This window comes from Toxorhynchites rutilus, chromosome 3, assembly GCF_029784135.1.
Source record: "Toxorhynchites rutilus septentrionalis strain SRP chromosome 3, ASM2978413v1, whole genome shotgun sequence".
Taxonomy (NCBI): domain Eukaryota; kingdom Metazoa; phylum Arthropoda; class Insecta; order Diptera; family Culicidae; genus Toxorhynchites; species Toxorhynchites rutilus.
The window spans coordinates 120,173,929-120,239,543 of record NC_073746.1 but is presented as its reverse complement, the minus strand read 5'-3'; the positions used below and the strand labels follow the sequence as shown (position 1 = coordinate 120,239,543).

The following is a 65,615-nucleotide window of genomic DNA, read 5'->3' as shown; positions in this document are numbered from 1 at the left end:
ATCTGAATGATATGTTTAATACAACAGAAAAAATACCTCTGATATTTAGCACAACATTTTGATGTTTTCAATTTGTCTCGAACAGATGGATAGGATTTCGCATGGCTTTTTGATGCTTTCGGAACTCCACAATAAGGTTCTACGATGTTGTCAGAAGGTGGATTAGGATCTTCCTGAATGAAATCCGCGTAACTATGATCCGCTAGTGCTGGTGATGAATATAACGGTAAAGCAACCTGCGCATCGTGTTGATGGACGTACTCTTCTGAGTCAACTACCGGCTTAATTGTTGGGAAGGCATTACGGTTTCTCACGAGGTTTCCTTTCCGATTGAAATGAAAAGATGTATTTCTATCAAAATGATCCTGAAAATGTGTATGAAAGGTTTGCTACACTTTTGGTTTTCAATAATTCAAACATCGTACTTACTCCACAGATACGGGAACCCTTATTCGGAACTAGTTTGTCGTCTCCGCAAAAATCGACCCAGCGCTTTTGTAAAAACGTTTCCGATGGTATACGATGTAAGCTTATGCGAACTTTTTCACTCGTATTCGGGCAGCCTTTCACTGAGCAACGCATTTTTAATGTCCCCTTTTTTTATATTTTTCCGAACGAAATAAAACCAAACGAAGTCAGAGTCACGTATATGTTTACACCTGCGATTTCAAAATATTCGATAAACAGTGGAACGAAGAGATGCCAGATGATTTTTAAAAATAGTCTGTAAAAACATGTGAATGTCTGTTAAAAATGTTGAAAAGTCTGTAAAAGTGTGCAGATCTGTAGAAATGTCTTTTTAACGTTAATTTTCGCAGGTTCATTACTTTGTACATTGCGATGCACCATTCCTTGTATTCCATTCCCGATGTATTCCATTCACGAATCTGTCATGTTTATTTTCTTGATCGTTTGATGTAAAGTGAAAAAGGGAATATATTTTTGTCGTAAAGTAGACAAATAAAAGATAAAAAAAATTTAAGAAAATCAATATAAATTTCGTTGTTGAAAATGGGTTGTTCTTCATCGAACCAGCGAACATAACATTAATATGAGCATTCAATGTTTAGCTCAGCTGAGGTGAATATGCCACTGCCGAACGTTTTTCCATGTCAATGTCTGCGTTGTTAATTTTTATGAATGATTGTACGTCATTATCAGTACTTCTTCGTTGATATATTGGACATTCACCACGGCTTGCAGCCGTGTCGTTGGTGAAATCTTTAAGAAAATGCAGTGTATATTTTCCATCTGCCATGTAAGGCTTTAAAAGTTCCAGATCACCGCACAACCATGAACCACGTCTGTAGTAACAATATCGAACAGTAACCCATATTTCGTCATAAGAAAACCCGAAAGCAAATTTAAGTTAAAATTCGAATGAACATTTTTGTTCGATATTCTTTATATTATTTTAATACTCTAGCGGTTGTATCCGAGACACGACCTTAGGTTGTATCCGAGACACGAAGCTACGACTACGGACTACGCAATCTTTTTTTGAAATTTGTTGGTTTATCATTTCGGATATTATTTGCGAATACCTCGAAATTTCATAAATAACACTTTGGTAAAAAGTTCCGGGACCCTAAAAAGCTTTAATAGCTTGCGTGGTTTTGTAGAATCATTTCGAGAATCAACGATTCTCTCTTGCCTTTGCGAGAACAGTACACTAATTGGTCATATGTCGCAATTTCTTTCTTTTTATCAATGAACGCATTGCACTCAGTATTTAATGAGAGGCATCTTCCGTGCATCGCCATTCAACAAGCATCAAACACGCGACTAATGCCGGATTTACAATCATCTACAATGAGCGCGATTTTTTTCCTTCAAACGCGATTTTTACTCGTCAACCAATCAGAGCAAAGCGCGAAATCACACATGTTAGTGCGAAAAAAGATAGAGCTCTCCAAGCTTTGGCTGCGAAAATCGCGTTGCTTTGACAGGAGACACTATATACATCAGACAGGTGGAACAAAATATGCTTGATAGGTGGAACGATATATCGAAAGAAATGTTCAGCTCTGTACATATGAAACGCTTCATAAAATGAGAGCTGAATCGATCACTTATTGCAAGCGCATTGCTGCATAATCATAATTATTTTTACACATTTTTGTTAATATTTGATTGAATTCGTTAGTTTTTCAATTATTAATTATTTGGAGTTTTATACTTCCATTCACATTTCTAGCGAAATGATTTTGTTCCACCAATCTAGTACGATCTTGTCCATAACAAATAATGACAGTATGATTAGAGGGATGCAGGTTTGAAAGACATATTATGACAGATTATCGCGCGATATCGCTAAGCATTGTAAAGAGCTGCATTGAAAAATATCGCGAGTGAGTATTTCGCATGCGATTAAAAGCCTGCATTGTAAAGGAAGCATAACAGATACACACAGTTGCAGCGATAAAAATGAAACATCGAAACACACTCCATGTGGAATATTCGCTAGCGGCCACAGCTCGAGGGGAAACATAAAACACAAAACGAGCAGAATAAGCGACCATTGTTGTTTCGGGCACAGAAAGATTTTGAGAATTTTCCTCAGGGGAGATGCAATATATATACGCTAGCAGCTAACTTACTATGCAAAGGTGGAGTTCAGTTCGCAAATATTCTCTTTTCGTTATCCTCCTTCGTTGTTTCTATTTTAGCGGCCGTATAAGATGCCCGTTATTGACAGCTCTGTTCGGGAAAGCAAACAAATGGACGAAATAAGTGTATGGGGAAATGGAAACGCTTATAGTTTTCTTGAATTTTAATCATTTACACACCAGTGGATCGTAATGCATAGCATAGCAAACAAATCTTAGGGAATTTTCGATTCGTTCGATATGTGAATCGCCAAAATCCGTTCGTGGCAGAAATAGTTATTGACGTTAACTTTATTTCATGAAAACGTAACCTGTTTTCTGATTTGGCACCCTTAATGAAAGACGTAGTTCTACGTCAAAATCATTTTTTGGAAAAAGTGAAAAAATAATTTTTTGGACTACCCTAAAATGGAAATGGGTACCGTAATAAAAAAAATTAAAAAATACAGGTCTTTTGTTGCACGATAAAGAATAAAATTACCACTTTTGACGAAAATCTGAGAACCACTATATCGGTTTGGCATGGAACGGATGTATAAAAACTTTTTATGTATTAAAACCATGTAAAAATGACATACGGTCTGTCGAATATCTTTGATGTGATGAATAGAGCCTCTCGTTTTTCGAAAACCTGTGAAATATTCTTATATCCAAAAAGTCTGCAAAAATAAAAAAATATTTTACAGATATGTCTGTAAATTTACAAAAATATCTATAAATCTGGCATCTCTGGTGGTCTGAAAATTTATTGCAAGAAATCGCTTGAAAAAATGCATGAATTTGCTTGAAAATGAAGTGGATTGAGTCCGCACCACTTAGATTGATGCTAGGATCGTTAGCAAAATCTCAAGCAGAACTGTCAGTGGGATACCCAATTCATATGAAAACAAAGGGAAAATGTCAGTGGGATACCCAATATGTTGGCTCCTGTCAGTTCAATGGGGGTTCTCTAAAGACGTCACCCGGCTGGTTTCCACCAAGACGGGTCTATGGTACTAGGTGAGGCCGTTTCGTCTCTAAGTTGGTTAGAGGAGCGGTATATGAAAACAGCACGGAAGAAAGTAGAAGGGGAATTATTTGCTTGTAGCATGAAAGAGACAGACTGATCACGAGCGACCTTCGGCAATAGCGTATTGTGTTTTGTTTACAAACAAAACACAGTAGACTTCCAAGATGGCTGAAGAGTGGTTTTAGCAAGTTGGCCCACCTTAGTATATACACTGATGGACATAAATATTCGGCATATGCATGAATCTACCACGAATGTTTTTTTACTAAGCGATATTATTCCAATCCACTTCCGAAGGTTATTCAAGTGAAACAATATAGTCTTATTATAAATTTACTTTATTGGGAAATCAAAACAATGAAAACAATTAGCTTATTTTACAAAAATCATAACTTTATCTTCAAATTCAGCTGGACAAAAGTATTCGGCACTTAGAACATTTCTCCAAAAAAACATTTCTGAACAAATTATCTAGACATTTAATAGCTTGTGTTTAATCCTTTCTGTGCAATGACCTCTTTCAATCGATTTGTCATTGAGTGTACCAGCTTCTCGCATACTTTAGGCTCGATCTTATACCATTCTTCACGAAAAATATCTTTCAGCTGCTTTTGTGATGTTACATGATGTTCACGTACACGTCGATCTAGAACATCCCACAAATGCTCTATGGGATTCATATCCGGTGGTTGGGGTTGCGTTTTGTGCTGATAGGGTGTATTATATAGCAGCCAGAGGCATACCGCTTCCGCAGTATGTTTAGGGTCGTTGTCTTGTTAGAAGTAGAAATTGTTCTCAATACCCAACTTTTCAGAACTTTTCTTCATATTTTCTTTCAAAATATTTGAATATTGCTCCTTTTTCATGATACCATCTACATATACCAATTCCCCGACAACGGATGCTGCCATACAGCCCCAGACCATGACTGATGCACCTCCTTTTTCACGATAGCTTGAACATTTTTCTTCTGCAGCTCAGTATCCGGTTTTCGCCATACCAATACCCTTCCATCTGATTTGTAAACATTGAATTTGCCCTCATCGGAAAACAACACATTGTTCCAGAAACTAATCGGGTGATTTTGGTAATCTTTCGCAAAGTTCAACCTTTTAGCCTGATTAACCTTGCTAATAAGAGGCTTCTTACGACAAACACGGGCTTTATATTGGGCATTATTCAACACTCTGCGCACCGTTCTGGAAAGAACATCTTGCCCACTGAACTCCAGCAGCTCTCCTCGCACTTTTGACGAAGATGTTTTCAGTTCTTTCTCAATAATTTGTATTATTTTTCGCTTTTCTCTATCCGTTAACTTGCAAGGACTTCCCGTCCTAGGTTTTTTGTCGAAGTTATCGCTGTTCTTATAACGATTGTTAATATCCTGTACCGTTGTTCTTGGCCTACCAACACTCCTAGCTATTTCGGAAACTGTGTTATTCATTTTGAACAAATTCCAAACAATTTTCCTTTTCACCATCGTAGTTTCCTTACCTTTCCAGCCCATTTTGTTACCACGGAATAAAAATTATACGAACGCAGCCGAAAAATATACAAAAGTGATTAAATGTGTCAGTTTCATTCATTTACAGTGTTTCCAGATCTTTAGGGATCGATGAATTAACATTTTTTTCAACGTGACGAATACTTCTGTCCAATTAAAAATGTGGAACTCGGCCTTTTTCTTTCCTGAAATTTATTAAAGCAGGGTAAATCATTGAAAACTTCTACTGTTTCTACTGAGTACACTTCACAGAATCTACTGCACCTGCACAGTTGAGTTTATATCACAGACTATTTGTGTATGTAATACAAATGCGATAAATTAATTCATGACGAATACTTATGTCCACCAGTGTACTTCTAGGCGCCTTGGTTTCCACCAAGGCGCCTCTATATATACCAGGTGAAACAATCATATGAAATGCACTTTCAGCCATATTGGAATTGCTGTCGTTATTGTTTACAAACAGTTGCCGGCAGCTCTCTACAAACTGCCACGACGCTTATTCGAACGATGCCTACTATGTTCGGCTTTCGCGAATTTATGTGAAAAAGAAGGGATGATTTTGTAGAATTTCATTCTCATCCAGTTCATCCACTACTCTCGCATGTGAAAATGCAATAATGGCGTATCCTAGCAATAACAAAACAAACAACCCCCGCTCCACAAACCGTAATCCCCTTCTTATTGAAGTGATGATGTTGCTTCACCTGTTATACATTTATACAAGCGCCTTGGTTTCCACCAGCTGTATGACACCCGCCATGTTTTTGGTGCCAACATCTCAAACGTCAAAGATATTTGTTTTCATAAAAACAGCGATCCGTGTTGGTGGCATTGAGCTTCGTTTACTAGTTTAGAGGAGCGTCAACGAATAGCTGATTTTCAGTCGGAATGAACGTTTTCAAAATTAAAATTCTGAATGAAAATCAGCCTTTCCATATAAAATTAGTATTCTATTTGAATTAAAAAAAAATTTTGTTTGCAGGTGGTGAAAAAGTCTCATACGAAAATTGTTTATGAAGACAATTTTATATTATAATGAACAAAATCAGCAACAATTTTGGAATTGTATAACCATATGATTGCATGAAAGTCAGAAATACGTGTTTCAAGTAATTAAATAACATGATGTGAAAATTTTCATTCAAATTTTAAAATTTAAAAACCGGATTCGTGTGTTCTAATCTGATAGAGATTACACTAACGAGTTTGAGACACAAATCATGGCCCTAATTTGAAGTCGACACCATCGCGAATTACCAATTTACCACCATCTGACATATCGTGATGTCGATGATGAACTTTTACAGCAGAGGGATAGTGAGATATGCGATGACGGTAGGTAGAGTGAGATAGCGATAATCGTGCCATACACCTGGTTTCCACCCGTTGTATTCGCGCCGTGCGTTCAATTTGCGAAGCGAAAATTATCATGAGTTTTCAGGTGGAATAAATACATATTTTTATAATAAAAAATGTGAATGAAAATTAACTTTTTCTGATCAAATATGTACTATATGTCATAGAATAACAAGTAGTGAATAAATCGTGAACAAAAATTGTGGGCCTGATTCTCGAATACACTACGAATACACTTCACGGTGGAAACGGTATGAAACGCATTCGCGATGACAACGGTACGGTGTCGACATCCGGATGCGAGATTAGTTTCCCACTAAATTTATCATTATAATATCAAATTATCTTCAGATTAAATTTTTGTATGAGATTATTATATCACATGAAGAAAACAAAGTTTTCCACTTACATTGAATACCAGTTTGATACGAAGAAGTTAATTTTCATTAATGATTTTTTATTTGAAAAGTGCTCATTCTGCCTGAAAACTCATCATAATCTTCGACACTTCACTAACTCGTAAAACGTAGTTCAATGGCGTGCCGTTTATTTCGTTTCCACCGTGAAGTGTATTCGAGAATCAGGCCTTGTATCTGAGAGTCATTTTTTGTTATGATGATGTGAAGGTGCAGAGTCAATCAAATTTATTTATCAAGTCCATTTTGCTTGTATTTGAAATTTTTTGCATCTTTTTCTCCATGCTGTCTTTTCTACGCATGCTGTTAGATGTGTATCCCTTAAAAAGTGCAAACGTTTTCGTGACTCGTGCTTTGTTCATTTACCTTTTCTACCAAACCAGAATTGAAAAAAAAGTTGTAATTTGTGTTACTGTGTAATTCGTGTTGTTTAGTTGTTTTAATGAAATAAAAAAGGTCAAATATTATAATTATTGTGTTCAGAATAATGAAACCTAAGATTTGACGAGAAATAAAATTGAATTATCGATTAATCGTCACACTGAGAGAAATAATAATCAAACTAATATTTCTCATTTGCTCATTTGCTAGAAAGCCATCTGGAATCAAAAAAGTGTTCATTCCGCCTGAAAATCAATTATTATCTTTTACGCTCCCCTAAACTCGTAAACGAAGCTCTATTCGCGTTGACGGCATTGAGCTTCGTTCGCGAGTTTAGGGGAGCGTCAAAGATAATGATTGATTTTCAGGATACAACTGCAGCGGTCGTACGTTTTTTTCTCTGGATTTGTATCGATTAATCGATGTAAATCATTCATTCGCTTCGACTATAGGTTGCGCAGTATTCTTTCGATTAATATTCGATTTCCGTAGGAAGTATACGATTAATCGATTAATCGAACGATTATCGGGGATCACTAGTAGCGGTTGTATTCCAATCCTTTTTCTTCTAGATCTCTGTTGTCTATACGTTTTGAAAAGCTCTTTGTTTGATAGGATGTACGAGATTCATTTTTTCCAAGTCGTCAAAATCAGAGTCATTCATGGCTGCATGTCGGGAAGATGAACCTGTACATCAGAATAATTATCAGTATTTGAACTTACAAGGAATAATAGTTCAAATTCCCAGTGGAATAATTGCTTTTAGATCAGTAACATCAGTAACACATTCTTATACATGATCTTCATCTACATCACCAATCATAGCTTGATAGCGGTAGATCTTGTTCTGAAAATCATCCAGAAGCGTAGCATCACCTACTTTTTCATATGGTCTTCATCATCACTTTCTGGAGTCCACTCTTCATCTATTGATAGCGAAGCTTCGAGCTTGTTGACCTCTACGTCGAAATTACTTTGGCGATTGAACATTGGAAGCATTTGTACGTTATCACCAAAACTATTACGAACTAGAACTAGTTATACGAACTAGTGGGTTTGTTATGGTGGTGGCATGCTTGCCTTTATATGGACTGGATTCCGATGAAGGATGCCCGATGAGTACTAGCATTCATATCTAACGATGTGAGAGATCTTGGATTATGAGCATGCTGAATATTGTTAACAAGTAGATGGAATTCAAACGAGCCTGGCATACCCTTATTCACGGGAGCTCTAGGGAGAATTCCCTATAGAGGACAATAACAGATCTAGAGCTGACAAAATAGTCAGATTTCAATATTCTTGTTCAGGAGTGGAATCAACGATAATACGAATTCACGTTGCTTTGCCAGTTACCTTTGCTCATATCAGAAAGTTGAAACAAAACGATCAGCTTCACTTCGATGGAACGATGTAAGCAAGATTTAAGCTTGCTGCTGGATAATAAATAATTTTACGAATTTCAGTTTATACTCTACTGAATTTTCTAAGATTGAATTGTATCGAGTTTGCGATGTACTTGAACTCATCTTTGTGATTAATATGAATTTGTTTCACCAATCTCGTACTTTTTGTTTTTGTTGACAGATTCGCATGCTTTCATAATTCAATTGAAAGAATTTAGCGAAAACATTTAGCATGAACCAATTTCGTACCAGAACAATTCGCTCATTCTAAAACAAGCATAAGTCGGTAATCACTTCCTCACACTGCGCTACATCAAAAGTTTCGCAAACAACACCAAGATTAATATCTTTATTTTCATGCAGTTCTTTATTGAAGATAACCTCACCGGCTTGTGGAAACAAAGTATATTCAGCGTATTTATAAACACGAATTGAAAATATATCTACCCAAATGTATTTTTGATCCTTTGATCAAATAGGTCTATATAAAAAGTTGAGCATTGTGAGTTCTGCATTTCTTTCAAAATAATTAGTAGTTTTTGTAAATTAATTGATAGTTGGTTAAATTCTCGAATACAAAATGCATTTGATTTCGGTCGAACAGTGTATGAGCACCTTAAGACTTGGGTAAAATCCCAATATACAGCTTGTTATAAATGGTCGTGTAAAAATTATTTTCTACGTCCCGCGGCAAAGCGAGTTTTTGTTGACATTAGTTCATTGATGTTCGTGGAGGTGGTTACAAAAGTGATTCGTATATAATGTGCGTCATCAAAACTTTATGTTGAGTTTTTGATAGCTGTTTCATTTAAATTCCTCCCAATTTTATTGCAAAAGCAAAAAAACAAAACAAACGCAAAACAGTGTTGTGTGATAGTGTTGAAATACCGAGAGACAAAGGAGAGGCGTAACACTAGAGGTTTGTAAATAACATTCGCCCGCTGTGTTTTGTTTTCTTTTGAAAACAGCTGATAAAAACTCGAAGGAAATTTGTGCTCAGTGCTTGTGTTTGCTCTATTCTATGGAACAAATATTTCATGGAATAGTTTCAATATTTAGAAAGAATATTCCATTTTGAAGTTCAATGAAACAGCTGGATTGTTTTCAATTCATTCGAATCAAAAACAGTCCAAATCAACCCTGTTAGCATAAACGGTCGTAAAATAGCGGTAATTGGATGTCGACACCTATTGTCTGGATGATAGATTTGTTACTTCAATGAGCTCGAATTTCAATTATCGGGTAGAAGATAATTTGTCTCGGTTGTTGTCCTTTCACGGGGCGTAATATTTAGATGAGTTTACGTCAACTTTTTCTGTTGAAACATTAAATATATATGCTATACAAGGGCACAGTGGAGCCTCCACGATTTGCTTCAGTTGTCGCTTCTCTTTATGTTTAGTTCCACGCTCCGCATTTTGTATGTTTTTCATTTCGCTTCGAAACAGTAGTGATTATCTGATGATTTGGTGAGTCATTACTATTCGTACTTTCGCGAGTTCGTCACTTACCGTTGGAATTTGCTAGCGTTGTCTGTAGGGCTTTTGTAATAATTATTATTTTGAAATTTGAAATTTTCAAATATTTTTGAACAATTGTGCAAATGTTTATTGAGTTCATATACCCATACAATTATTCCTTTTTCTAGACCACAACCACGTCATCGTCTGGCTCCGCCTAGCCGCTGTTGCAAAAAAAACATGATAGCGGCAAACAACCATCGCAGCACTAACAATGATCCAACCGAGTCGTCAGAATCGTCCCCTATAACGGGGACAAACAATGGAAGTTCGTCCAGGATAATCCGACAGTTCGGTAGCCTGTTTCAATCGTCCACACCGCACACGGAAAACGCAGGCTATGTTGAGTTTGGGAGCATATCCGATCCGGAAGCTCAATCCGGGCGAACGCTTGGCACATTTGCCGGTGTGTTTTGTCCAGTAGCGTTGTCTATGTTCAGTGCTTTGGTTTTTATACGTGTTGGTGAGAGTTGCTGCTTCCGCTGTGTTTTCGCACATCAAATTTGAAATTGTTTCTTATTTCTTTCGGGGTAGGTTTCATTGTTGGAAACGCCGGTCTGTACATCACGCTGTTGCAATTTGTGATCGCCTATGTCATTTTACTGTTTACCGTTTCATCTGTTTGCGCCATTTCCACCAATGGAGCCGTTGAGGGTGGTGGAGTTTATTGTGAGTATAGCCGAGATAACTCGTTGTTTTTATACAGTGATACAAACTCGTATTCGTACGTCATCATGTAGATCTCTTTTCACTACTTTTGTAAGTCGAAAAATAAGCTTTCGAAGCATTCTATTTAGATAAAGTCATAGAGTCACATTAGAGTAAAAATGTATGTTATCTGTCTTCAGAAAGATGCTTTTTATTTCTTAGAATACAAGTAGTGGGTTATATCTGATATAACCGCAGTGTGGACGTAGGACTATCGCTAGAATGGTAATCATTTGTTTGAAGTTGCATCTGAGGGGCTTTAACGCGAAAGACATTCATCCCTTAGTTTCCAAAGAATGAATGAATATTTTGAAAGAACGCTGAAAGTTTTTCTTGTTAGTGTGTGAGTGGATGAGTATAGATATTAAATTTTCTGAACAAAGATACACATGGAATTCAGCCCTTTTGAACTTGTCCTGAATAGAGCCGACGCGCCTCGATTATACGCCCGTGTTCGGGGACACCTATTCCGTTCACCAAAAATGCATGCGAGTAAAAAAGTACTCACAACTTGCATGTATCTCAGCTGTACGGCACCCGCCATGTTTTTGGTGCCAACATCTCAAACGTCAAAAGTATTTGTTTTCTTCATAACAGCGATCCACGTTGACGGCTTTGATCTTTGTTGACTAGTTTAGGGGAGCGTCAAAGAATAGCTGATTTTCGGTCGGAATGAACGTTTTCAAAATTATAATTGTGAATGAAAATTAGCTTTTCCATTTCAAATCAGTATTCTATTTGAATCATAAACATTTTTGTTTGGAGGTGGTGAAAAAGTCTCATACGAAAATTGTATATGAAGACAACAGAACAGTAATGTGATTGGGAGAGAAGAGCATAATACATAGGCGTGTGAGCGAGACCATTCTCATGTCACATAGCAATTACAACTTAATGGATTTATGGGCGAAGGTAGAAAGTGGACCATTGCGATTTTTACGACACCGATTAACAAAAGTGGCATGAGGAAGAGTGCATTCACTTGTGAGACACTATCATGAGCAACGCCGATACAACCTTTGCTATTGCAGGCCAATATGAAATGCAACAGCACGTGTGTTCAAACAAAGAAATTAAGTGTACAATGAGCTTTATTATCACATTACTGATCGACTACTCATCCGTATTCGGAATTCTGATCGAGTCAGAATTACCCGAACGGATAGCAATTTTGCATTCTGTAATCCGTTGAACTCAAGTCCCATGGAGTTGTGCAGATGTGACAACCTTGCCACGCAATTCGACATAGACGACTTTAAGCTTCGTGTTCCATCTCTGTAAAGCAAAAATGATAATAGATTTTCGAGTGGAATTAACACGCCATCAAATCAAAAATTATAAATGATATATACCCCTAACGTATCAAGTATTTGTGCTATGTACAAAGTAACACATGCTCTGCAAGTGCGAAAAATCTTGAACGGAAATTGTATCTGATGTTATTTTTTATTTAACAACCAAAATATTTACTAGAATTAATTTATATGGCCGAACAAAGTTTGCTGGGTCAGCTAGTCGTTTGTATGAAATGACCATTTCATTGAGTCGAAGTAGAATTATTAACGCTTGAAGAAGGAATGGATTCCTCCTCGGGAATACTTAGCACAAATAACACCCCCTTACCACTAATTGGAAACAACGATCGATTGCGGCATTCGAACATAAATGATTTTATAACTGCTGCTTTCATCAATGTGGTTTCTTCAATATGGTGAAATATCCTCTACACCATATCAAACATTCGTATTCTCCACTATCAAATCCATAGTCACTGGCATCCATCTGTATCGAATTACCATCGATACTTCGGTTTCCGCTAAATGCTTCGTTCAGTCCGGTTGCAGAAAAGAAATGTGATTGGGAGACAAGAGCATAATGCATAGGCGTGTGAGCGAGACCATCCTCATGTCACATCGCAATCACAACTAGTTGGATTTCTGAGCGGGTATCAGCTTAAATACAGATTTGTGTGATTTCAATAGTCTCTTCTCAAAGCAATGTTTAAGCTATTAAAACATATTTTTGGCATGTAACGCATATAACGCGTAGACATTTTATCTTTCGAATGAAGTGGTTATCATATCATTTCGTTCAGGAATTGATGCTCAGAATCTTGTAGTTCTGGCATGATGCTCTCGTTTTCGAAACTTTGAACTTACACCCAGTATAGAAATGAAAGACGTAGTCCTACTTCAAAATAGATTGTAGATTAGCGAATGTATGAAAATTGACTCAAACTCATATTCGTACAGTAATTGAAATTTCAATTCAAATTCAAAGGCTAATTTCTGGATTCCATCTTCAGTATGGTAACCCTTGTTCATTCCAACAGTCTTTAGGTGCCGTTATCTACAAGCTTTTTGGTGTACACTGAATTCTTTTTTACACGACTGATGCGTGCGCGCAAAACTAAAATCACTTTAAAAAAAACCCCTAATATTGATCAAATCGCGTAATTTCAAGAGAATCACGTAAAAAAAGATTGCCCCATCACCGGCGTGCGCTCGTCACAACCGCACTCGCAAACGCTCTCGCGTAAAATAAAATCACGCAAAAAATCGCATAAAAAAGAATCCAGTGTATTTGGGAAGAATATTCATCCATCAAGTGTTTTTCAAGATCCTCATTCTTAGAAATTTGATGGTTTTTAACCTTCCTACGCAAATCACTCCCTTGGCTTTTGATGAGAATAATGTCGGGGGATTGTGGTGGTAAATAACTTTTGAGCAATTATAAAGTAACCATGTGCGAACATCATGTGCCTTGTGCTTTGGGTCATGGTATTGGTAAAACTTCAATGCACGATACAATCCCATTTTTTGACACTTTCCTTCATATTTCCCTTCAGGATGTTCAAATAAACATTGTGATCCAATACACCATCGATGAAAACCACATTAGCCAAAAAGGTTCGTAATGTACCGAGGAACAATTTAAATGCACGAGCACCAAAGAAAAAACCGTTCATCGGCAAGAAAAATCAGATCTCCAATTGATCAAAAACTCCGATTGATTTTCTCCTAAAGCGTCGTGCACAAATTACGTAACGCTAAAAATCCAGATTTTGGACCCCCCCCCTACGTAACGCAATTTCCTATCTCTAAAACACAGTAAGTAACAGTAACGCAACCTCGACCCCTCTCCCCCCTTATCGCGTTACGTAATTTGTGCACGACGCCTAAACAGCTCGTAGATAACGGCTAATGACAGCTATAGTCTGTTACAATGGACAAGGGTTACCATACTAAAAATGGAATCCTGAAATTGATCAACGCCTTCGAAATCAAATTAAAATTTCAAATACCGTACGAATATGAGTTTGACTTAATTTTCATACATTCGCTATCTACAATAATTTTTCAAGAAACAAAAAGCATCTTTCTGAAAACATAGCGTAGCCTTTATTTCTCATGAAACTATGACTTTATCTAAATACTACATGGGCTGAAAAGTCCCGGGATTTTTTTAATGAAAACAATGGTTTTTTGGGCAAAGTTGTATTTATTCATCAACATAGTTTCCATCGAGTGCAATACACTTGGTATAGAGCCATTCCATGCCAAACCGATGAAGTAGTTCTCAGATTTTCGTCAATTTTGTTCTATATCGAAAACATCAGACACGTTTTTTTATTTCTTTATTAGGGTGCCCATTTACATTTTAGGGTGGTCCGAAAAATCTATTTTTCCACTTTTTCCTAAAAATGCCTTTTTTCAAAAATTCATAACTTGAACCACTGAACCGATTTAGATGATCGACATATCAAATTGAAGCCAATAAGCTTTATTGAAAAAATGTCGAGTTTGCAGAAGTGGATTTTATTTTTCTAATTAGCTAAAACTACAGAACAATATAAAAAAATATAATTTATTCCTCTCTTTGCCTCGTCGGTATTATCCTTGTCTGGAACAGTGCCTGTGGTGGGTCGTAACAACTACATCGCCAGTTGATGTAGCAACGGTATCCTTTGGTAGTGAGTGCCTCCTTGCTACGTTAATAGCTCCTGTAATGATCTTATCTCAACGGGTACTAAGTTCTGCTTATGTAATAGGAAAGGAAGGGAGAATGGACAAGTGGGAGTAGGAGATGCGACCTAAATAATAGCGCTTCTTAGGAAGACATATATGGGAAACATAATTTTTTATAATTATTAATTGTAGTCGTTTTTTATTGTTCTCATGGCTTTGAACTAGAGGGTAATATACTTTTTATATTTTTTCTTGAAAGCTGAGGTTTTTTACATAACATCTGAATCTGAATCGGTCCAGTAGTTCAAAAACTATGAATTTTTGAAAAGAGTCATTTTTGGGAAAAAGAGGAAAAAGTTGATTTTTTGGACAACCCTAAAATGGAAATGGTCAATAAAAAAATAATAAAAATACAGTTCTAATGTCATGTTTTGAGATAAAGAACAAAACTACCACTTTTGACGAAAATTCGGGAACCACTATATCGGTTTGGCATGCAATGGCTGTATAGTGAGTTTCCAACATTTCGTTTACTTTTTCTGTAGTATGAAACGTTTAAGTCTTCGAAATATGCCTTAGTGTCGCTCTGCAGACTGTTTATTGAACTGAGGAGTGTGGTAATGGATTCACGTTTCATTCTTTGTCTCAAAATAACGAAAGAAGTCCACTCGATTACGCTTCAACAACGCCAAACAGGCTGTTGAATCACAAACGCGCCGCTGTTTTTGGTCGATGATCAGCAAACGTGGTACCCATGGCGCGGTTAGCTTTTTCATGTCCAAAATGTCATGCAAAATGTATCCCACTGGTTCTTTTGAAATGCCTACGGCCTCAGCTAACTCGCATAACTTTACTTTACGATCGTTCAAAACGGATCGATGCTCTTGTTTTACGATTTCTGGATTCGTAGTCTCTTTTGGGCTTCCACAGCGATGTGCATTTGCGGTGCTTGTACGGCCCATTTTAAATTCACTAAACCACCGATAAACTGTTGCTCTTGAAGGGGCTGAAGCGGAATAACATTTCATCAACCACTGCATGGATTGTTCAGGAGTTTTTTTTTTCATCAAAAAACAATGTTTGATCAAGATACGGTATTGGTTTTTTTCATTTTCTATACGAATGCTCAGGTAGTGATACTTAAACAACTGTAGTTTGTGAACATATAAATGAAATGTCATGAAACTTCAAACATAAGCTAGTGACAGATGAACCTCTCAAAATGAATCTTGCTAATTTTCTAGTGGCGCCATCTGTTGAAAAATCTTGTTTTCGACTAACAAAAGTAGTGAAAATAGATCTGCATGGTGCCGTACGAATTCGAATTTGAATCACTGTACGATTGAAATCTATTCCTTTGAACCAGTTATGATAAGTCGCACACTTGGACCGGAGTTTGGTGGATCTATCGGGACGCTATTCTTCCTGGCGAACGTTGTTGGATGTGGGCTGGCGATAACTGGATGTGCTGAAGGTATAATTCAGAACGTCGGATCGACAGAAGGACAAGGTTCGATCCTCCCGGATGGGAGATGGTGGCGCTTTCTGTACTGCAGCTCCATCAATACGCTAATGTTGCTTGTGGTGCTCATCGGCGCGGAAATGTTTGCCAAGACGTCTATGATGATCCTAGGTGTGGTGGTCGTGTGTCTGATATCGACGTACATAAGCTTCTTGTCGAAGAGTCCAATGGAAGTGGCAATACCGGCGGAAAATAGTCTTGTTCAGAATGCAACTCATAAGGTGTTCGGGAACTATACGGGAATGAACATCTACACTCTGGAGGAGAATTTATACAGCCACTATGGACAGGACTATACCTCAAATGGGAACGAGGTGAATTTCGCCGTCGTATTTGGCGTCCTGTTTTCTGGTGTGACCGGGATAATGGCAGGAGCAAACATGTCAGGCGAGCTTAAGAATCCCTCACGCAGTATTCCCGCTGGGACGCTTTCTGCAGTTCTATTCACGTTCCTATGTTATATCCTCCTGTCAGTATGCATGGCTGCAACAACGCCTAAATTCCTGCTACAGAACAATTTCTTATTCCTCGGACCAATCAACCTGTGGCCCACCTTCGTTACAATTGGAATCCTAACGGCTACATTCTCCACAGGACTGAGTAATCTCATCGGATCCAGTCGAGTGTTGGAGGCATTAGCAAAGGACAAAGTGTTCGGCTCGTTGTTGAATTTCGTAGTGAAAGGAACGTATAAAAACAATCCGATAGCAGCCGTCATCGGGAGTTGGGTTCTAGTGGAAGCCATCCTCCTGATAGGATCGTTGAATACGATAGCCCAAATCAACTCCGTCCTGTTCATGTTGGCTTATCTCGCAACGAATCTTGCCTGTCTAGGAATTGAAATAACCGGAGCGCCAAATTTCCGCCCCACGTATAAGTACTTCACGTGGCACACAGCCTTCATCGGTCTCGTTGGAACCGCTGTGATGATGTTCGTCATAAACCCAATCTATGCTTCCTCCAGTGTCATTCTATGTCTGCTACTTGTGATCGCCCTTCACCTGTTTTCGCCAGCCTCACAGGGCGTGCAATGGGGTTCTATCTCGCAGGCGTTGATGTTCCACCAGGTGCGAAAATATTTGCTCATGCTGGATTCGCGCAAAGACCATGTGAAATTTTGGCGACCGCAAATGCTGCTCCTCGTTTCCAGCCCACGATCCAGCTGCCCGCTGATACACTTCGTCAATGATATGAAAAAAGGTGGCCTGTATGTGATTGGTCACGTGAAAATTGGCGAATTTTCGGAGAATGATTCCTCCAATGATCCTACAATTGAGGAATACACGCAGTGGCTGTCGCTGATTGATCATATGAAGGTTAAAGCGTTTGTGGAGTTGACTCTGTCCAAGAGTATTCGCGAAGGCATACAGCATCTGATCAGAATCTCCGGAATGGGAGCCATGAAGCCGAATACAATTATTCTTGGGTTTTATGATGAAGAAATGTCAAAGGATTTCTTTGAGCAGTGAGTGCGCTTCTGTTATAGATTTAGTTCCCATCAATGATATTATTTTTTTGTTTTCCAGTGAAAGTTCCCCATACAAAACCAGTGAATTCGATGGCAATGGAGTGAAACTGTTCCCATATAGACGTTCTGGCGAGCAGAAAGTGTTACTACCGACGGACTACGTTCAAATAATCGACGATGTGTTGCGAATGAAGAAAAACATTTGTCTGTGCAGACATTTTCATGGGTTGGATAAACAGATGATCGCCAAGAGTAATCACATCCGCTATATCGATGTTTGGCCGGTGAATATTTTTGAACCCAAAAACGAGGATCCGTTCGATGTGGTATCGTTGTTTATGATGCAGTTGGCCTGCATTATCAATATGCTGCCGGTCTGGAAGAAACTGGAGCTGAGAGTGTTTTTGTGTGAAACGGAAGCGCAACCGGAGCCCAGGTAAATTAACAGATTGCATTTGATTGGTTTTTCTTGTGCTCTTATACCGTCTGTCTCACTGTTTTGTCTGTATTCTATATTTCTTTACCATACCTTGTTTCGCCTGCGATTGTACATAAATACCTATCGGAACATTTCCTTTCGTAATGGTTGTTTTGAAAACATTAACAGTAACTTTCAAATGAACAGCACACCCTTCGAGCGACCGGCAGAGTACCGACTGAATCAACTGTTGAAATCATTGAGGATTTCCGCTTCGATACATCAGGTTAGTCTCCTTTGATATATTATCTACACCGTTTCTCGAAAAACTACCTAAAGAGCTGAGAGTAACTCTACGCCAAAATATTCGAAACTCGGTCTCAGACTCATCTCAAGACGATTACCGAAACCGTGAGACTCGTTATAGGATGCGGCACTAATTTTCGTCATAAGCCCATAAGCCCATAAGTTCTGTCACAAGCCTTAATAACCGTCAAATGCGCTGATGGAGAGATGTGATATTGCTAAAAAAAACGCGTTAATTGGAAAATCCGCGTAAAAAAAAAACGCGTTAATTGGAAACAACGCATAAAAAACCAGGTGTACTGGAAAGACATCAATGGAAGGATTTCCCAAAATACGTCTTGTCCAATTGCATGATATTTTTGCTGAAACGTGATAAAAATTTCCTTTAAACATTCGTTCTGGTGTACATCTTGATTGATAACCAAACCAGAGGGCTTGAACCATGGCTTAGAGATATCCTCACAGAACTTTTTTTTATGTTTGGAGAATTATTCATGGAATAGTACCGATTGTATCCGAGAATGTGCGTATTCGAAAGAGGGAAGTAACTTTCGTCGTCCAGTCGTCCAAAACAAAAAAAAAATCCGGAATATTTTCTTATCAATCAGCGGCAATGGAATTTTATCGTTGAAATTTGTTTCTCAGTGTATTCCGGGGCTCTTATCTTCAATGTTTTGCAGATCTCCTTGTGAGAACAGTGGAACTTTTTTGTGGCACCCGTTGGCTCAGTGAATCCTTGTTGTTGAAGGCACGAGAAAGTGAACTTTTGCGTTCCTAATTTTGGCTGGTCCTCCATTACCTTGCTCGCGAGAAGTTGTTGGGGATCTGATTCTGAGCTCGTTTGTTGTTTACCGTAGAGAAATTGAAAAATTTAAGTTGTCACCCGTTGGAACGTTCGTGATATCAAGCCAATTTTTGATTTCTTCATAAGATCGGAAGCGTTCTTCGGAAGAAGCCGACGCCATGGACTGGAAAAAATAGTAATCTGAGGGGCCATGTCTGGGGAATATGGCAGATGAAGCAGTTCAATCTTTCTGAATAATTAATTTTATTTTCGGTGGTTTTCTATGTTCTGTACCATCCAAATCAAAATCAATGCTTCAGAATCATTTAAACATCTTTTCACACATGTTTACCGATTTAGCATATACGTCGTTCGAAAAATTTCAAAAGTTTCAGTGCCTCTGAAATCGCGGAAAAAAAAGTTAGGACAAAAAACAAGGTGATTTTCGTAATCTACGTTTTATTTTCTATTTTTCACATAATCGCCGTAACGTTCGAGTCATTTTTCATAGTGTGGCACGAGTTTTTATATTCAGAGCGCGAAGTGCGTAGCGTCCAACTTTTTGAAGTACAGTTACATCGTACGTATCGCGTCACGAATTTCTTCAGTGTTATCGAATCGTTGAACGCCGAACGCCTGTTTCATCACCGGAAATAAGTGATAGTCGCTAGGGGCGAGGTCTGGGGAGTAAGGTGGATGCTCGAATACAGTCCATTTAGGTTTTTTCAATTGCTCTTGAGTTACGCGAGCAGAATGGGGCCGCACATTATCGTGGATGAGGAACACTGCTCAAAGTTATTGATGGGTTTTCACCCAAAAAATCATGATTTCAATTTTAATTTACTCAAATACAAAAAAAAATATATATATATCTTTGCAAATCACATATTATATAGAGTGAAATTCGTTCTTTAAAATTCCGCCAACAAACATTTTTTATGTTTGCCCCAGATAGAATGACAAGCAATTGAAGAGAGCGTATTTTTTTGGGAAGAAAAATCAATAGTTGAAATATTGACAAGTTCTGCATCGCAAAATGTGTTTCGAGGACAGTTTGCATGTAGAATTTGAAATATAAAAGTTAGAGCAGAAAAACTGTTTTTTTCATGGTGACCCTAACGTAACCGAGAAAAAAGGCGCTATATCAATTATTTCAAGAGATATAAAAAAAACTTTGTTCAACAAAGATGTCTCAAATAACTGGTACTATAACATTGGCGAACTATGTTTAGCTCTATCTATGAAGATAAGAAAGTTATATTTTTTATTTCATCGAAAATTTTGGTCACCCTATTTTTGATAACTAAGACAGTTTTTGTCTAGAGAATAACTGTCGAGCTCCAAATGCTAATTTCCACTTAAATGCATCTCCTGGACCATTGTGCATTGTGCAGTGGAAAGAGATTGTCTCCGAAAAGGTTTCAACTCTTACTGAGTCAGCAAACAACCAAACTGACCCCTTTAACAGAATATTGTGTAAGACTTCGTACCCGGAATAAGACATTGTACGATTTGCTCATGGATGAATTAACCTACGTGAAGGTCGAATTTTCAAGACAAGAATGTTACATGGTAACGGCTAAGGAAGATGTTCATGCGAAGTACAAATAGTTTTAGCTGATAAAGTCGCAAAAAAAAACTCATCGTCAGGCAGACAATATGCATTTACGACCAGAAAACTAAAGTTGAGAAATACTGAGTAATTATGAAGGGAAAACTGAAGGCAAAGGCTAAATTGACCAAAAACCTCATTCAAATAAAATTTGGTGGAATAAGATGGCAAATATGATGGGCGATAGATTTGTGCGCCACCTAATGAATTCCAGGAAAACATGAAGAATTATAAAAAAAAACTATGGATGGGTTATACCTATAATAACCGCAAGGTTGATGAAGAACTACCATTGGCTTAGTAATCATTTAAGTGTATTGATTAAATTATTGATTAAACCAGTGATTGAAAGAAACAATTTCCTAATTCAATTGCGAACAAATCCCGATTTAGGTCAATTCATGCATTGTGATAGGTTACGTTCTTCGTTGCAAGTCTGACGTATGAAATAATGCCTTGTTCATTTCATTCATTATCGTTGACATTAATATATGAGCGGAAGAATGGCTAAATGATCAATGTAGTTTACATTTCCCTCTGAAGTTATTGCATCTCCAAGTACTTCTCGTACTTCTTGAACCGCAAGTTTGCTTGATTTAATGAACTTCTAGCACTCAGTTTTGATTTTGACATGTAAATTTAACGCCTATTGTTCAATCGACGTTATCGACGTAATCGCAGCAAATTGTTATCAACACATTGCCAAACGGTATACGTAGAAGTTCAGTGAGCTACAAAAGTACCCGCACCTTGCATATATTTGCAATGCCGATTTCCCTAGACTCGTTAGTTTAGAAGTCTGTGTTAGGGAAACTCGTTCAAGTCTGCGGATTTGCAACGCCGATTTCCTCAGGCTCCTAAATTTTGAAATCTGTTGTAGAGAAACATATTCCGGTCTACAGAAATGCATGCGAGAACAAAAGCAGCCGAACCTTGCATCTATTTTGCAATGCCGATTTCCTCGGGCTCATTGGTTTTGAAATCTGTGTTGGAGAAAAACAGATTCCAGCGATCGTACATCAACCGCTGCGCAATCGTAATTGAGTGGATTTCCGAGCGGGCATTCGTTCATATATAGATTTGTGTGATTTCAATAGCGTGTTTTCAAAACAATTTTTAAGCTATTGAAACAAGTGTCCGGGTCAATAATCAACATTCATATAACTCTTTGACATTTTGTCTTTCGAATGATTATCATACCACTCCGTTCAGCCGGCAAAGAGATGTTAACGTTCAAAACCTTCATTCCAAGCGTCACGCTTTCGTTTTCGAAATGTTGAATTTACACCCCGGTACAGAAATGAAAGACGTAGTCCTACGTCAATACACTCCGCATCACATGGGCAAACGTGAACGCTGTGATGCGCGGTGAAACTAATCGCTTCGTTTTCCAGGTTTGGGAAGCGACACTGAAAATAATGGATTTTCAGGATGAATGAACACACTTTTAAAATAAAAATTATGAATGAAAATTAACTTTTTCGTATCGAATATGTTTAGAAAAATGACACGTTCTTTCGCAAATTGTGAATAAATATTAAACGAATAATCTGTTTAATTTTTACACAACCATTCCATGACAAACCGATATCGTGGTTCCCAGATGTTCGTCAGAATTGGAAGTTTTGTTCCTTCTGGTAAAAATTAGACCAATTTTTTTACGTAGGACTAGGTCTTACATTAAGGGTGCCAAATTAGAAAACAGGTCACGTTTTTATGAAATAAAGTTAACGTTAATACTTATTTTTGCTGCGAACGGAAACTAAAAAAAAAACTAATACAATCCAGAATTACGAAAACAAAATTCAACTTTTTTGCAAGTATAATATTTTTCCAAAAAAAGCTCATTGGCTTCAATTTGATATATCGATCGTCTGATTCGGTCTAGTAGCTCAAAAGTTGTGAATTTTCGAAAAAAAAAGTTTTGGAAAAAGGGAAAAAAATTTTTTTTGGACCAGCCTAAAATATACATATAAATGGCACCATAATAGGATAAAAAATTCACGAAAATCTGAACCCCCATATTGGTTTGGCATAGAACGGCTGTATATTGATATACATTCAAGGCGTTTTACTTGGCAAAAGAAATCTCAAATAAGTACTACTAATAAAAATGATGCAAATACACCTACTTTGATATGGCAAAATCACCTCTTGGAACGTTTGTGCCATTCAAGAAGACTATTTTTACATTATAATGAAGAGTATCAGTAAAAATATCAGTAAATTTATCAAGAAATGGTCAAGTAAGGATCAGGACGCCAGGTTTGATCAAATAACATGAAGTAAAAAATTCATTCCAAATTTAAAAGCAGTCTCGAGAAAGAGTTGGATTTAGAAATTAGAATTTGGAACAATCCTTTGCTTTAAGGTTTTAGCGTTTTCTGTAATAAATATTGTGATTAAGTGCTCATTAAATGATTTATTCTGAGAAACGAGTTGTTCCAGTACGTTTTTTTCCATCATATAATACATTAAATACCTTCAACCTTTCGCTAGATTCCGGAGTGGAATAAGGACATGGATTTCCCCATGCACAGGAATATTCTCAAGCAATTTACCAGTAAAAGTGACAGTAACCAGGTGATAACGGAGGAGAATGTTAACCGTTCCAAACTGTTCATGCAGAGGTAAAGACAAACACAAAAATGCATTAGTACTTCGACACTCGATTCGTTTTCCCTTTCTATATTTCCAGAGTGAACCAAATAATTCGCGACAAATCGAATGCTACGGCGGTAACATTCATGTATCTTCCCGAACCTCCCAAACTCTCCACGATTGATTACAAGGAAAAATGTCACAACTATCTGGATCTGCTGACCGAGCTAACGTCCGATCTGCCTCCGACCATATTGGTTCACGGAATAAACGCCGTGACGTCCACCACACTGTAGATCTCCTCAACGCTAACGATAGGCGGGCATTAGTCCTGATGTGATACCCAAGCTATGCATGTGTGAACCGTTAGACGAATGCAATAATTTTGGTAGTACAGCTTAGATATTACATAAATGCTATCGTGCTTGATATATTGAATACTGTATTCTCGTTCCAGGGAAAAGAGTACAGTCCATGGCTACTGAAACGTCTCTACACAGTATCTTTCCCTTTACACACCTATATTATGGTATTCATAAATTATTCGTTTGCCGAGGAGTACCATTTACTACTAGTACAGAGCATTGTTCTATTCATCATGCTTATAACAGAAATACAAATAGTTTCAATTTTAGTTTTCTGACTCTTATACATGATATATTTGGCAGAATATTGCATTACGTTCGATTACACTTTAGTAAATTTAGTGAAAGCATTCCTTTGTTTGTGACTAGAAACTGGCAAACGGTTAACACAGAGACAGAAGTATATTAGCGAGTAGAAAAATGAGTGCTGTCGCTTAGATGTAACGGAATTAAGCATGCATTATAGTATTACAAGAAAACATACCCCGATTGTGATCCGCAAAGAAAACTCATCTTTCAGTGTAGTGTATGATCGAATTATAAATTAAAATTTATAGATGTGTAATATATTTTACAATGAAATTTTGTTTGTATATTATTCTTTCACCCCCATTGGGCAAAATTGCCTAAGTCGATTTTATAGACATCGATTTCCTGCAACGATGGAGGCACATTTCTTTCCTTCAATTCCTCAGGATATGTCCAAAATTGTTTACACTCAGAGCATTCTTTCGCGCGATTCTCAGCAAGCTTGTCGACGAATTTCTTGGCCGTGGACTCAGTGGCAATCAACTTTCCAACGAGCTCATCAGTTCGTTTACTCTTCTGGTATTCGATCGAAGCAGCTGTAATCGATAGGTATTGGTTTTGTTCTAGGTATGACATTGAAATAAATGCTTACCGCGTTGTTTAATTTGCACTATTTCGTCTGGCCGGTAGTGACTGTAACGACATGCAGCTCCAAATGAGCATTCTTGGGAGGTGAGCAACGTTCGACATGGTTTCTTTGTGGCTATTTCCCGCAATACCTGGCTTGTATCTGTAGAATAGACATATCATATCAAACGTTCATATTAAAATGACAATGGGTGGAAAGGAAACTTTCTACGATGAACGTTTTAGAACATTCCTGGGGGAAAACCTTGAATGTACTGAAATTAGTGCATTAATATTATCAAAAATCATAACTCCAGATTTTTTTGAAAGAATTACTTTGCTAGATTATGAAGTAAAATGATTAAACGGAATTAACGAAGTGTGCTGCTGCATCGAATGCCGAGACCTTACCTTTGAACCTTTCGTAGTATGCTGCCTTGTTGCGCCCGTGTGGAATTCCCTCGTTGTGCCTTCTAACAATATTCGGATCACGTTGAATATGTTTGTGACAGTAATCACAGTAATATTTCTTGCCCATTTTATTAAAATTGTCTGGGGAATTTGCAACATTTATGAGAAACACATTGGTATTTAATGGCACTAAAAGAGAATGGCATTAAAGAGATCTGTAGCTATTGGTGGATTTATTCACCCGAAAATAGATGTAAACGGATGAGAATATATATGATTAAACTGACCAGACGTCCCGCGTTACGCGAGACAGTCCCGCATTTCAACAAAATGTCCCGCGTAAGATTACGTTCCGCGAAATGTCCCGCATTTGGCAAAAGAAACGAAAATGTACCGCGATATCAATATACAGTAGAACCCCGATTATCCGCGGAATAGTCTGGCTAGGTCACCGCGGATCACGAAAATCGCGGATAATGCAATAAATGACTAAAAAGGAGATGCAAACACAATATTTCAGCATGATAACTATGTTTTATCAATAAAGGAATCATTAAACTATCCATCTATAAGGTTGTGTACACTAGAAGTCAAATAATGTGAAAGTCATGACCAAAACAAAAATCCAAAATCCTACACCTCACTGATAATTTCCAGGAAAGTCCATAGCATTACTATGGAACTCGCTTTCGCGGATAACCGAGGTTCCACTGTATTTCAATATTACAATTTGATCATGTTGATTTTATTAAATGAAGAACCTCAAAAAACTCTTATTCGGCAGACTGTTCAAGAGAGCTTGCAATGCATCCAAAGATTAATACGTAGAGCTGGTTTCATTGCACCGACAGTGGACTTTTTGTTTAGAGAGTGTCAAATGGGAACGACAGCAACAAAATTAGAAAATGATTTTCGTAAAAGTCCCCTATTGATCCGCAGGGAACAACGTGAGTCAGACGAAAAGTTCATTTTTGGTCCCCTAGCTGGGTCAGGGCCTAACGTGTTAAATAAGAACTAGTGTATACGGGACAGGAAGAGGCAGGGTTGTTTGATGAAGTATCGTAAATGAAGCGCTTGGCGGCCTTACGGAAGTTGGCCGGAACCTCAACCATGGCCGATGAAAAGATGTATGTTGGCGTGTTCTTTTGCCTTTTCGTGGCTTTGGTGGTCGGCTGTCTCTCCATTTTGGCTATTCGCCCAAAAGTTTTCTATCGGTCGCAGCTGAGGGATGTTGGGAAGGTTGGCGGTCTTCGCGACAATGTTTATCTCCAGCCGATCCATCCTCCAGTGATCTTTTGACATACTGGGCAGATACCAGGTTCGGTATGAAGACTACATCACCTTCGCAACTTCCGGTGCGCACTTCATACTGTATATCTCCCAGTTCACCATATGACTCGAAAGAAGAGCGGCTTGGACATTCCCTTCTCGTTTGTCAGAGAATAACCTTCTTCGAGAACTTGATGTGGGTGATATATTCGTCGCCATCGCTTACCTAGGGAACGTAAAGTATGTGGCTCCCTGCCATTCGTTGAATTCAAGCATCAAGTACGTCTTGTCTTTCATTATAAGTACGAAAAGAAGTTTTTCACCAATGAAAAAAAACTTTCGCTTCTTTCACCGGAAAGAAGTTTTCATCAGTACCTTAAGCTACTCCTTCTGGGTGATTGCCTGCTACGCGTCTCGTCTGACGCTTTCGCATAAATATGTCCATTTTGGCCAGATTCTCCTTCACCATTTGGCCGGTTGCTTCGATCTCCCGGCTTAAGAAGCGGCAGGGAGAGGATGTTGTATTTACTAGATTGGCTATTCTGGCGGACACAAAGTGCCTCAGGATGTCCAACTCCTTCGCTGTGAGGTGGAGCTGGCAGTATTAAAAAAAATCATCAAATTGCTTGACACTGCTGCTGTTGATGCGAGTCAACATCCTTGAATCATTTCTGTTGTAGGCTTAATATACGTTAGATTTAAGGAAAATTTGTTCCATTAAATTATCTTTTGTAGTTTTTTTTCATCGCCATCCGAAATTAGTGCATTTTTTTCAATACGGTAAAATCGATGAAAAATGGATTGGAATTTTCGAGCATTCCATTCGATAATAGGAAGAGAATTATAGAATTTGAATCGTGCTTGCCACATTTAAATGCTCTGACTGAGTGAGTGATTTTCAGGCGTAAACAAAATCTAAACCACCGCAAAATCACAACTGAGTGCAGATACTTATAAAGAAATAATACAGATCATGTTTAATTGCAAGGACACATGTTGAGAGTTTCACGAATAAATGAGACTCTCTAAACTATGATTTATGTTCACATAACGTATATAAATAATGTTTTGTTTTTTGTGTCCCGCGTTAGACCTTTGACCATCTGGTCACTTTATATATGATGCACTTCTTCAAGGTAGATAAAACGACTTCTAATAATAAATTCAGGCATATGTAAACGCTGGTAAGAAATCACTAAAGTTTGAGGCAGTTCTACTTCAGGTGAATAAATTCACCGAAAATAGGAATACAGTGACTCAAATCCGTAATCGTACTCCACCATACAGATCTCTTTTCCCTTCTTTTGAAAGTCGAAAACAAGCTTTCGGAACGTTCTATTTAGATAAAATTATAGTGTCATATGAGAGTTAAAAGGTTTGCTGTTTTCAGAATAATGTTTATTATTTCTCTAAAAATGGCGAATGTATGTGCTAATGTTTCAATTGGATTTGAACCAGCGTACGATTATGAATTTGAGTCAATTTTCATACATTAGCCATTTTTGAAGAAATAAAAACCATTATTCTGAAAACAGACAGCAAACCTTTTAACTCTCATATGACGCTATAATTTTATCTAAATAGAATATTCCGAAAGCTTGATTTCGACTTTCAAAAGAAGGGAAAAGGGATCTGCATTGTGGAGTATGATTACGGATTTGAGTCACTGTATATTCATTATATAAGTTCGCGCTAGTTTATGCGATTTCTATAAATCTATATTTCTTCACCTGTATATATCACTAGTCTAAACCCACCGAAACAGATTATTTTGTTTAGCCAATTCTTGCTTATATATGAACTTGTTTGTAAACAAATAAATCCAAATAAATGGATTGAAGAGTTCATTCATAACGTCAGTTTCTATTATTCATTATGAGTTCCCTTCGAAATTCAACGCCAAGACTTTTTTTTTTTTTTTTTTTTTGTATCTGCTCGAGTCTTAGTTGTTATGACAGACTCAAAATTGTAAAGGGCTGAGTTGCAGTGACTATATTGCCCTGTTTATTTTTCCCAGTGGGTTCAAACGGATGAGGCTAACTTGTAGCACCTGTTTCAGTTCCAGAAATAACAGAATTTTTACATTATTGATGTGTGTCTAACATTTTTACAATTCAAGCCTGATATCTTCAAGAAAATCACAAACTTCTATGTACATATTAACATTTTTTGTTTTAAACAGAGCTATTAAAGAGTTGAACTTGCCATCAAATGAATATTTTGAACGGAAACGATTATGTTCGGGGCAGTGTAATATTACATGTTCGCTAGTTTCAGGTTCATCGCATAATTCGCAATTTTCGTCGTTAATTATTCTCATTTTCGCTTTCCAGAATTTTGAAAAATTGTGTCCTGATAGCAGTCTGTTCAAGGTTCTTGTTTGTTTGTTAGTCAAATCTTTATTGTAAAACCATGGGTTGTTTTCGAATTTGTTTTGAAATTGAAAAAAATGTTTGCCTTTTTCTACAGCGTACTCTTCATACCACAAGTTACCATCATTAATCATTAATTGCTTACATTTCCAGAGAGCATCCTTGAGCAGTATTTTGTTGGATATGGTCACGCTGCTGTTCAAAGCAACTTTCGCTAACTGATCCGCAATTTCGTTGCCTGTTATATTTATATGACTTGGTATCCATTGTAACGTTGTTTTCCATCGTATAGCCTTTTGAAGAATTTCCATTACTATCTGGGGTACGTATTTACACTTTTGATGTGATTGCAATATTTCACACGCAGATCTTGAATCTGTGTAGATTACTGCAGATTCAAGATTTTCTTGGTCAATGATATTCAATGCTACACTTATTGCCAATAGTTCAGCTGTTGCAATGCAACATTCTGTTTCTAATTTTATTGAATATCTTTGTTTTGAGAATTCATTATATATACCAATTCCGCAATTATCGTTATTTTTCGATGCATCAGTAAAAACCTTTGGTTTGTTTAGATACGTATTGTTCATTAGAAATAAGACGGTCTGTTTTAGTCGTAGGTGATTGGTATTCTTTTTGGCTGGACCAAAAGGTTCTATAGTTGTAATAATTTCTAGCTTGTTGTTACAGTCATGCCAATAAACCATTGGTGAAATTGGTTTAAAAACATGTTGGTTTTCTAAAAATGTTTTTTCCTGATATGTCAATAGTTCATGGTTTATATTTTCAGGTATCGATTTCAAATGATCTGAGATTACGTTGTTGAAATAAATGCTTCTTGCTATTTCTTTCAACGTAATGTATTTGTGTCTAAATATTAAGGGTTGCTGAGCTGATATTGCATGTAAGGTATTTATTGGTGTCGTTCTAGTACATCCTGTTATTTGACGTAGACATTGGTTATTAATTGTCTCTAAAATTTTTCTTTTAGTTTTAGAACAATTGTTGTGTATTGATGAGCCATAATCCATTATACTTCGAAAAATTGCCTTATAAATATGTATTAACGTTTGAGGGTGTCCTCCACTTTTGATGCCGTTTATTACTTTTATCATGTTTAGGCGATCTATAATTTTAGTTTTGAGGTTTTTCAAATGTATTCCGAAATTTAAATATCTATCTAGTGTTACTCCCAGATAGGTATACGAACGAACATTTTCTATTTGTATGTTATTTATTTTCACATTCAACATAGAATTCGATTTATGTAAAAGAATTATCTTCGTTTTATCAGGATTTATTTCAAAATTTATCTCCATCATTCGTTGTACGAATGTATTTAGGAATCCTTGTGTCATGAAATTTAAATTCTTTAAATTTTTTGCCCTCGTGATAATACCGAAATCATCGGCATACTGTACTACAACTATATCCTGGTTATTGTAGTCATGCAGATGCGATGTGTAGATATTGAATAATGTTGGGGATAAAACATCCCCTTGGGGGAGTCCGTCACTGACAAACCTCTCTATTTGCCCTCGTCTGGTCTTAAAGATTATTTTCCTATTCTTCAGTAATTGAGTTATCCAGGAAGAAATTTCAGGAGGGAAGTTGAAATTCTCGAGTTTGTTAATCAAAATGTCTGTTTTTATGGCATTGAAGGCATTCGATAAGTCTAAGAAGGTAACAGCACTAATATAGTTTTGCCTTTTATTCTCTTTGATTTTATTAATGACGAAATTTAGGCAGTTTACGGTTGAAGTATTTTTACGAAAACCAAAAGAGGTGTTCGGAATTGTTTTGCGTTCATTACTAAATTCTATGATTTTTTCCAAAACAACTGTATCTTCGTGAGCGTTGGTAATAATGATATTGGACGCTTACCTTCCAAACTGTTTTGGTTTTTCCCTGGTTTAGGGATTGCTACTACTGTAATGGTTTTTAACGACAAAGGTAGATAGCAGTCTTTCCATATCTCGTTTAACTGTCGTACAATATTGTTTTTGGTTTCCTCACTCATTTTTCTTAGAATTTGATATGATATTTTATCCTCCCCTGGGGATGACCTTTTCTTTTTCTTAGTTATAATCTCATTAAATTTGTTTAAATCTAGTAAATTATAGTTAATATTGTAATGAATGTCTGTTAAGACAGATGTATTTTCTGGTCCAAAGTGTTTGTCTAGAAAACTACTAGCCATTTCAACGTTCTCGTATAATATGTTATTGCCCGGATTTTTCCTGTTTTTACCTGTTAACCTGTTGATTTTAGACCATAATTCAGATGAGCTCATCTGTGGATTGATCTCTTCTATAAAGTTTTTAAGATTTAGTTTCTTCGCTTGGTTTTTCAGTCTTGTGAATATTGCGTGTTTTTTTTTTTAAAGTCGATTAGATTCTCTATTGTTGATGTTCTATTGTATTTGCTTCTGGCTAGTTTCTTTTGTTGCCATGCGGCTTCAACTTCTAAAGTCCACCAATATTTAGGTGTATACTTGTTTCTAATTTTACTTTTTTCAAATATATTTGCAACATTGTTTTGTAATTCTGCTATACTGTTGAACTCTGATGGTAATAAATTTTGTATCTTTTCGTTAACTTTTTTGTAGTTGAAAGTATACCGAGATTTTTCGATATTTTGATTTTTATCCAGAGTTATTTCTATCAAAAGATGATGACTTCCTATACTATTGTCTATAGTTCTCCATTCTGCGTCGGATGAGATATTGGGTGAGCAGAATGTGAGGTCTATTGCTGTTGCTCTTCTATCAACTTGTAAAGGAATAAATGTTTTTGATTTATCATTTAGTAATAACACATTATTGTTGTTTATGTGATCCAAAATTATTTCTCCTTTTCTATCGTGAAAATCGTTACCCCATATTTCATGGTGAGCATTGAAATCGCCGGCTATTATAAGTTTATTGCACGAAACTAAATTATTGAAAATTATGTTCATGTCTAATTCTAATGTATTGGTTGTGATTTGAGGTGCCACATAAATGGATACCAGGACCATATCCAACGGAAATACTTTTATAGCTACCACTTGACTAAAGTCAGATAATCCTGCTATATTTATCTGACTGTAAGAGAAATCTGATCTGAGATATATTGCGCTCCCTCCATAGTTGTCTTTTCGTGATATGAGAAACTTGTGGTATTTAGAAATATTATACTTACTGGTATTTTCAAGTTCTTTTTGTGTCCATGTCTCTGTGAGAAATGCAGCTGAATAACAGCCCTCAATTAGGGTTCTATGTAATTCGTTTTTGTTCTTTGCGATGCTTTGTATATTACACTGTAAAAACTTAATCGTTCCCATTATTTTGAAATTTTAAACGATAATTTGTGATATTTACTTGAAAACTTCAGGCTGTCAATGTTTCCGATTTATAAAATAAAATTCTCAAACTTCAGATGTTCTTTTGAACACTGCCTTATTTTTTCTCTCAAAGTTTCTGTTATTTCCGGTAGTTGAAACAATGCTGTATAAAAGCTCATGACTTCTGTTTTCGTTTGGTTTCTTGTATTCTCTTCGGCTTTCTTGGTAGCATTTAGTATGGCTTGTTCCCATATTTGTTGTTCAGTTACCGCGTGAGGATTATCTAACCCCATACCATTGTTCTCTGCGAGTGCATCAACTCGTTTCCTTTTACTGTGTTTCACATTTTCCGAAGAGTGAGTCTCCATTTGGATCGGTTCTTCTACGTTGTACCTTTTTTGTACTGAACTCGCATTTGTGGCAGTTTTCGTTGTTTTCGGTACAGCTCCTGTTAATTTTTTCGCGTAACTATCATAAATCGATGGGAATTCCTCTATCTCAGCGAGCAGATTGAATGAATTTCTCACAGGAGTAGGTGTTACCAGCTCTCTTGCTTCAACGTATGTCAGATTTTTCTTGGACATAACTAGTTTAATTCCAGTTTGTCTATCACGCTCTGGACAGTTCGGATCTGTTGTTCGATGACTACTGTTTCGACAATGGAAACATTTCACATCATCTTTACAGTTCGGGAAATTTTCCTCCTCGTTTGTGTGAATTTTGGAACATTGTTCACATCGTTTTTTCCCTTTGCAATTACCGGAATTATGGTTAAAGCGGTGACAAGATGTGCAAAATTCCACTTTTCGTGTAAAGGGGACAACTTTACAATTTGTACTGAATATTCTAATTTTTTCTGGTAACGTTTTAGCTCGGAATGTTATACTTATCCTGTTGCTTGGTGTTTTATTTCCGTCGACATAACGTGAAAGTCGAAAAACTTTTAATATTGGTATCTCAGATTCAATTTCTGAGCAAATTTCTGCGTCAGGAATATTGCATGGAATCCCAGTTATCACTCCGGATATGCTTATAAGGTGTCTTGGAATATACGTTTTGTAGCCAAACTGCTCCAGTTTGCTCTCACGAACCAGAGTGTTAGCTTTGACCATATTGTTGAAGAATATGATTATCTTATTGCGGCCAAGATATTTCATATCTATTATGCCAGTTTTACTATCATCGATTTTTCTGAGGGATGATCCTAGAGAAAATTTATTGATTTTGTTTGCTTTCTCAATAGTTTCCACGTAAACTCTATACGGCCCTAGGTCTGATGCGCTGTAGAGACATGATTGTTTCTCGATGTTTCCTTCGGCCATTTTCTCGACGCCATTTGTTGCCACATGGCTTCTGTCTGGAGGCTCTTTTTCACCACCGCCTTTAAACATTATTAATCAATAATTTTGATTTCTTCCACTACACTTTCAATGTTTTATGAGTATATCGTTTCTAAGAATATACTGCTCCTTTTTTAAAAAAAATCTTCTCCGTTTAAAATCCACTTATTCAAACACTTTTAACGACTGCAAATAACTAGTCCTGTGCGCAAGAGCGTTAGACTGCGAATGAACGCCAAGACTATACCAAAAAAAACTGTCAGTAATAGCAAAGTTTCTCGCCTGAGTGGGGCTACAAGAGTGGTCGTTTTTGGAAATGCCAATCACCATACTGAGAGAAATAATTAGTAAATATAACGATTCTTTTGGTAAATGCAGACTTGCAGAAAACACACGCTGCGCTGCACTTTAGACTTAATCAGCGCGCGTTCACAAAAAAACATGTATTCTTTCTTGGTACGAAGTGCCCTAAATTCATAAACACAAAAGCGCCGAATGAACACGGCGCAAAATTTAAATAATAAACATCGCTTCTCACTTCTGTGATGCGCGTCTCATTTTATACAGCATTAAAACTCAACGCGCCTCCATATCAACCGTATGCGCTTGTGTGAAGAAAAATAACTCAACAGAGAAAGCAAACCAGATTCAAGCGCGGTGTAAAACAGGTATAGAAATACGGTGCAAAACTCGGCACAAAAACGGTGCTGTGTTTTGGAGCGTGTTCATTAGCCAGAGCGCATGTACTATACAAGGAGTGAGAGTGCAACTAAGTGCAAAAAACATGATACACATCTGCACCGCCTTGCATTATGAGACCTGAGTAAATGCTACCAATCTATAGTCATATTCGACCGTACTAATTATTGGTATATCCTCGTATTGTATCTGACATACATATTACATACGGTTGGTAATATGTACAGAAATTATGTACATGCTACTAATGTTTGCATTACCTAAGGTATTAGATAGTTTTCTACCGAGGATTTACCTGAGTGCAGCAAACCAGGAAGCGTTACCAAGCCCTAATTCGATGCCACTGACCGTAAATAGCTCGGCCGATTCCAGAGCCAGTATATTCATCCCGGAACGATGCTAGAGCGTAATTCCCGATTTCAACAGCAAACAATGAAACAGCGGATAATCATGCAATACCAAATGATGCAATGTCTAAATAGAATTCGGATATTTCCAGATACTCACTTTAAAGCAACACAGCAATACAAGTTAAAGCAAGCAATAAGGGAAGCTCTCACATCCCCAAAAACAAGCAGCTATTTCTTATCTTTTAAATTTAGTTCCAATTTATTCATTAGTACTGATATTATTTATTAATTAGTATTATCATAAAGTGTGTAGAAAAAAAAATGATTGTTTTCGTTATAATCGAAAAGAAAATGTTCTGATTCTATGAATGAGCATTGAATTTCTGACATTGAACAGACGTTGGACTGACAACCTCGTGTTGAACAAATTACAAATATGTTTAAGGTATATGTTAAACCAATGTTGAACCGACGGCTTATACTGTGTTATACTGGCCGGTTTGACATTTGTTTACCCTTGTTAACGCATAAGGTTACGGTGCAAGCAGTGCCACTTACGAAAGCTTCTTACGAAAATGTGGCTGCACAAAACGCATGCAATCATGAGAAGTAAACAGCTACATAGAATTGTATTGATGTGGTTACATTGCTTCCTTCTCACTTCGTTCGGTTTCATCTTCTTCGTACAATCAAATTTTCGTGCGTACTCCGATGCAATATCACCGCGACTGTAATAAATAACAACACCAGGATAATTTGACCCTATAGCAGCCTAATATGAACGAATAATTTGTAAAGCACAAATTGACTAATCATTGGTATTGTTACGATCGCGATTCAAGAGGTGACTGATTCGGATGGACCGAAAGAAATACGCGATACGTACATTAAAATAACGAATTAAAAATACTTTATTGCGGGACTCTAAAACATGTGTTGTTGTAACCAGTGCCACAAATTATCAAAATTTATTCACGAATGAAGGAATTAGATTTTTCCCAGTATCGGATGAATTCTCTTCTGTTGAAACTCAACACCATATCTGTCATAATGAGTATAACACAAGAGTCGGGACGCATGAGCTTTGTCTGGTATATTGATCGAAAACAGCATGAACGAATTTCGAAAAGCCTGCATTCAGGCATTTCCATTACTGTCAATAATTTCAGGTGATTATCACGAACGTTAAGTTGATCTTCATCGCTTGCAGTGAATTTTTATTGAAAACGTGTCACCCATTGCCCATATAAATGGTGGTGTATGTCATTTCCGGGCAATCGTGAGTAGATTCATAAAACGTAGCAAGAGTTTTTCTATACATTTTATTGCCGAACTCGCCAAAAACAAGAATTTTGTGTGATGGATTGCCATCCTTTAACATTAATCGATTTTACTCTCAATTGGTGACGTTGAATTTTACGCTTTGATTTTCACTAACACGCAATGATCTTCTTTTTCGACCTTACGAATACCATGACGAAAAGGAAGGTGCAAATGAAAAATGAACTTCATGGCAAGCTGATGTTGATGTTCATTCCACTGGGGTTCATTGACAGTGTTGTTTCATATTTATCGACTCTCGCTTGAGAAGTAGGTTATCAATACAAGGAAGGCAGCAATTCGCTGAATTTGAAAGTCGTGAACGTGAATATTTTCAGCACTGGTTGTAACTAATATCACACACTGACTGACTGACATATAGTCTGACGTACAACTCCCTTCCGTTATACCAGCGTCGACATGATGACAGCTGAACTGCCATCAGTGAGCCTTCTTTGGGGCAAGATTTTCACATTCCCAACAGGTATTATTTACCATAAAATTCTAGGCCCTGTTGCAATATCGACTTGAAGTGCAGCGTCAGTGGAAACGGAACCTTTCTCGTGACGAATCCGGAAAACATCCGATTGATCTAACCACCGATCACAATTGTTGACAAAACGTTTATTAAGTGGCCGTTGGCCAAATCTGACAGCATTCCGGTGGAATAAGGACGGGCTCGTTTTTGTGTCTTAAAGTACCCACATTCCTCATTATTGAACCAATATTTTCGCATTCTCCGGCATTAGATGGGCATGGATCATTTCTTGGCTGTTCAATATGTATCAATAATGACTGAAGAATATAAATTGAATTAATTTTCAAGAACGTCACTGATCTGTCCTGAGTAGTGTCATGTAATACATTGGGATCAATTAACAGCTCGGCAGTGTTTGAATATCTGTCAATATTGAATGAACCACAATGTGTCAAGCTTCTAACCCTTCACGAATATACAACCTAACATGCATGGATGATTCAAATACTTGACCGAATGACAGTATTCACTTTTGTTGCGAGGAACTAAGCCTGTTGGTTGCATATCAGAGCTGTACCAAACATCGCACACCACTCTCGAAACCTACATACAAGTTTGAACCGCATATATCGTCCCGTACTAGCTATAGCGAATAACCGCTGCACAGATAAGTGCAGAGCGATAAATGATACATGAATAATTACGTCCTCATTCGGTCACCATTCGAGGAGAGCAGCGATTAGTAGAAGAGCTAAAACGAGATAGTTTTTGTTTCTCATTGGAGCGGTGTTGCTAGTAAAACTTTGCGGTCTATATGAACATATATATATATTGCAAGGGATAGCAGCATAAAAAATGAAAAATATAATCTGACTACCCTTCCCTGAGCATCTAGCTAGCTAAATATTCACATAGTTTGCATTCTCTGACAATAATCAAGATTTGTTGCTGTAGTTGAAAATGTATGAATCATTCGCTTTGCGAAGTCCGTATAATTCTCATGCTTCATGATACATGGAAAGGTTCGATATGTAATGAGACGAAGAAGAATATAAATTTTCTGCTCCGAAACCGATCATGACGGTTTTGCTAGCTTTCTCGTGTATCATGAAGTGCGATTCGAAGTAGAGTTGTGTCATGATTTGTAGCATGTAAAATCAAAATAATATCACTGGAGAAAATGCGAAAGCGAATTCACATACAACATCCACGTCACGTTCACGTCCCGTCACGTCACGTTATATCAGTTATTCTACCATGCAATTCTTATGAAAACATTCACATACACCGGCAACGTAACGACACGTCAGTATACGTTCAACGAAAGCGACCGGCAGGATTTGTAGAAAAGAATAATTGATGGAGACGGACGGTTCATTGGATTTTTGTCTGGGCTTTGTGTCTTAACTTTTGTTTTGATTTTTGTTGCATTTTTTATCCCAACATATCTCTTAGTTCCAAATTCCGGGGTCAAAATTGTTCTCGACTAGCTGAGAAAAATAATCTGTATATTATTATTGTTGAATATGGATTTTGAACATTTAAATAAAATAATTAAATGATTTTCATTTAATTTTTCCAAATTTAGAACAGATTCTAGGCATGTTGATTCGAAAGGAGCATTGTAATTTAAAACTGTTGTAGGTGGCGACACTATGAATAACATTAAAGAAATCATTCGTCTGACATTTGACGCGATGGTGCTGCTGCAGGCATAAACGGCATGTGTGAATTGTTGGAGATTATTCAGAGAAACGGTCAATCGACAAACACTGCAGCTTGGCCATCACATACCATTAGTAGGCAAAACATGTTATGTTTGTAATTTCTTCGTGGTTGCTAGGGATGACAATCAATGCTAGCGGTTGCTAGGGATTACAAAGTTACCAATACCGTGTAGTAAAATGTAACAATCGTTGGTAGGGATGTGTATCGCTTCTGACATTCAGTTTACATACGGTTGGTAATATGTACAGAAAAAAATTTCTTATTATTTTTTATACTGAATTTATTTTCAAACAGCTCAGCAAAGTAAAGTAACTATGAGCTGTGTACGTACATACTAATGTTTGCATTACCAATGATTTGATAGTTTCTGTTACCAAGGATTTTTTCTGGGAGTATATATATTTGTGTTATTCGGAATAACTTATTCCATCCACGCTTTTAATCCTCCGAACAGAATTAGTAGCTCTCATTTTAATGCTCTACAAATTAACTACAGAAAAATGTATGATTTTTTATATTGACATAAAATTTTGGGGAGAGTTGAAAAAGACTGGTGCAAAAATCTCGTAAATCGGATAAGAAAACGCTCAAAATTGTACAAGGGCAGTCCGATAAGTACTTAGCCTACAAAAAAACAAAAATTTTGTAAAAGTGGTGATTTTTTTCTCAACATTGTCTTCTTTTAGCTTGATACACTTGACCCAGCGATGCTCCAACTTCTTTAATCCATCTGAAAAATACGTTTTCTCGAGGTTCGCAAAGTAGGCCTCCGTGGTGGCGATGACCTCCTTTTCTTCTTTCTTCTTCTTATATGGCACTAACGTTCCTAGAGGAACTCCGCCGTCTCAACGTAGTATTACTTGCGTCATTTTCATTAGTACTTAGTTGAGATTTCTATGCCAAATAACACGCCTTGAATGCATTCTGAGTGGTAAGCTCTAGAATACGCGTGACCACAGTGCAAGTCAGAGGAAATTTCTTTGAAGAAAAATTTCCCCGACCAGAACGGGAATCGAACCCGAACCCCCGGCATGTTAGGTTTGATGCTAACCACTCGGCCACGGGAGCACCGATGACCTCCTCATTCGACTCAAATTTCTGACCGGCGAGTGACTTTTCCAAGTTCGGAAACAAAAAAGTCGCACGGGGCCAAATCTGGAGAACACGGTGGATGGGGCAGCAGTTCGTACACACACGGTCAAAACTACGAGTCCGATTCGGCTGAAATTTTGACAGTAGCCATTTACGAGAATGTACTACACGATAAGCAATCTTTCTTGCGATACCGACACCATCGGGCGATGAGGCTATCGGTACTTATCGGACCGCCCTCGTATAATGTTTATGAAATTTGTTTGAAAACAAATTATAATACGCTTGAGAGGCTCAGAAGAATAGGGGTGTCTTGATCGATTTTCTCTTCAACTTTTTCCTTCGTGAATAACTTAGCTGCGAAAACGTTCCAATCTGAGATTGTTATAGTGACCGATAATTGAGATTCTGACCTATCGTCCGCATTGTCAAATGTCAAAGCTGGGAATGTGTTTACAACTAAGTTATGACCAAAAAAGAGAGTCGATGAAGAGAAAATCGAATATGTCACTTACACCCATTTTCTTTTAAGGAATTATTTGCTTGAAGCGTGAAAGAGACAGACTGATCACAAGCGTATTGTGTTTTGTTTACAAACAAAACACAGTAGACTTCCAAGATGGCTGCAGAATGGTTTCAGCAAATTGGCCCACCTTGGGTCAAATTACACTGAGAGGAGTAGTTAGTAAATACGACGAACTTTTTGGTACATGTTACCAATTCTCTAGTCAATTCTACCCTACTAATCATTGGTACATGTTACGAAAGAAAAATGGTAGGCACAAATGTCAAACAAACTACGATTTGTTGGTCCAACACTGGTGCAATATCAGTGAAAATAATGCTTCTCATTTTTGATGATTACCTATCAGGGATTATGAAAATATTTTTTAATAATTATTTTTAATTCAAAAAATGTATTTGATTACATTTAACTCCACATACTTAGAATACATTAAACTAATAACATATAACTTATTCTATAAACAGTATCAATTATTCTACAATAGAAAAATTATCATTGTGATTAATAATAACAGTACTTAATAACATAAATTATCCTATGAGCAGCGTACAAGGGGAAAATTACTATCGCAGCCTCAACCACATCAATTTCGTATGCATTTCCAAAGCCTCGAGTACTCGAAAAAGTTTCCGTTCCTCTTCCTGCTGCATCGCTCTGGTTTGCATTATTTAGGGACGGGGATAGCTGATTAACAGAGTGTCGGTAGCACAGCACGTTTCATCCGTATTTTGTTCTCTCGTGTTCACATGAACAAAGGAAAAACATATGTTAATGATATTAAATATGCATACATGTAATGAAACATAACATCAACAAAATGCTCACCTCCGAATCTCTTCGTCTCCAAAAGAGAAATGGCGATTGCAAAGTGCGCATTTCACAGATGTTAGGTATGACAAAAAAACAAGGTTACTCATCAAGGTAGCCATCTTGGAAGTCTACTGTGTTTTGTTTGTAAACAAAACACAATACGCTAGTGCCGAAGCTCGTTCCTGATCAGTCTGTCTCTTTCACGCTTCAAGCAAATAATTCCCCTTCTGCTTTCTTCCGTACTGTTTTCATATACCGCTCCCCTAACCAACTTAGTGACGAAACGGCCTCACCTAGTACCATAGACCCGTCTTGGTCTAGGCCAAGGAAAGTGAAGTGGAAGGTAAAACGTAATGTCAGAATTGCCGTTCGGACGTATCCCGTAAGTTTGAACTTATTTACAAAGATGGTATCCAAACAACACTAAACATTGACTACTGTTTCGCCGGCACGGTTGATTGTCGTTATGAACCAGCACAAAAAACAAAGCTGCAAATTATGCGCCAGTGGCGATACCACGATCAAAGCACTCCCTGAATCACATTAGCCGAGCCAGCTGGCGGAAGCATATGCATAAAGGTTACTAGGTTACTATTTACGACAACTGTTTATTTATCATACTGCTTCAAATAACTTCGACGAAATCAAATGTAACCATACCAACGTAAGTAATAATATAAACAAATCCAAACTTTTCGTCTTGTCATTCCTCATACGTCTTTTCTAAATAGTGTAAATTACGAGCCACCTGTTAACTCCATCATCTTGGTCTAGCCATTCATGTAAGAGAACAGTTCATTCTCAGTGGCCATAGTCAATCCTTTTTCAGGTCAACATCCATGTAAATCGTATAGATCCCTAATAGAATTTCCGTCGCCATTTTTTGTTTGGCCCATATCTGAATCAAGACGGGTCTATGGTACTAGGTGAGGCCGTTTCGTCACTAAGTTGGTTAGGGGAGCGGTATATGAAAACAGTACGGAAGAAAGCAGAAGGGGAATTATTTGCTTGCAGCGTGAAAGAGACAAACTGATCACGAGCGAGCTTCGGCACTAGCGTATTGTGTTTTGTTTACAAACAAAACCCAGTAGACTTCCAAGATGGCCGAAGAGTGGTTTTAGCAAGTTGGCCCACCTTAGGATATACTTCAAGGCGCCTTGATCTGAATGAATAGCGACTCAAATAACATTAACAAATGAATGTAAATAAATACCGCTTCACGTGCTGCAAAATATAAACACGCCGTACAGTTAATAAATAATATAGATACTGCTCTCAACATAATTATCAAATGATGATAGCAAACGTGGGGTCACCCGTTCTGCCTGGATTTCGCGTGGAAGAAGCGGTAGAGATAGCCAAAACGAATAAAAAGGTTGTTCTCGGACCCGGCTTGAGACAGGATAAGGACGACATGGTGATAGTTTGTAAAAGTGGTGTTCTTCGGAAAAAGCATCCCAACACATTTTGGGTGGACTGCTATCAGAAACGATACGTACCCAATCGGGGTGAGATTGTGATTGGAATCGTGGTGCAAAAGGCAGGAGATATTTTCCGGGTAGACATCGGTGCTAGCGAGTCAGCATCGTTATCCTATATGGCATTCGAGGGAGCCACCAAGAAGAATCGTCCGGATGTTAATGTGGGAGACGTTATATGTGCCCGATTGCTGATTGCCAACAGAGACTTGGAACCGGAACTCATCTGCGTTGATTCTCATGGTAAAAAGGCTAAATTGGGCGTGTTACACGAGGGACTAGTCTTCAACTGTGGCATCAACTTGGTGAGGAAAATTTTGAACCCGAAGTGTGCTTTTTTGGATCTGCTGGCTAAGGAAATGTCCTTCGAAATGGCTGCCGGCATGAATGGACGAATATGGATTAAAGGGAAGACGGTGAAACAGACGATTGCCCTGGGGAACGCGATTCTGGCGGTGGAATTTAAATCTAATGACGAACTAAAGGATCTCTGCGATGATATAGGAAGTTATGTAGCTGGATTTTCGTGAATGTAACCTCATAGAAATACATTTTTATTATAAAATTCGATGTGTTTTTCTTCCAATAAAAAGAGCCTTTAGCACCAATTGATCACAATATAGTTACAATTCAAATTTCATTTTCTTTCAATATCTCAAATATATTGAATAAAACAGATCATTGCATTTACTACGGTAAACTTTTATTATTCTTATACTTAACCCCCACACTCGTACATAAAAAGTGAAAAGTGTGTTGGACAATTTGTAGTTTGTTTTCAATTCAGTCGACATACTTCGAGATCTTTTTCCCGATAAAATAATTACTGCAACGGTGACAATTACGTCCTACTTGATTTAGCTTAGTTTGATTCTATACAGTTGGAGTTGTGTCCTCATCACTTTCATTTTGCAGCGACTTTAGTCGCTCTAGGAATGTATCCATTGTCATGCGTTCCAGCTTAGGAGCACTGCCAAGCAGTTTGCGCACTCGAGTCTTCCTAGCCTTTGTCGTTGCTTTATTTACGTTGCATCCGTCGAAGCAGTTCAAGCTGCGTCGCAATTTTCGCATTCCGAAGAATTTGCACTTATCTACTGCAGGAGATCCTTCCTCAAAAATCGTCTCTAGATTAGACGGTTTCATGTCAATTTTTTTGCTGTTAATCATATAGTAGTTACGGATTTCATTCTCCGATGCGTTTAGATTGATTTGTATTCTGGTCGGTTTTGTGATTGTACGACGTTTGATCTTGTGTAGCTTACTGTCCAGGGATTTGGTGCGAGACGATCTACGTCGTTGCACCCGATTACAAGGCGATGAGCTGCATCCGGGGGTCTCCTCGTCCTCATCATCCGAATCATCATCTTCGGTTGGCAAACAAATGTCGGTTTTTTCCTCCTTAAGACTGAGATTCTGTTCGATTGCAGACATAATTAACGGTAAATCGTTCTCGATATTACAACCGCTGTCGGATGAAGGAAATTAAATGTATTTTTTTCAGGGAAACATAGAATTCATCTAGATGTTACCTGAAAATATTGGGCCTTTCAGTGTTATTCTCAATGCTTGCTAGGAATTGCAGAGGAATTTTGTCCATTGATATGAAGAAATAAAATATACTAAAACGAATGTAAGCAAACACACATTTAAACGGAACACATAGTAGAAAATCGAACTAATTAATGAGCCTCTTTATTCAATTATGAACGACAGAAACACAGTGCCCTAATGCAGCGTTTATAAACAAAAATCAATGAGTACATATAGAGGTGGAGCAGTAGGCGAAGTGTATCGTATTGGCAAGCAAAATATCGTGTCGTAATTATTTGCATTCAATATGGAATGTATATGGAAGAAACAAAACAATGTTGAGAGTACTTACGGTTGCATGATAATTTGAGCCAAAATTCTCATGAAATCATTCAACTGGTTGTTTTTTAACAGATGACAATTATATCGTGTGGCTTATTTCGATTATTCATGTGGTAGAAAGGTTCAGAGAGCAGTCGTATGCTTAGTTCTCGAAAGCAGGAACACTTTCTGTGAAATTTTTATTAATTGGCGATTATTATCTCACAACATACACACCGACACTGAGAGCCTTCGAAACATCAACTTCATAACGGTAAAATAATGAAACTTTGTTTGTTTCCATACACGTGGGTGAATGAAAATGCCGCATGGAAATATGACTTTTATCCGTCTTTTTCGTCAAGATTTCACTAATATTCACTCCACGCTATCACATTAGCCTCATAGTCAGCGGGAGCTCTACAAAAATGAACATTTTAATTGATAAATTACTTCCTGAAAATAGCATTTTCACATGGATGCGGTGGGCAATCAAAGATAAACACAACGGCTGACGTCACTATTTGCGAAATAGTTATGGCAGCGCATTCTATGTCGCTCGAAGTTCGACCATCTTCATTACCTTTTTTTCAGGGCATTGAACAAAAACGATATGAAAGTGTCAAGTTTAGAATGGAGATCCATGGTGAAGGGTTTATTCTACAGAGGTTGCCCGCTTTCAGGACACTGGAAGAAAATGTGTTCTTTGAAAACATGTACAGCCCGCCAAAATAAAATCACTGCATAGATTCATCACTCACATGGCACATATAGTTTTAACGAACAGATCGGGAAAAAATTAGGCATTCCATAACTGAATCACCCATACACTGTTTGAATCACCCATACACTGTTGGTTTGAGTGAAGCCAAATATTTGATACTTTTTGACAGAAGAAATTTGATCAATGTGTACTAATCAAATATATTTGACACAAAACACGGCAAGCAAATATTCAGTTATTGAGTCCCTAATTTTTTTTCTATCTGTTCGTCAAAGCGGTCGGTACACGGTTATATAACGTGAAATATTCCTGTCGATTTTGTTTTCCATGTTCGATTGTCACTGTTGATAATTGAAGAGTGAACAACCAAATATTTTTTTGTACCAAATCCAAACTAAACTGTGTCAAAAAATATCAAATATTTGACCTCCGGACAAACAGTGAACGGCCACTTTAAGAACATCCACACCATTTGTTAAATTTCGGTTGCTAAACAAAATTAGGCAACCCTCTACCAGTGATGTCCATACCTACTCCGTCATCCTCAACGAGAGCGCTCCTTTTTGGTCTTTAATCGCCATAGTTCTAGATATGTGCGAGCACATCTGATTCTTTTCACTCAACACTCGATTGCGCTAGAGGTGGAAAGAGAGTGCACAAACTATCTACAGTGCAGCGGATAAATTCACTGGAGAGTATACTTTGGTGAGCTCCGCCGGAGCGCACAGATAAAAGAACAGAAATGGTTTTCAATTAGCTTAGCGCTGTGGTTCGCTGAAAAAATAGAACCGAGGTGAAACATGTGCGTGGATTATATGTAGAACGAGATTGCCCTCTTCAGTTGACTCCTCAGTTTACTCTTCAGTGCACTCCTCAGTGTGGCAGACTGCGGATCAGCGCGCTTCAGTGCTGGATACAGGTTTTCGCACACTCGAGCTTCCTGTAGTGAAGAGAGTGTAAGAGAGTGTGACTCATTCGCACCAAGATTTCTCTCAACTAGCGCACACTGGCTCTTTATATATTCGCCGGTAAAAGGGAAAAGCGCATGGTTTCTCTTTGGTGAATGATGAGTGTATCCTCAGTTTAGGCATGAAACTAGTTCACTTGGGTATCAATTCAGTGAAAATACCATCACTGCCCTCAGAGTAGCAGCCGTTTCATAAATTTGGCAACGAAGTAGTAACTTCATCGCAAGGTTGCTATTTGCATCAAAAGTCAAAATTTTGTTTTGTTTCTCTCCGTTCTGCATTGGTTGCGATGAATGATTTTATAAAATGGTGGTTCTATCACCTATCCTTAGGTCACTAGTGGTTGATGACCTTCTGGGAAGCTTGGAGACAAAAGGTTTCGAAATCGTGGGTTTTGCTGACGACCTAGTTATAATGGTACGTTGTAAGTTCGACGACGTGATATCGAGGAGGATGCAGATGGCCTTAAACTTTACACAATCATGGTGTGTCGAAGAAGGTCTGAACATAAATGCTAACATTTGCATCTTATTAGACAGTTAAGTGGCAATTGAAGCCCTTTATGCATTCTAGTGTTATTCAAAAATTGCCAGGGAATGCATGTGCCTTTTACGGCAACTTAGGCTAAGGTTACTTTGGATCGGAGTACGCACGAAAATTTGATTGTACGAATAGAAACAAACAATTTTGTTCGATAGAAGCTGACGAATTCGAACGAAGCAAGGGGGAAGCAATGTAACTACACCAATGCAACTCAATGTGGTTGTTTACTTTCACTATTGCATACAATTCGTGCGATCACTTTTCTGCATCCAGTATCACCGCCGCCTTAGTCAGATAAGTTCGATACAATTGTACTGGATTCCTGGCCATTGCGGTGTGGAGGGAAATGAACAATCGGATGAACTCGCAAGACGCGGCTCAAGCTCACTCTCTCACTGGTCTTGAACCTTTCTGTGGAATTTCTGATTGTGTGTTGAAAAGTGAGCTGAAGAAATGGGAAGACCGGGAGGTGAAGCCCAACAGGATGGTTTTACAACTTAACCATTAAAAAAAAAATTATCACGCCGAGCATAAAACTTACTCAACAGTTGCTGAGTCTTAATAAGAAAGACCTCAGGTCTTATAACAAAACACTGTCCAAGTAGATACCATCTCAAAAACATAGTCTGTGTCGCTGATCAAAATTAGAAATTTTATTTGACAGATTATCCCTGATTAGCACCTATCTCACTATAGCTTTCAGTATACTTCTCCATCATTAAATAGTAGATAAGCTTGAAGCGTAGTAAAAATGGGGCATACTACAATAGTATGAACCATTTTTTAGTGTAATAATGGATGCAGTGGTTTATACCCAACAAGCGAAAAAAATTGATTTTTGTTTTTCTCTTGACGACACGCGTGTTTCTCAAAACTCGGAGCAAACAATCATAACAACAAAACATCCTCGTTTGGTAACCACCGATGCGAAAAGCAAAGTAGTAAAATAACTACCATGATAGCAACGTCCTGTGCGATGGGGATGCTCTATATCCCAGATTGGAACCAACATTGAATCGGTGTAGACCACATACCCCCACAATAGAGCGCAACGGCATTAAATCGAATGATCTTGGAGGTCAATTACGCGAAATTACGCAAAATTTCACATTCGCTTTCTTTTCGTATGACGTATCTGACGATGCGTGTTATCCTCAACAGCGAAAGGTTGCTCTAAACGAGTTATGATTTTCTTGAAAAAAAACTTCACAATTTGCGGATTTCTGGAGGAAACGGTAAATCAAAATGGCCCCCGGAATAAATCGCATCAGCAAACAACTGCAACAGAAACAACCGCTAAGAAAAAGTGTGACGCGTTGAAAAATATCATGGGTAGAAGACGGTCTGTGATACCGTGCACGAGTATGTATTGATGATGATTTTGCGCCGGGCAAACGTAATGCATCAGGCAAACGTATGCCGTCCGACACCTACTAAAGCTCGGTCGCACCTTGCTAAAGGATCGTATCCTGTATTTCAAACTAACCGGGCAATCAGTGCAACACAGGTTTGCGAGCGAGACATCGCATCTTCCGACGGCGGGTCGGCGGTGGACTCGGATCGCGCCATCTTGGCGGCTCAGAATACATTTAGAAAAACGAAAACATAATATTAATTTATAATAGAAATACGCTTTTTTCTGTGAGGCATTTATACACATGTTTTCCTCGCGCCACAAGTTTTCTAGCCTACTACACTTTTTCTGAGCGGTCGTTTCTGTTGCGAATATCAAAATATGTTGCCTACTCGATGTTCTGTACCTCTAAATATCACCCATTATTTAATGCTAGAATATTTTCTAAGGGGCCGTCCACATACCACGTGGACAACTTTAGGGGGAGTAGGGGTTACGAAAATGTCCACGTTTGTCCACGGTGAGGGGGGAGGGAGTTCAGATAATGTCCACGTGGACACGTAGAGTATAATTTTAAGTAAAACATTCATATTTATAGTCAAAATTCAATGAGATCTGCTCTATATTTACAAGACATTTTTAACTTTAAGCCCACCCTGTATTCAACAATAAAAAGACTGAGTTGCCTGAGAGTGCTGCAAACATCCATATTTTTCATATGGCTGGATTTCTTCCCGGAGATGTATATTCTGGAAGCGCATGAACTGGCATCGATCAATTTATTCCAATTGGTGATAAAGGACCATGTATTCCGTCAGGATAAAGACACAAAGAATGTTGGAATTTTTGTAGTAGGAAAAAACACGACTTATGTGCAGGTTGCGATTCTGCTTCTGTTCTTGATGATGAAACGGCTTCGTATTTGTTTTCCGAGAGCTCCCAAGAGGTTTTCCGAAAATTGAAACGAACAACAAAATCATTCATGGGTGCACGGGCCGTATCTGTGGAGATCTGTTTCTTGCAATGATTTTTTTCTTAATTGCTATCTGGTAATTTTTGTAATACGCTTCTAGTGGGTTGTCTATAAAACGATGCTGCTATTTTTTTACCCCGTTCGTTTATTTTAGGCTCATTAGCATTTAGCTGTAACAGAGCTGAATTTTATTACCATGCTGCTATTGATGTCAATAAAATTGAGACACTTATTAAGATTAATCCTCGGTACACGACACATGAATTAATGAATTCGCTACAGATGTCTGAAACCGCTCATTGAGCACCTGGTGCAGCATGGGTACGAAAAACGCTACAATGTATGGACTACATATCAACCCATATTTTGGAGTCCGATCGGATTTGACAGATCGCAATCCGAACGAGATCAACTTTTGCATACTGCAATCCAAGGTTGCAACATTTGCACAACCCGATTTGATTTGACTTGGTCAGATGAAAGAACGTAATATTGTGCTAATTTCAAATCCAACCGGATTCCGGAATAAGGGTTTATTTTATCGAAAAACATTTGAAAGAACGCATTTCAATCTTCGATTCATTTCATAAACGCAACGAAAATGCATGACTTGACTTGGATGGCTTTAAAGTTCTCAGTGGAACTTTGGGTTTCTCAATGTAGGTATTACTTGCGTCATTTTCATTAGTAGTACTTAGTTGAGATATCTTTGCCGAATGACACGCCTTGAATGTATTCAGGAGTATAAAGTTCTAGAATACGCGTGACCTCAGTGCAAGTCGGAAGAAATTTCTTTGACGAAAAAGCCCCCGGCCAGAACGGGAATTGAACTCGAACCCCCAGCCTGATAATGTGTGACGATAACCACTCGGCCACGGGGCACGAAAATACATATTTGTAGCAAATTGTGAAGAGCAAATCATTCACAATAATGTTGAGTTAGAACCATATTGGGCATTTGAATATAACTCCGAAGTAGGTTCTCTGGGTCTGGTAGGACTGGAAGAAAATCTGCATTGTGAGCTTCTAACAATCAACTAGTCTCGATGAATTCCAATAAGTACTGCTCGCAGCTGACCGTATTAAAATCAATGATCTAGAACGCTTCAAGGGCGCTTCCAAGACTCCACCCGCTTTACTCACCAGATATTGTATCTTCAGATTATCAACTGTTAAGATTTATGTAAGACGAGAAGATATTTCGCAATCCGCGATCATGAATGTACAGTGTCAACATCTAATTGCGACACCCGGTTTTCTGAGACATATCTACTTTCAATTTAATTTTGACTTGTTGTTATTTGATTACTTGAAACACGTAGTCCTGTCCTCGACTTAACTACTAGGATATTAACGCTAAAATTGATCATTATAATATAAAATCATTATTAGACATGACCTTCCTTTTACATTTTTCACTACTCGAAAATTAATATGATTTGAAATTACATGCAAAACATATTTGATACGGAGAAGTAAATTTTGATAGATAATTTTTATTTTGAAAGTGTGTTCAATCCACCAATCCATTGTCATTATTCCTTCCCATAAATGAAGCACAAAGTTTAATGCAGTCAATACAAATACAAACGCGAATAGTAAACTAATGTTATTTCAAATCTTCGGATCAGTTAAATGAACAGCAACAGAATTTGGACATTACTGTTTATTCGTTTGAGTGACAATGTGATGGGTGTGTTGAACGATCCGAAACTAGCAAGACATCACAAGATTTAGACGATTTGAACAGCGCGATGATATCAACATCGGTGAATTGAAAACAAATCGTTACTATTAATAAAGCTATTATTCCTATTAATAAAAACATGTAATAGAAAATTGAAACAAACTTGAAATTAAATTTAAGCGAAAAATATAGAATTCTCTTCTTTTTCTTCCGAAAACTGGAGAAGTGTCCACGTGGACAATAGGGGGAGGGGTGTAAGGAATGTCCACTCTTGTCCATGGAGGGGGAGGGGGGTGTCCAAAATCATGCTTTTTCTGTCCACGTGGTATGTGGACATCCCCTAAGATACTTGTCTTGTTATAATGGTCCGGATTCTTCAGGAATTGAAAAAATCAGACATCTCTGTGCCGTGGAAGCCACTACGATCGTTTAAAACACAGTCGGCTGATGTTAAATTTTCGCTGTTTTTTTTGCCCGTTCGGTATATAACGTTGAGTGTGACCACGCCTTTAGTGAATGTTCGAGTTACGAATCCATGAAACAAAACATGTCAACGTCACAAACACCACCGTAGCGAACAGCTGACAGCAAAGTAAATAAAATACTATTTATTTACTTCGAGCTGACAGTATACAGCTTTCTCCGGTTCGAATGACAATCGTTCGATTTGCGTCAGCTGAGAGAGAAACAACGGCAGAGCGCGTATTCGTACTCTTTCCCATGCAGTGCTAATTTACACCAATTGTGTGGTAATTTAGTAGCAGCAGAGTGTTTACTGTGGTGGTGTTTCGAAGAAAGGTTTGTGATTACATGTGCATGAGCATGTTCCAGTACTATTATTTACTACACATATCGGCGTCATCCACAAATTGAACCGCAAGAAGTAAGGTCAAACGCTACAAATCGTGGACGGCATTGCGTAATCTCATAAACCTTAGGTTACTTATCGGTACCAGTATTGCATCGATTTGCGAAAATGAGCGAAATTGCAGTGCAAGATCTGACATTGAATGGGTGCTCCTCATCGGCCGCAGGTACGTATTGGGATTGCTGTTTAGTTGGTGCCTTAAGAAAAATGTATTTTTTTCAGATGCAAGCGTAGGGATATCGAGAACTACTGAAGAGATTCAAATCCCTGTTCCATGGGGAATAGTTGCAGGTAAGTTAGTTGCAATGCTTTGTTTAAAGCTTGTATGAATGTAAACACGACTGATGCGTCATGTTTCGCACGTGATAGCTGGCTGAAGTTTGATTTCAAACATATGGTTGAATACATCATACATTATCGTCAAAACTTTTTGTGCTTAGTCATGTTATGTGCGATGAGAGGCAGGAAGAGTATCGATAAATGCTATGATTCAGAGTTTTGTTACGTATGCTATTTTCCCAAATTTTGTTACCATGATCCAATATGCGCATAATTTGAGAACGCGCAACAATTATCGAATCGTTATTTTGTTCTTTCGTTCATAGGTAAATGGTGGGGTTCCCGGCAGAAGCAGCCAGTGCTAGCATTCCACGGATGGCAGGACAATGCAGGAACATTCGATAGGCTTTGTCCGCTCCTTCCGGAGCATATTTCCATTCTGGCGATTGACCTTCCTGGCCATGGCAAATCGTCCCATTATCCGAAGGGAATGCATTACTACATCTTTTGGGATGGAATTTCGCTGATTCGACGAATTGTGAAATATTTCGGCTGGAGCAAAATAACGTTGATGGGACATTCGCTTGGAGGCGCCCTAAGTTTTATGTATGCAGCTGCCTTTCCTGACCAAGTTGAGGGATTCGTTTGTATTGACATTGCGGGGCCTCCAGCAAGAGACCATCGGAAACAAGCAGCAAGTCTAGGCGACTGCATCGATAAATTTTTGTATTATGAAACACTACCAGAATCCAAGATGCCCTGCTACAGTTATGACGATGCGATCGATGTGGTTCTCGCTGCCTATGATGGGTCGGTAGATTTACAATCGGTGGAAGTGCTCATGCAACGCGGAATGGCACCAGCTCCCGCTCATTCCAACAAGGAAGGATATCATTTCTCCAGAGACTTACGTCTGAAGGTCGCTCTCATGGGTATGCTCTCGCTTGAACAGGTCATAGCGCATGCTGAACGAATTAAATGTAAAGTGCTGAATATACGGGCCATCCCGGGATTACATTTCGAAAATCAGGAGTACTATCCCAGTGTGATAGAAGCGATGAAGAAATCTTCGGCCCGACTGATTTATCATGAAATCCCTGGCACGCATCACATTCATCTGGTCACCCCGGAGCGAATATCTCAGCAGGTGTCGAACTTTCTGCTGGAAACGAATGTTTCTTAAATCATTGTGTGACTTTCTAATAAGCACCCCGTTTCGATCTTTTATCATATTCCATGTTTGTTGATAGCACTCTCGGCTTGTTTCAAGCACCACTTTTGACCTAGTTATACAATCTGTTAGATTGACGGTACAAAACAAATAAAATTAATCTGACGCACTATTTCAACGCAGATAATTGAAAATAAGAAAAAAAAACTATTTATATGTTAGCATTAAATAACTTTAGCAAAGGCGAGGTATTAGAAAGTAATTTTAACTAAATAGCAAAAAATAACTGTTTAACAGTTGGGTATATATTTGTATTTAAAGGGTTGTGTGAAATATAGTTGTGCTTTATTCACGCGAAATACAATGATCTTTCTTGTTTTGTTATACATATGTCGGTCCGTACGTTTTCTTGGTGGTACATGGTACCAGGGAGGTCTCTTTCAGATAATTTCCTATTGATTTCTGGAGGATTGTCTCCAGTGGACTGAACGTGGCGCGAGAACGTAACCTAGCTTTGGACACTTCCAGCGATTTGAGTAGTTCGAAGTTTCTCTGCTGGGCTGCCTCGAGAGTGAAACTTCTCAAAACCTTCTCTTTAGTGCAGGACGATATTTCTTCAGATCGTTGTAGTTGACGCTCTTTTTCTTTGCTGCAAGAGGTGATTGTGATTAAACCATGTATATTTTGTTATACTTTAGATCTGGACTCTAAAGTTTTTCACAAAATGAGAGAATATGAGGAGTCATTTTTACTGGTTTGGCACTAGATGATTAGTTCCACACGGGTTTACACTAGCGAGTAACATAAGACCATAGGCCGGGCTGATCAATTATGTGCTTACCCAACCGTAGCGTTGATAAGGAGTTAATGCGGATACCAGTGCGAGTCAATCGCTTGTGATCGAAATGAATACACGGAGAACAAACAATGCCACTTGTGAAAAGAAATTGGTGAGAAAAATCCAAAATGATCTTGCTCAAGGCTGAGAGCTTAGCTTAAGTTTTCTAAATTGGCTTTTTTCAAGGCTAGAGGAAATAATATTTTTTTCAAACACACATTATTTAAAATTGGTTGGTTCATTTTTTATTTCTTCAGTTCATTAACTATTTAATTCTTTTATTCTTTAATTTTTTCATCACTCAATTCTTCAACTCTTTACTTCTTTAGCTATTTATCTCTCCAACTCTTTAATTATTTGATTCTATAATTATTTAATTTTTAATTCTTCAACTACTTCCCGCTGCGCTTTTGGAGTTAGATAAAGAGTACGCGCGATAGATAACTGTGTATTTTTCCGGTCGAAGTGATTTGATTGAGAGTTCTCTTTTTCACTTTCTCAGGTTCCCCACAGTTAATTTTCAACCGTCGCGATTGGATTTTACTGAATGAACTTTTTACTGAATGTCAAAATAAAACGTATGTCCAAGGCAGCAAATCCCCTTTATTCCGCGCGGCGAATGAGGTGAGATGGCTCAAGTCACTGCATTCCCGTAGGCGAATGGCGTAACTATAGTTTGTCACTAGGTGAGATTCGAAGTCGTTTCCTCATATGTTATCGACTCAGATACCAAAAAGAGGTTGAAAAGTAAGTTAGCTTACACAATGAAGCTAAAAATTTTGCTATCTGACGTCGCTCGCCGCGTCGAAAAAGGGGGAATGTGTTTTTGAACGAATAAAAAAAAAAGAACTGTCAAACATGGTCCGGTCTGACTCAACAAACCCCATAATAAATGTGTTATGTACAATGTCCACTTGTGCTTCACAAGTGAACGTAATTGTTTCGTAGAATACCATAACTAACTATTTATTTCACTTTTCTGATAATTTTTATTATGTTTTTTATAGTTCAAAGCAATAAATAAAATACCGATATAATAAACCTAATTCTTCATTTATTTACCATAGGGAATAATTTTTCCCATGAAGTTATAGGAAACCTACCCAGCAAACATTAATTCGTATAATTTTGCATGTGCCAAGTCTTACAAGAATTCCGAATAAATCATAATCGCATATAATATCAATCAAAGTATGTGTCGTGTATATTTGAAATTGCATAAAATGCAAAAACTCGATTTTATATACCATTATCAAATTAAGTCGCAATTCGGTATAACAAACATCAATTTTATGATGTACATTGTCGTAAAATATATTTAATCCGCATCATATGCGTATATTACGCTGATGCAGTTTGTGTGTCGTATAAGCGTACAATTTAAATCGATGCAGTACTGTAGCAAATCGTGTTGCATGCTGAAGAAAATCATGAAACAGTAAATCATATTAGATCCTAATAAAGAACATATTACATCATATTGAAATGTCAATGAAATTCTGATGCACTCGAAAGTTTCAACCGCTGTTGAATTAAATTTCAGATAGCCGCGCGAGATAGCTGGTGGATGATAATCCAGACGACCGGAGTTCGAACCCACATCGGAGCAGTTTTCACCAAACATTAATCTGTGCCATTTTAAACATTCATATTCCACGCCCAACACAAGTCAATCAAATAATTACAATTTCTACAAACATAAATACTCATATATTAAAATGGCGATTCGTGAGGCTATAATAAACATTTCACGAAAATATTTTGCACCATTTGTTTTTTTTCTATGTCTGTAATAAATCGTATATGAGTATGGCAAAAGTCGCTATTATAGCCGGGCAAAGTTGCATATTCATCCAACCAAATTCGGTAAGCATTTGCCATGTATGTATATGGCCTCCACTTTTGCATGCATATGCCAGTTAGGCGCATTATATGCCAACCAAATTTTAAGGCATATGATGTTGTATATACGCTTGTTATGCGATTTAATGTTTGCTGGGTATACACCCTGCTATGTTTTTCTGATGATATTCTCTTATGGCGGGTTTACCCTAGGGAGATCTATAGCTATAGATGGATTTATTCACCTGAAAATAGGTGTAAACGGGTGAGAATAAATATGATACACTTATTCGAGGTATATATAACTTGAATAAATTCAGCATATGTAAACGCTTGTGAATTTCTCACTGGTGAGAAATCACCAAAGTTGGATGCAGTTCTACTTCAGGTGAATAAATTCATCGAAAATATGAATATATTCATTATAGAAGTTCTCGCTAGTGTAAACGGTTGATGCGATTTCTATAAATCTCATCATATTTCTTCACATGAATATATATCTCTAGTCTAAATCCACCCTTACTTCACACCCACAATAGCTAAAATATTGTGTTGTATTGGCATATTTAGTCTTGGACATCTTATGGTCCTGATAGGGTTAACCGGAGGCGAATGAATCTTAAGCTTTAAGGTCTCCGTGAACAAAGCAAAAGAAGCAGAAAGTATTTAACGATTGAATCACCGATACTTGCTCAACGAAAATGTTCGTTGCAGTCAGGGATTAGACATCAATTGAATATAGGCTACCCAAAATCAAAATCAATATGGCGTCATTTGTTTACCAACATATCATTTGCGAGGATTGAAATCGTTGAAATCACGGAGATAGCGCTGCTTTATTTCTAACTGCATGAGCGGTTTTCATATTTCGGTTTCACATGTAGGTGTTCACATTTAACATGAAGTTTAAGGTGAAGGTGAAAGCTAGCCACAAATGGCTGCCACAATGGCGCTCATTTCTTTCATCTCCCTCTCTCACCCCTCGCACGAAAATGAATAATTTTGCGAAACAGTGTGATGAAAATTATCGTTTTCGCACATTCCCATCAAGTAATATCAACCAAACTCTAATCGATTACTTGCAAGATATTAAATTTTTATCTGCTGACGCACTGTATAGTGAAAAACGTCGGAAATCTCGAGCTAGTGCTCTGAAAGTTAAATTTTAACTTTCAGTTTTCGGTATTGGTTTGGTTTGTTTTGGTGAAAGCATCGTTATTTTTTCGACACTGATGCCAGACAACATCATCGAAACAGCTATAAAAACCACTTAATAAAATGATATTCCTGGGTCATAGTGTCATGTCATGAGAATCAATAGAATAAAATTGTGTTGATATCAATACAATTATGATTTTTACGTTGAATGGATCTATAATGTAAGTTTGACCAACTTTAACATTAGTTAAGTAAATTGTATTGCAGAGCTCGAAACACTGCCACGACTGCCTATGCTTTCAAAAACAGTAAAGGGAAAAACATTACATTCAATCAAAATGCCTCGGCCAACGAATAGAAGAGTTAAGGCTCTCCAACGTGAATATGTGAAAACAATACGATCAACGGAGGAAAATATTAAGGAATTATCAACATCGAGTTGCTAAGCGGAGGAACTTGTTAATACCAAGCCCCAATTCGCATGTGTTATAAGTTTGCTCATGTTACGCTCGCGTATAATCAGAATTTTACTTCATATGCAAATGCACCTTCTATATATATTAATATTTGCATTTCATCATCGGAGCATATCGTTCATACATTTTACTTTTGTATTGAATTGTTATTTTTTTCAAATGTATTCAATAGGCCGTATGAATAAGAACAAAATTCACCTTTAGTTTACTTCATTCGAGCAGTCGAGCAGTGAGATTAAGTTTTTACTACGTTTGGTATGAATAAAAGAAACAACAAAGTATTTACTTTTCGAAAATGGATGTTTAGCTGATTTCGTATAATAAAACAGCATTCATCAAGTATTTACTTTGTAATTATCAAGTATGCTCATGAGCATACTTTGGATCTGAAAACACTTCCATTCGTTTTGATGTCATATCCGATTTATGTTTAATGCTACTATCTTGCGCTTGAAGTTAAACAAGTTAACGATCCGCATTGGTGGCATTGAGCTTCGTTTACTAGCTTAGGGGAACGTAAAAAAATTGATTGATTTTCAGGCGGAATGAACACGTTTTCAAAATTTAAATTATGAATGAAAAATAACCTTTCCGTACCTATTTGGCATTCTGTTTAAATGAAAAACACTTTTGTTTGCAGGTGGTGAAAAAATCTTGTACAAAAATTGTTTTTGAAGACAACTTTATATTATAATAAAAAGTTTCAGTAATAATGTTGGAAATGTATAAACAAAGGGTTAAATGAAAGTCCGAAAAAAATGTGTTAAGTGATTAAATAACATGATGTGAACATTTTCATTCAAATTGTAACATTTGAAAACTGGCTTCGTGTCTTCTAATATGATAGGTATTACACTAACGAGATAGGGACCCAAACTATGGTCCCTAATTGAAAGTCGCCACCAGACGTCGACACTATTCCTTTTTCATCGCGAATTCACGCTTTGTCCAAAAAAAAAAAAAACGTTTTGAAACGAAACCTAAACAATCAGTTGACAGATGTTTGACAAAGTAAAATCTATGTTCGAATTCGAAAATGAAATTAGTAAAGTAAACTTTTATTCATACGGATTCAAGTAAATACTAGGAAAGTTTACTTTACTTGGAAACGGGCAGAATAACTAAATACTTTGAATAAAAAATTCGTACGTCCTAATGACTCGTGTCAATGAAGCACCACACAGTCTGATAAGTGAATTGATCTATTTACGTGTGCTTTGCTCTTCTCTCACAAACACTATTACCCCATTTATACACGTGGGTTTACCTATACTACTACAATGGCTAGCTTCCAACTTCACCTTAAAGTTAGCCACAATTCGATTATATAACCGGACCGAGTTGTAAACAACAGTAATTGACAGAACCAAAATGTTAGTGAATCGCAGCAATATTGGGTATACTGGCAATATGAGGGATTTGACGTTTTAGTCATACCCCTGGTTGCAGTCCACACAAGCTCAAGCTCAACGAATCATTCAAAAAAAAATAATTTATGGTACTTTCAAGAACTTTAAAAACGGTTTGTTTTTCAAAGCTTTAATTGGACGTTGTAGAAAAACCAATTCAGGTTTCTTAACTGCATATTTTTCGATCATAATTTCTTGAAATATCGAAACGAAAGATTAATTTTTATCTCTACAATGTGAAATTTTATTGGAAAGTTCTGAGAATGAAAGCTAATGAATATGTTTAATTAGTTTTTTTGTGAATTAGTTGGGAACAAATATTTTCAGTCCAGGAAAATTAAGAAAAAAAAAAAGAATAATCTTTTTCACAGTTTTATTTTGCAAATCTCAAATGTATGAAACAGTTACGAGATGTTGAAAGACGCAATTTGAAATTTTAATGTTTTTTTTTCACAATACTTACAGCAACTTTAATTTCTCTTCCAGTTCGTACTCCATCACAGCGTATTTTTCGTTGGTGTCTGAGATGAAATCAATTTCTTTCTTCTTAATTTCGCTCATGATTCTTTCAATTTTGTATTTTTCTCTTATATGAACAGTTAACACGAAGCGTGGTGATACGATTTTCGTTTGTTTATTATTGTACTATAAGTTTCCATGGAGATAACGGCATAGCTTTAAAGGCTTATGGCAAAATTAAGCTTTTTCCAACTAAAAAGCTTTTTATAGCAAGTGTTTGCGAGCTTAAAAGCCTGATGATATGTGGTTTTGAATTTCATTTCCCAATGATACCATTTCATTGCCGTATGGCCAATTCTTATTTTAATCCTTTAACCCTTTAACCCTTTAACCCTTTAACCCTTTAACGGGTACCGGCAACAATGTTGCCACCAACAAAAAAAATTCTTTTTGCTGTACTATGCTGAATATTCTTACAATATTTTACTTAGCCAAAACCTCCTAAAGCTTAAACCTGGCAATACTCTATTTTTTTTGAGCTGCTAAAATTGTACGATATTAATTTGGGAGTCTTTTCTATGTAACAAAACCACGATTTTAGAGCGCCGACGAAAAATTCGGTTTAAATTGGTTGAAAATGCATCTTGTTGAAAAGTTTTTCATTGTAAATGTACTATTTGGGATCTACTGTGTAAGATCATGCACTTTTTTCAATAAAATAAATGGTGTATTTGAGGAATAATTGAAGACCTTCTGAAGGTATCTTGCAATACTCCAATTTTTTTAGGGCTGCTAAAAATGTACGATATTAATCCTTTAACGGGCCGTGAGAACTAGGCAAGGGATCGACTTCAACTTCAGAGAACACAATCCTTACATAAAAAATAACACATAGTTACCTTTGAATTTTTTTTAACTATTGCAACAGTTGAAAAATTTGTTGGCAATATAGTTGCCACTGCCCGTTAACCCCAAAAACACTCCACTTTATTGCGCCTTTGGTTATGCAAAAATCAAAACAATATTTCTAGTGCAGTAATACCGATTATTTCAGCGATTTACAATATTTCTAGATCAGCGAAAAAGCCTATTTTTTATATAGAGTTTCAGGGTACGTTTACAGTGAAAAACTTATCAGCTTGTTGCATTTGGAACGAATTTAAGTATAATCTCCTGTCGGCGCTCTAAACTCGTGGTTTTGTTACACAAAATGACTACCAACTTATTATCGTACATTATTAGCAGCCCAAAAATATTGTAGTATCGCCAGATACTTTTAATTTTTTAGTTTTTGATTAAGTAAAATATTGAAATAATATTCCAAGTACAGCGAAAAAAAATTTTTTTTCGTAGTGGCAGTATAGTTGCCACGGTCTGACACAGGGTTAGGCAAAAAGGAGACAATCTTCGCTCTGGAGTAGTATCTAATATCTAAAAACTTCTTCAAGACACCGTTCATGGATAGCATTCCAGAATATTTTCGATGATTACTTCCTCAATTTCAAACGTCATCACAGTCAGTCTCAAAAAAGGCCAAAATCCGTTGAAGTGACCTTAAATAAGCGGATGATCCGTGGCCCTGCCAGACAGTATGCAGATGCTGGAAAATCTAGTCGAGATAGAACCAAGGCACGAGGAGTCTGGGTAAAAAGTGGAGGTCATCGCATCACCAATGCACAATGGTCCAGGAGATGCATTTTAGTGGAAATTAGCATTTAGAGCTCGACAGTTATTCTCTAGACAAAAACTGTCTTTGACAAAGTTGATACATATGATAGAGCGCTCACTTTCATGTTGAAAAAAAATAGGGTGAACAAAATTTTCGATGATATAAAAAATCTAACTTTTCTATCTCTATAGATAGAGGTAAACATAGTTCGACAGACATAGTTATTTGAGACATCTTTGTAGAACAAAGTTTTTTTGTATCTCTTGAAATTGCCTTTTTTCTAAGTTGCGTTACTGTCACCAGTAAAAAATCTGTTTTTATGCTCTAATTTTTATACTTCAATTTCTACATACAAACTGTCTTCGGAAGACTTTTTGAACATACTAATACAAACATTTTGCGATGCAAAACTTGTCAATATCTCAACTTCACTCAAAGTTATTGATATTTCTTTCCAAAAAATACGCACTCTTCAATTGCTTGCTATCCTTTCTGGGGCAAACATAAGAAATGTTTGTTGACGAAATTTGAAAGAACAAATTTCAATTTTTGTGTGATTTTCAAAGATATGTTATTTTTTGTATTTGAGTATATTAAACTTGAAATCATGAGTTTTTGGGTGAAAACCCATCAATAACTTTGAGCAGGATGAGGATATTGACAAATTCTGCATCGCAAAATGTTGGTATTGATAATCTCTGAAAGTCGTACGAAGACAATTTTGATGTAGAATTTCAAGTATAAAAGTTAAATAAAATAAGTAAAATAACTGGTTTTTTCATGGTTACCCTAATGCAACTTAGTTAAAAAACAACTTGGTGGGAAATATTTATTCTTTAGACAAAAACTGTCTTCGACGAAGTTGTTACATATGATAGAGCGCTCATTTTCATGTTGCAAAAAATAGGGTGACCAAAATTTTAGATGATATAAAAAATCTAACTTTGTTATCTCTATAGATAGAGATGAACATAGTTCGACAATATTGTAGCCCTAATTATTTTATTCAACTTTGTAGAACAAAGATTTTTTCTATCTTTTGATATAATCGATTTAGCGCATTTTTCCTAAGTTAAATTAGGGTGACCGTGAAAAATCGGGTTTTTTGCTCCAACTTTTATATTTTAAATTCTACATCAAAACTGTCTTGGTACGACATTTAGAGCTTATCAAGACCAATATTTTGCGGTGCAGAACATGTCAATATTTAAATCCTACTCAAAGTTATTGATGGTTTTTACCAAAAAACTCCTGATTTCAATTTCAATTTACTCAAACACGAAAAATAACATAGTTTTTAAAATCACACATTATGTAGAGTGAACTCTGCTCTTTCAAATGCCGCCAATAAACTTCGTTTATGTTAGCCCCAGAAAGAATGGCAAGCAATTGAAAAGAGCGTATTTTTTGGGAAGAAATTTCAATAACTTTGAGTGAAGTTGAGATATTGACGAGTTCTGCATCGCATGTTTGTATTAGTATGTTCTAAAAGTCTTTCGAAGACAGTTTGTATGTAGAATTCGAAATATAAAAGTTAGAGCAAAAAAAACCGTTTTTCTAATGGTGACCCTAACGCAACTGAGAAAAAGGCGCTATATCGGCTATTTCAAGAGATACAAAAAACTTTGTTCTACAAAGATGTCTCAACTAACTAGGACTACAACATTGTTTACTATCTTTACCTCTATCTATAGAGATAAGAAAGTTTTATTTTTTATTCTATCGACAATTTTAGTCACCCTATTTTTAATCACATAAAAATGAGCGCTCTATTATATATAACAACTTGAAACCAATGAAACCAAATTTGGCATACTGAGGTTTTAGAGTGCAATAGATGTTTCTATGGTGGTTAGACTCCCCACCGCCCTCTCTAAGGGGGCTGCCATACAAATAAAACACAAATTTCTGCATTACTCGAGAATTAATCAAGCAAATGAAACCAGATTTGGCATATGGAAATTTTGGAGTGCAATAAATGTTTTTACGGTTAGATACTCCTCTCTCCTCTCTTTGGAGGGGCTGCCACACAAATGAAACACAAATTTCTGCATTACTCGAGAATTAATCAAGCAAATGAAACCAGATTTGGCATATGGAGATTTTAGAGTGCAACATCATTAATCGTTGACATCGGCGTTTCTGAGGAACAGGTATAGATGAAGCAGAAGATCAGGATCACGGCTACCTATGGCGGGTTTACATTAGGGAGATCTATAGTTATAGATGAATTTATTCACGTGAAAATAGGTGTAAACGGGTGAGAATAAATATGATACACTTATTCAAGGTATATATAACTTGAATAAATTCAGCATATGTAAACGCTTGTGAATTTCTCACTGGTGAGAAATCACTTTTTTTTCAAAAAGCTTTGAAGAAGAAAGCAGTGGAAGCTCATTCGAGGTCACAATGAATACTAACACCTATATTTCTATGTTGGGCTTGTCAATTTGGCTGTCAAAATTTGCGTTGTTGGTCTCGTATGGTTATGCATGCCAACTTCCAATGGAGTGAATTATGACGAAATTAATATTTAAATTTTCTGTCCTGTAAGTTAATAATACTTATTATTAATCACGCAGCTCAAATATCACTGTATAATTCTACCATTTTTTTGTTATAATGGTTCATGGTTACCACATCATGATTAAAGAAAAACATGAAATAATTAGACACTCTGTGATGAATTGGAACATAATTCTATTTATTGTGCAGCTCTACTTCTCTCACTACGGAAAGATACATCCATTCAAGCCACTTGTGCAAACGTGTTTTTGGATATTGTGTCATAAAGGTTGATTATTTCCAATGATGGGGTACACATTGTCTGAATATGAGTGTTTGTTCTGCGAGACGACTGAAACACACCATCATTTTAATCGGTGAAATTCAAACTAGACATTGTATGGTTCGATATATTTTCGAAACCTCAGAAGACACACTTATGAAGTATTCTCTTTTCCCGCGTGATAACGTCAATGCCGGCTTCGGCGACATTACAGTCGCGCGTCACCCAAGTTAGATGTTGAGCAGATCAAATAGAAAACATGATAAACAAATAGACGAATCCTGCATGTAAATGTCAATGTCTGCAGCTTCAGCTGGCACAATTTACGATTTTGTTGTGGGCGTTACATTACCGTCGGCGGTTAGCTTGAGCAAGTGTTCTAATTCGCTACATTTCGAGGCACCTGAGATGCTGTCAATCGAGATGAGAGTTGCGTCGTTACACGAGCGAAGTTAAGGTTTCCGTCGTGTCGGGTAAATATCGGGCGGCAAATGCGCCCCATTTGAATGTATAGCTACCGACTGGGCATATCGGTGATGGTTCCTTTGTACGGAGGCGATATTTTCCCCTTTATAGCCCTATTTGTTTGATAAGACGACACGTTCGTATAAATTTAAAATATCAGTCTTTCCGACTTTCATTCAGTGAGGAACCACAATGTGTATGATATCGGTAAAGTCGTGCCTCGAATTGTCGCTTTCAGGGCTTTCGGCGAGTGACTTAAGTTCGTGGTTAGTGTTCGCTTAGAGCACGTGGTGCTTAGCTCGATAAGCACTAGATCCTGCTGTGATGTGACATTTACCTGGGTACTGACTCACGCGGGATTATATCAAGGAGAGGTGTTTTTGGCGTTTGGAGGTATCCGGGTTACTTAAGCCCAGCGTACAGAAACTTGGCAAGTCAAAAGTTTGTTCGTTTGGCTCGAGTTATACGGATCCTTTGTGTCACCCCTTGAAATGTGGAGACGCCGGTTTATTGTGTAAAGTTCGGATATCATCCACGTCGACACAGCAGGTTGCACTGCGTGTCACGAAGTGTGAAGTGGGTCATACACCAGTGCATGTGATGTGTGAAACAAACTGAAAATACAAGTTGCAGTCATCAGAGAATCGGTGGAGTTTACGTCATTCGTGAGCGTGAGAGTATATACTTCATATCTAAGCTGACTTTTTCACTTGTCGCCTGATGATTAATCTACCCCTATTAACAGGATTGGCTATTAGTTTTCAGTGATAAGCAATATTTCGTAATATGGCTTCATATCGAACTTGTTTCACATGATAATACATTGTATTGGAAACATATGATATAATGTATAAATTGAATATGTTATAGAGGCGCATTATATCGTACTAAAATCGATACGCCCTATTGAAAAGTTACACTTGAGTCAAAAAATTCACAATTGCTGTGGAAAACTCAAATTTCCTCCAACCCGAACGGAATACAAACGTTCATTCGAATAAAAAATACATGCAGCATTGTACTGCGTCAGCTCACGGAAATTCCGCTCAAATTGTTCATGCAAGGAGTCCAGAGGAATGATAATTCCCTATTTGTTCCAAAGCTAGGTCCAAATTTGGTTCGTTCCTTTCTTCTTCAATGCAGAGTCTCAGAGATGAACCAGCCTTCGGCTGAAAATCTCTTTAATAAAGAAAGAAAAAAAAGATGCAGAGTCTCTCTTACATGGTAAAGCTTTTAGAATTGATTCAATTTCGTTTCACCAAAGATTCCCTTGGAGTTGAATCCGATTTGATCGCTTGACTTGAGGCTTCAATTGAGCGTCAAAAACGGAGAAAGTGACTACACTGCGTTTCTCAACTATAGAACCACTCATTTTATTATGTTTCCAGAGATATGTAAGAAGTTGGTTGAATTGAAGTATATAGTGTAGGATATAATAACTATATTCATTTAACATAATGGCCATTTGAACTTTATAGTTGTATTCAGGCGCGAAACATTGAAAAAAGCTAAATTTCCAGTGTAGCATAACTATAAAGGGTGTGTCACATCAAATTGCATCACGGAAAAAACGCTGTAGAAATTCGCCCAGTAGATCGATCCTTTTGAAAATTTTAGACAGTAAAATAAAAACTATTAAACAACTTTTGGCATTTTCTTTTTATTCATACTTCGAGCCCAAGCCCGTATGCTCGCACCTTCCTCTTTACCCCGTCCATAAGGTTCTGTACAACGTCAGGTTGTAGTTTTTTTTGAACAGAAATCCATTTTCTCTTGAAGTCCGCCTCCGATTTGACAACTTTTGGGTTCTTCCGGAGGGCCTGCTTCATAATCGCCCAATATTTCTCTATTGGGTGAAGCTCCGGCGCGTTGGGCGGGTTCATTTCCTTTGGCACAAAGGTGACCCCGTTGGCTTCGTACCACTCCAACACGTCCTTTGAATAGTGGCACGAAGCGAAATCCGGCCAGAAGATGGTCGGGCCCTCGTGCTGCTTCAATAGTGGTAGTAAGCGCTTCTGTAGGCACTCCTTTAGGTAAACCTGCCCGTTTACCGTG

General features: G+C 37.3%; 5 protein-coding genes across 21 annotated transcripts; 3 read left to right on the top strand and 2 right to left on the bottom strand.

The window, feature by feature from the left end:
• The first annotated feature begins 9,381 nt into the window (after nt 1-9,381).
• On the top strand, nt 9,382-24,541 carry LOC129774537 (solute carrier family 12 member 9). Of its 6 annotated transcripts, none has more exons than XR_008742732.1 (9): nt 9,382-9,606; nt 10,336-10,670; nt 10,742-10,876; nt 16,250-17,870; nt 17,932-18,309; nt 18,499-18,577; nt 23,493-23,623; nt 23,692-23,982; nt 24,052-24,541. XR_008742732.1 is itself a non-coding variant. In XM_055778285.1 (8 exons), exons 2-8 carry the CDS (start codon nt 10,388-10,390, stop codon nt 23,888-23,890), a joined length of 2,844 nt encoding a protein of 947 aa, XP_055634260.1. In that variant the 5' UTR covers nt 9,382-9,606; nt 10,336-10,387; the 3' UTR covers nt 23,891-24,541. The 6 variants fall into 6 exon arrangements, 1 of the variants encoding a protein (XP_055634260.1); XR_008742728.1 differs by having other exon boundaries at nt 18,481-18,577; XR_008742730.1 differs by lacking the exon at nt 9,382-9,606 and adding an exon at nt 9,700-9,856 and having other exon boundaries at nt 18,481-18,577.
• LOC129774541 (zinc finger matrin-type protein 5) lies at nt 24,474-28,402 on the bottom strand. Of its 10 annotated transcripts, XM_055778295.1 has the most exons (5): nt 26,891-28,238; nt 26,334-26,741; nt 25,247-25,387; nt 24,861-24,998; nt 24,474-24,804 (listed from the first exon to the last, which is right to left on the bottom strand). In XM_055778295.1, exons 2-5 carry the CDS (start codon nt 26,428-26,430, stop codon nt 24,563-24,565), a joined length of 618 nt encoding a protein of 205 aa, XP_055634270.1. In that variant the 5' UTR covers nt 26,431-26,741; nt 26,891-28,238; the 3' UTR covers nt 24,474-24,562. The 10 variants fall into 10 exon arrangements, with proteins under 10 accessions (XP_055634270.1, XP_055634271.1, XP_055634268.1 ...); XM_055778296.1 differs by lacking the exons at nt 26,334-26,741; nt 26,891-28,238 and adding an exon at nt 28,273-28,402; XM_055778293.1 differs by lacking the exons at nt 26,334-26,741; nt 26,891-28,238 and adding an exon at nt 28,246-28,397.
• A 13,301-nt stretch (nt 28,403-41,703) lies between these two features.
• On the top strand, nt 41,704-42,631 carry LOC129774540 (exosome complex component RRP40). The gene has a single exon (XM_055778291.1). The coding sequence runs from the start codon at nt 41,849-41,851 to the stop codon at nt 42,563-42,565; it is 717 nt and encodes a 238-aa protein (XP_055634266.1). The 5' UTR covers nt 41,704-41,848; the 3' UTR covers nt 42,566-42,631.
• Nucleotides 42,632-42,716: 85 nt separating this feature from the next.
• LOC129774539 (uncharacterized) lies at nt 42,717-58,752 on the bottom strand. 2 transcript variants are annotated; one of them, XM_055778289.1, is made up of 3 exons: nt 58,640-58,752; nt 43,565-43,654; nt 42,717-43,500 (listed from the first exon to the last, which is right to left on the bottom strand). In XM_055778289.1, exons 1-3 carry the CDS (start codon nt 58,735-58,737, stop codon nt 42,909-42,911), a joined length of 780 nt encoding a protein of 259 aa, XP_055634264.1. In that variant the 5' UTR covers nt 58,738-58,752; the 3' UTR covers nt 42,717-42,908. The 2 variants fall into 2 exon arrangements, with proteins under 2 accessions (XP_055634264.1, XP_055634265.1); XM_055778290.1 differs by lacking the exon at nt 58,640-58,752 and adding an exon at nt 43,918-43,940.
• Nucleotides 50,772-52,810, top strand: LOC129774538 (probable serine hydrolase). Of its 2 annotated transcripts, XM_055778288.1 has the most exons (4): nt 50,772-51,018; nt 51,074-51,169; nt 51,226-51,294; nt 51,609-52,810. In XM_055778288.1, exons 2-4 carry the CDS (start codon nt 51,112-51,114, stop codon nt 52,463-52,465), a joined length of 984 nt encoding a protein of 327 aa, XP_055634263.1. In that variant the 5' UTR covers nt 50,772-51,018; nt 51,074-51,111; the 3' UTR covers nt 52,466-52,810. The 2 variants fall into 2 exon arrangements, with proteins under 2 accessions (XP_055634263.1, XP_055634262.1); XM_055778287.1 differs by having other exon boundaries at nt 50,772-51,169.
• Nucleotides 58,753-65,615: the final 6,863 nt, after the last annotated feature.

Coding starts and splice junctions, on each gene's coding strand:
- LOC129774539 (XM_055778289.1), bottom strand. CDS start 58,737: ATGAGCGAAATTAAGAAGAAAGAAATTGATTTCATCTCAGACACCAAC. Junction 43,655..58,639: donor GAAGAGAAATTAAAGTTGCT/GTAAGTATTGTG, acceptor CATTCGTTTTAG/TATATTTTATTTCTTCATAT. Junction 43,501..43,564: donor GAAAGGCCCAATATTTTCAG/GTAACATCTAGA, acceptor TTCATCCGACAG/CGGTTGTAATATCGAGAACG.
- LOC129774538 (XM_055778288.1), top strand. CDS start 51,112: ATGAGCGAAATTGCAGTGCAAGATCTGACATTGAATGGGTGCTCCTCA. Junction 51,170..51,225: donor GTGCTCCTCATCGGCCGCAG/GTACGTATTGGG, acceptor TATTTTTTTCAG/ATGCAAGCGTAGGGATATCG. Junction 51,295..51,608: donor TCCATGGGGAATAGTTGCAG/GTAAGTTAGTTG, acceptor TTTCGTTCATAG/GTAAATGGTGGGGTTCCCGG.
- LOC129774540 (XM_055778291.1), top strand. CDS start 41,849: ATGATGATAGCAAACGTGGGGTCACCCGTTCTGCCTGGATTTCGCGTG.
- LOC129774537 (XM_055778285.1), top strand. CDS start 10,388: ATGATAGCGGCAAACAACCATCGCAGCACTAACAATGATCCAACCGAG. Junction 10,671..10,741: donor TTTGGTTTTTATACGTGTTG/GTGAGAGTTGCT, acceptor CTTTCGGGGTAG/GTTTCATTGTTGGAAACGCC. Junction 18,310..18,480: donor GAAGCGCAACCGGAGCCCAG/GTAAATTAACAG, acceptor AAACATTAACAG/TAACTTTCAAATGAACAGCA.
- LOC129774541 (XM_055778292.1), bottom strand. CDS start 28,363: ATGAACTCTTCAATCCATTTATTTGGATTTATTTGTTTACAAACAAGT. Junction 25,436..28,245: donor TAGACTAGTGATATATACAG/GTGAAGAAATAT, acceptor ATTCTCTTTTAG/TGCCATTAAATACCAATGTG. Junction 24,999..25,246: donor ATACTACGAAAGGTTCAAAG/GTAAGGTCTCGG, acceptor TCTATTCTACAG/ATACAAGCCAGGTATTGCGG.